At 35.0% G+C, this 59,938-nt stretch overlaps 3 protein-coding genes across 5 annotated transcripts; 2 read left to right on the forward strand and 1 right to left on the reverse strand.

Annotated features, from left to right (window-relative positions):
• Positions 1–2,176: 2,176 nt before the first annotated feature.
• Positions 2,177–12,289, forward strand: ASB14 (ankyrin repeat and SOCS box containing 14). The gene is made up of 10 exons (XM_062585171.1): positions 2,177–2,301; positions 2,522–2,576; position 4,098; positions 4,509–4,640; positions 4,731–4,889; positions 7,150–7,395; positions 8,717–8,888; positions 9,693–10,236; positions 11,127–11,280; positions 12,096–12,289. Exons 1-10 carry the CDS (start codon positions 2,177–2,179, stop codon positions 12,287–12,289), a joined length of 1,782 nt encoding a protein of 593 aa, XP_062441155.1.
• Positions 12,290–13,086: 797 nt separating this feature from the next.
• APPL1 (adaptor protein, phosphotyrosine interacting with PH domain and leucine zipper 1) lies at positions 13,087–47,840 on the reverse strand. Its single transcript, XM_062585170.1, has 22 exons — positions 47,734–47,840; positions 40,565–40,663; positions 39,441–39,500; positions 38,230–38,301; positions 37,257–37,344; positions 35,528–35,569; positions 34,608–34,666; positions 33,962–34,108; positions 32,291–32,373; positions 32,029–32,187; positions 30,429–30,617; positions 28,713–28,755; positions 27,558–27,614; positions 25,334–25,425; positions 24,612–24,794; positions 22,333–22,382; positions 21,754–21,928; positions 21,613–21,649; positions 20,066–20,212; positions 19,769–19,819; positions 19,355–19,444; positions 13,087–18,704 (listed from the first exon to the last, which is right to left on the reverse strand). The coding sequence occupies exons 1-22, from the start codon at positions 47,785–47,787 to the stop codon at positions 18,555–18,557; spliced, it is 2,127 nt and encodes a 708-aa protein (XP_062441154.1). The 5' UTR covers positions 47,788–47,840; the 3' UTR covers positions 13,087–18,554.
• A 622-nt stretch (positions 47,841–48,462) lies between these two features.
• On the forward strand, positions 48,463–56,958 carry HESX1 (HESX homeobox 1). Of its 3 annotated transcripts, XM_062585693.1 has the most exons (6): positions 48,463–48,528; positions 50,364–50,512; positions 55,026–55,145; positions 55,256–55,458; positions 55,725–55,826; positions 56,778–56,958. In XM_062585693.1, exons 3-6 carry the CDS (start codon positions 55,034–55,036, stop codon positions 56,874–56,876), a joined length of 516 nt encoding a protein of 171 aa, XP_062441677.1. In that variant the 5' UTR covers positions 48,463–48,528; positions 50,364–50,512; positions 55,026–55,033; the 3' UTR covers positions 56,877–56,958. The 3 variants fall into 3 exon arrangements, with proteins under 3 accessions (XP_062441677.1, XP_062441675.1, XP_062441676.1); XM_062585691.1 differs by lacking the exons at positions 48,463–48,528; positions 50,364–50,512 and having other exon boundaries at positions 54,974–55,145; XM_062585692.1 differs by lacking the exons at positions 48,463–48,528; positions 50,364–50,512 and having other exon boundaries at positions 54,989–55,160.
• The last annotated feature ends 2,980 nt before the right edge of the window (positions 56,959–59,938 follow it).

Below are 59,938 nucleotides of genomic sequence, written 5' to 3' on the forward strand. Positions count from 1 at the left end.
TTACACCTAGGAGAGTTTAAAGCACAGGTCTTTTTTTCTTTCTGAAACTGTGTTTTGTCCTGTATGTTTATCTGTAGTTTGCTCTTCTATTTATATTAATATGAAAATTGTAATTAGACAATGAGGAAGTCGTATTTTATTTTTCTTTAAATAAGGCTCTTCTTGTGATTGCTTGTCTGTATTTGCTTTTATAGTTTTTATTGTTTTCTTTTATACAAGGTCTTACTCTATAAGCAAGCTACTAATGATGGCTTCTTTACTTTATTCTCTTATGAGAATAAAGCACTAGTGAATTCTCTCTCCGTTAATGTAATTGTTGCTCTTATAGATCTTAAATTCTTTTTCCAAATATTTCAACTGGATTATTTTACCAAGAAACTGAACTTTTAATTCTTTTTTCTGCGGACACTATTTGTCAGGTCAGATTATCAAACATAACTAACCTGTATGAAAGTAACATGGAGAAAGTCCCAGAGTATCTTATGATCGGGTATTTATAGTGAGCTATTAATGGACATAGACTCTGCTGAGATCACTTTCAATCCTGAAAATATCACTTTCAACTTAATAATCACTTCATCAAAGTGCGAGGTCTTTGCTGCTTCAGAAGGTGAGGAGAGACTATACATTTTCTCAATTCATAGGAAAATTAGTAATCTTCCTAAAAACAAAATCCAGATTTAAAATGTTTATATACTGACTGTACTATAGGTCTAATCAAATTTTAACTGTTATTTGTTGATGTATGTTGTTAATCTATTTCTCTTCTGCTGTAAGGACAGTTTAAGAGCGAGGCCTTGCAACTGCAGATTAGGTGGATCAGGTAGCGAATTAAATGGTGCAAGTATTTTATGAATTACTGCTGCTCAATTTTTAAGACGTATCTAGAATTATACCAGACTAAGTGTTTCAGTGACAACTTCTTTTGTTTTTCTATGCTTATTCATTTTGCTAATTTATTTATTCTTTTTTACTTTTTAGACTTTGTTTAATTTTATTTTGCCCTGTTTTGGGTGGTGGTTTTGTTTTGTTGTTTTCAGATCAACTCTGTTGAAAGAAAAAAAGTCAAAGTTTTGATGAGGTAAAAATGGACAAGTGGTTTGAGTCTAACAATATCTTTGATTTTAATCTACAATAATGGGTCCTGAATATACAAAGGAAGAGTGTGATAGATTGTGCATGTAAAAGTACATTTTGCACACACAATTTTTAATGATTAGATTTGATCATTAAGAATTGTTTAGGAAACTTTCTAAACTGCACACTTAAATAGTATCAAAATGATTTATTCTTATGCTCCAATGTTTGCATTATAATCTTAAAAGGATAAGAAAAATTTTAATTAATTTAACCCTTCCAACTTGACAAACCGTTTTTCACTAAAGCTACTCTTAGGATTTTGGGGTCTTATTTGTTTGTTTTTAGTAAAATCTGTTGTGCTTACACCAGCATTTTTTACTTCTGCATGTGTTTGGATACATATTGTTGCAGTAGTTTGGATCTATCCCACACAGCTATTAAAAAAAAAAAATACCAGCAGGCATGCATTGATGAAGAATGCACAATTACAAGTTTATATGTTACAAATGGATGCAGAAGATGCATATAACGTGGTAAGACTTGGTCTTTTTTCAAGTCTGCAGTTTTATGTTGTTTCACTTGGAAGACTGAAGCACATAATGTTAGCACAAATCTACAATACTCTCCTGACTATAAAGTGTGGCCCTAATTATATCTTTGTTGAAAGGGTTGTTTTTAAAAAAACTCTGTTCTTCACCTGCCCTTCACTACCAGAACCTGTTGAACAAACTAAGAAAACACTCCAAAATTTGACTGCACATCTGTTTTCCTACTATGGAAACATCTAGAACACAATTGTGGAAAAAGCAGTTAATCTAAATGTTAAGTCTGTGGAATAGAGATAAAAGTTAGCACATGTTATAGGAATAGAATAACTCCAATATCAAGAACAGCTGTCTTAGCAGTGCTGGGGGAAGGAAGGGCTTGTGATGGAGAAATGGTGAACCATTTATTTTAAACTATGCTTGCTTTCTCTTGACACTTAAACAGCAGTTGCTGTTTCTATTACTCCAGATTTAACCAGAAGATTTAACATTGTGGAAAAAAAAAAGAGGTGTTTTCCCACTAAAGGTGATTCAAATTGTGCTGATTTGCCATGTATAATTCTACATATATGTTCGATGATGACTGTGATGAAATCCCTACCCAGCATGCTATTCAAGAAAGTTTACAAGATATGCATAAAAAAGAAACAAGTGCGGATGTAGCAGAGAATGAGAGGTAATGAGTTATTACTTCTATTTTGGACATTTTTGTGATGTTACTGTATGCATATAGGAGCCTCATTTTCCTTTGTCTTGTATTGCTCAATTGTATATTTTATTGCTGTACAAGAAAGTGTAACATGTATTATAGACTGTTGAATATTTAAACTAAGGAATAATTGAATCATGAACCTCTTATTAATTATAGCACTTTATTTTTGTTCTGTTTTATGCAGTTTCCAATTTGTTGCAAGCAAAGAACGTGGAAAGATAATTACAGCTATTCGGACAGTTAAGTATAAATGCACTGTATTAAGCCTATTCTCATTAGGAATCACTAGGTATCGCACTGTTGAGCAGTGCCTGCATTTTAGATGTCTCGTCACCTGAGTTACTGCCTATTTCTTTATATAGTCCTGGGGAGAGTTAGGCAAGTAAAAATGGGACACACAGAAGCTAGCTTATTACATAGTAAAATGATTTAAATATATATATATATATATTCTTATTTTTTTTTATATATATATATAATACAATAAACAGCAGTATGGTAAGGCTCCCAATCAATCAGTGCTGTATTTGTCACTTTGAGTTACCCAGATGTAAATCCCTTCTTTTCCTGAAAAGTGTTCCAGAACTATTCCTCAGATGCCAGACTTCAGTGTATTTCTGTATGGGATGCTTTTAGTCTGCTGTCCTCTTGATGCTTCCACTTTTTCTGTGGTATAAGCATCAATTTAATATATTCAGTCATAGAGAAACTAAGAAATGAAAATCACTAGGACGGTTGTTAGGACAGTGATCTGTCAGTGGCAAACCTTCAGTTCAGTTCTTACATACATCATAGTAAGAAGTCACAGAGGTATTTAGCGAAGCTAGAATCAAGAGCACAGGTCTCCTCTGGAAAAGCAGATTCTAGCTCAGTGCCCTAAGGAGAACGTGCCTAAATGCTAATTATTTTTTTTATGTCTGGCCTTTCATCTATATGAAGGAAAACTTCAGCAGCAGATACGGAGAGCGGTCGGTCCTCTTACTCTATAGTTACAGCTTTCTCCTAGCAAGACAGACTGGCTTCTGTCAGAAATAATGGGTTAAAAAACCAGGAGCAGAACCCAGGCCTTTACTGAAATGGGCTTTCTAGCCGTATGAAATTTTGCTGCTTATTGTGCCCTCCCACTGACTGAGAAGGCCTGAACTCTTTTCTTTTTGAAAAAGCTTTAATTTGAGGGACAAACGGAACAAAGTCCTGAACTTTGTCCTGAAAAAGTTCTGTTTGGTGGCTGAGCACTGTCCCAGGCTGTAGCAGGAGCACAGTTCTTTCAGCTCTGGGGGAAGCCGTCTACTAATTAGACTTGCATAAAAGTTGAGCGGTGGTGGTGCTGCCTTAGTCTCGCTGTCTCCTTTGGGGGTGCTATTTATTGTTGGACAAATATTTTCTTGTACCTTAAGTCAGGCAATTCGGCCTGCAAGGAGGTCTAAGCATATCAGACAGAGGAACCCTAGTAACAGGGGCAACTTCCTAATAGCTCTAGGCATCTTCCTTCTCAGCCTGCTGACAAATTAGATCTCACTAACAAGTGAGTAATTCTCCCCATACAGGTAGCATGTCTAATGCAGAGTTCTGCATTCCACGTTGGGAATGTGTGTTTAATTCTTTCAGTGAATCTAGAGCTGAGCAACTAAACAAGCAATAATTTTTTCTTTAATTACAGAAGTTGAATGTAGGGCAGCATTTGCAGAATTTGTCTATTAACTGTCTCTGAGATGTAAAACTGAAGACTTGATCACTTGTGTTGATTAAAGTTCCAGCAGGGTTTTTAGTAAAAGCAGGGATAATGAAATACATGTTACCCACTTAAATCAACATCATTTTACATTTGCAACCTAATTCTTCTTCCACAGATTCAACAGGACAGTTGTTTTAGTATATAAACTGTCATGCGGTGCTCTCTTGAGAGGGTTGCAGTTTAAATTTATTTAATCATGTTAATTATAAATAAATAATTTCAGTGTGTAATTCAGAATGTTCTGGGGGTCGATGTAAATCACTGATTGTTGCATTCATAAAACCACCCTTTGATCAAAAATTGCTTTGGCAAGATAAGTTGTTATATCAGTTATGTATCAGTTATATTGATGGGATAAATAGCACTCAAATATTTCAGTTGCCCTGAATTTTGTTCGTGATGAGTAATTTGATGAGTGTTTCTCAACATATGACAGGCCAAGAGGAGGCCTTGAAGAAGCTGGTGAAGCACAGTTCTGCTTTTGAAGAGGCAGATCAGCAAGGCTGGCTTCCTGTGCATGAAGCTGCAGCACAGCTAAATAAGAATATTCTAGAAATAACTTTGAAAGGTAGGGAGTCCCTCTGTTTTTCCACCAAAAAGCTTTACAGGTCTGATGAATAATTCAGCTTCAAATGTGTTCTGCTTTTCTGTATTCCAGCCTCCAATGCCATTACATGGGAACAGACCACTCTAAAAGGCGAAACGCCTCTTTTCATAGCAGTGAGAAATTGCTTTGTAGATAACGTCCACTTTCTCCTGCTCAATGGCTGCAATCCCAATGTTAAGAATGAGGAAGGAGATTCTCCTTTAGTTACAGGTAAATAAATACCTTACTTGGAGGAGGAGGGGAAATGAGATGAGATTTTAAAATAAGACATTGTAGGTTTCAATTTGACACGTTTGACTTGTTCAAAATCTAAAGTATTTTAGAAGCAGAAACTGTTAGGAAACAAACAAAAATTCTGACTCTCTCTCTCATTGTCTGTTTTTCTTCCCAGAAGATGATAGGGCTTTAAATGAGCTGACATTCCAAGTTAGTGACTGTTACCGCAAGATTCTTAGAGTTACTTATTAAAAAGTATTGCCCTTATTGATCTATTCAAGTTTGGTAAACGGAGAGTTTGGGGAGATTCTTTTCTTTTCTTTTTTCTTTTTTCTTTTCTTTTTTCTTTTCTTTTTTCTTTTCTTTTTTCTTTTCTTTTTTCTTTTCTTTTTTCTTTTCTTTTTTCTTTTCTTTTTTCTTTTCTTTTTTCTTTTCTTTTTTCTTTTCTTTTTTCTTTTCTTTTTTCTTTTCTTTTTTCTTTTCTTTTTTCTTTTCTTTTTTCTTTTCTTTTTTCTTTTCTTTTTTCTTTTCTTTTTTCTTTTCTTTTTTCTTTTCTTAAGCCTTTCCTAGGTTTGTTCCAAAGCAAGGAGCACCAACTGACACTCGATTTCCAGTTGCAAAGAGGTTCAGGTTGAACATGTATCCTTCGTCTCAGATAATCAAATAACTTTCACCATGAAGTGCTAGGCTATCTTCCTGTGCTTTCTTTGGCATCATTTACCCAGTTGTGCCTGATAGTAAGATCCTCCTGCTTCTTTGGGCTGTCACTCTTCAGGTCTGCCTGCCCTTCATATTCTCTGCTCGTCTACTTGCATAGTTTGCGTTTTTTTTTTTTTTTTTTCATTGCATCAGTTCCTGCTTCTCTAAAACCTGAGGTGATTGGTTTTGATTTTCAAAAGTTGTAGTAAACGGCCTAATTTATCTACATTACAGGAAGCATAAAACAGTGTTTGCTCCCAGTCAGGCACTGCTGGAATTGATCCAAATATAAGTGAAGAGTCTAGTCAGGCCCTCAGATTCTCAGTTCACTTCTGTTTTTTAAAGGGAAGAAGAAAGTCCCATACCTAGTATCACTCAAAGTGAATTCCGTTTTAATTTAAACATGCATTTTAATTTAAACACTTTAAAGAACCAGTCTTCTTAATATTGTGCCAAGATAAGTGCTTTTCAAAATGGTTGTGTTCATTTCATTTGCTTCCCCCAAGTTGACCTGTGATGCTATTATTCTTACTCAATCCTATCCAATAGAAGGAAGATAGATTTTCATTATCGGAGTTTCATAAGAGCCCTGTTTCCTGAATGAACCTAAAAAATGTCTTAGTATTGGAAAGCTGGCTTTTTCGAAACAAGGATCAAAAAATGAAGGGGGGAAAAAAACCAAGCAACCTTCTGTAGGACCCCCAGCCCATCCTTCCCGTCAGGGTCACCTGCTTCAAAAATGCAGAGAAATCCTAGGTGGTCTTAAAGTACACTACACTAAATGGCACCCCCCCCCCCCAGAAAGGGATGTATGCCATATATATAAAGCAGCCATGTAGGCTACAGATAATGAAACATCAAGTTGACAGCATACTATAATCTTATTTGAAGCAGCTGTGTCACAGGAGGCTTCTCTATCTATTCTGCCTCAGTAAATGGCACTGGCTGTTCTAGACCCTGCACAGCCTGGGAGATGATTGAAAAGGAGAAGGGGATGTTGCCTATTCATTACATTTGCTGGAGATCTCTTCAGCCAGTACAACTGACTCTTCTAAAATTCTTACTATCTTAATAGATTACACTTATTAAGATAAGAAAGCACATGACAAAATCATTTTAAGCTTTGTTTTGTATTACAGTAACTGCTTATGAAGGTTGTATATAGCTCCCTGGGCAGGCCAGCTCCTGACCACTCCAAGGCCCTGTATATGATTTCCAGGATGGAGAAGAACTTTTATCAGCTGCAGCAGATTACAGAGAGAGAAAAAAAAAGAAAAAAAAAAGAAAAAGAAAAGAAAAAAAAAGAAAAAAGGAAAAACAAAAAGGGGGGGGGATTACCATAAAATTATTAATTTGTATAATTAATATTATGCCAGAAACAAGACTTGATGATAAGTTAAAATCTTCAGTGTAGTGTAACATTTCTCAATGTATAAATAGCACTTCAGGGAATAGCATGAGCTTTCCTGGACTGCCACAAAATAGAAGTTAAGAGTGCATACAATAGTCTTGAATAACATCCTGGCTAATACTTCACTTACTTACTCTCTTACAGCAATTAAACACGATTCATATGAGATTGCCTCCTTGTTGATAAGTTTTGGTGCAAAAGTGAATTTGCAGTGTGTCCACAAGAGGACTGCTTTACATGAGGCAGCCAGACTAGGCAGAAAGGATCTGGTGAAGCTTCTGCTTTGTTCTGGAGCAGATCCTGATCCTCGCAGTGGATATGGGCTCACACCTCTAGCACTGGCTGCACAGACTGGACAAACAGAAATTATGGAGCTTTTACTGCGAAAAGGTGAGACTTCTACACAGAATGTTTTACAGCTCAGTAGGTTCTTTTAGAATTGTGCACATTCTAGAAGATCCTTCAGTGTGGTTCTTCATACTAGTAGAAATTGTATAGCCACGTTTCAGTAATGAAATGTTTAAATCCAAAACAGGACAAACAAAAGGGGGAACTCTTTCTAGCTATAAAGGCCAAAAAGTGTTAGCTTACCAACCTGTAAAACTTTGCATTCCTGAACTGAAAGGAAATGTAAGGACTATGATATTAAGTAAGTAAGTGTGCAGTCTCTCAGATGTTGATAGATATTACAAAATACATTTTTAGAGATTTTTTTTTACAGCAAAGACTACTAAGTCACCAATGTATGCTTTACAAAACTGTAAGCAAATCTGATACATTACAGAATCTTTTGTTTGCATTTTTTTTGTATGATTGCTGGCATCGTAATTTATTTGAAGTGTTTAACTCCTAAATTGCATAGATGAATGTCTTTTTTTCTCCAAAGAACTCTTTGTATCTAAATTTCATATTATAGAACATATTACCTCTGAAGTAGTTATTTTATTTACATACATACATTTTTATTAATCTTTCAAAAGCTGTGTGTATGGAACTGATTATTGTAAGACATGCCTTCTCTATACAGCAGAAATAACATTCATTACTAAAGGAAATGCTGTCTGCAACAAGAGGATTGTTGTGATGTAGCTAAGGTATAATAAACACTGCAGTACTATTCAAACAAAACAGCAAATAGTCATTAAACTATTAATATGTGTATATATGTTGGCACAGGAGTGCTGCAACTGGGATGTAGGAACTGTTTCGATACTAGTTCTCTTTCCTGGTGATAGGACATATCTTCCTGTTGCAAATCTTTAGAGATTTTTTTTTTTTTTTTTAAGAAAGAAATTTATTTCTCTTCTAGTACATAACTTTCACATATTCCTGTATGGAATGAATATCATCCCTCTTACATTTATTCATGTATTTCATCTTTACAAAGATCAAACAAATATAACTAAATAAGAACAGAAGTGCATCGTATGTATGTAAAAGACAAAAGAATTGCTTGTACGAATAAGTAGTAAACCCCTCACATGCCTTATTATAGCATTAAGTCTTATTGTGTGATTGTACACAAAGCAGTTTGGACCTTTTCATTCTCAGGATTACATAAGCACATGTAATATCAAGGATCCAACACACATGCTTGTGCCCATACTGGTTTTATTTGGTGAAAAATAGAATTCACAAGTCCTTGTCACTGGAGGGGTGATAGATATTATTTACAGTGACACCTGTGAAAACGCTTCATGTTTTTCTCCAGGTGCTGATGTTCTTTCACAGGCAATGGATTGTGCTTCTGTATTATTTGAAGCAGCAGGAGGAGGAAATCCGGATTCACTGAACCTTTTACTAGAACATGGGGCTGATGCTAATGTACCAAAGCACTCAGGCCATTTGCCAATTCATAGAGCTGCATATAGAGGACACTTTCTGTGAGTTAATTCATTTGAAAATTAAGTAATAGTGACAACAAAAGTATTCATTTTGCTAACTTTGCATTACTCAAAGCAGGCAGCAAAGTTGTAGTTTTGTAGAAGTAATTCTTTTTAACCACGGAAAGAGGAGTTTTCTGGGTCTGAATGCAAGGGATCAGTCAAGTTGTAATTTGTTTTAAGATGACCCTGCTGATTCCTATAAAATTATTTGTGAGAAATTGGGAAATACTATTACCCAGACCTGATGTTCAGGTGCTTGGGACATCCTTATTTTCTTCAGGATGTGCTCCTCTACACTTTGTCATAGGAAGGTAGACATACTAAATCATCAAATAAGCTTGAGGGTAAGGATTATCCCCATTTTAACAATGGGAAAGTCACTGAAAGACATTTATGTTAAAATCAGAAAGAATCAGGAACAAATCTTTCACTACTAGAAAAGTTACATCACGCTTAAGAATCCCATAAGGTTACACGAATGCACAGTGTTCTCATCATTCAAGAAAAGTCTATACTCAGTAAGAATAATGATGATTGCAGGTAGGAATGGGAATGTTGATGAATGACAATATAATTGGAGGCATTTTAAATATTTAATGTGTAGTAAGTGTGAAGTTGTTGCTGGCCATCTGTTTAATTGTTAAAAATTGACATTAATGCAGAAAGAAGTATAGCATGTCATTAGATTAAGACAGTCATGATGAATTCTGAACCCCAGCAATATAGAGTTCAACAACTGATCTAAATGAACCACTATATTTAAGATTCTCAAAATCTCCATTTTCTTCTTTTCTTCTTCAGAGCCTTAAAGAACTTAGTTCCAGTTACTAATTTTGATGCCATTAAAGAAAGTGGGATAAGTCCAGTTCATTCAGCTGCAGCTGGAGCACATCCTCAGTGCCTTGAGTTTCTCCTCAAATCTGGGTTTGATGCCAATTTTATGCTGGATCAAAGAGTTCGCAAAGGCTATGATGATCACAGGAAATCAGCATTGTACTTCGCTGTTTCAAATGGAGATATCTGTTCAACACAGTTACTGTTGAATGCTGGAGCCCTGCCAAACCAAGATCCCATCAACTGTCTCCAAATAGCCTTGAGAATGGGCAACTATGAGTTAATGAATCTACTGCTCCGGCATGGGGCTAATGTCAATTATTTCTGCAGAGTGAATACAACACATTTTCCATCAGCGCTACAGTATGCGCTGAAAGATGAAGTCATGTTAAGAATGCTGATGAATTATGGGTATGATGTACACCGCTGCTTTGATTGCCCTCGGGGAAACAGCTCCCATTCCCAGTACGTGACTGATGGATGGACTTCTACTGTTATCAAAGATACAATGGTAAGTATAACAGAATGCTTCATATGTTGTTTTACTGGCAGTATACTTAAAACTAAGAGGAAAAGTACTTGTTAATGTATTCTGTCAGGAAAAGAAGTTTTGAAACTGTGAGGCAGTTTAAATATAAATACAGGAATAGTCAAAGCTTTAAAATTAAACAGGTGTCACCATAAGGTCTGGTTCATGATAGCAAATCATCATAACTAATATTTTTCAATGGTGAAAATATAGTGAGCAATGTGCAAACACTACAAAATTGGCTGTCCATGGCAGTCTTACCCACACTGTGAAAGCAGGTACTTGCATGCTAGCTTGCTGGGTCATCTTGTATCATTTTCTTAATGCTGAAAGTGCATTGCAAGGACTCCCTGAACCTGGCATGACAAATGCTGACCAGAAGTTAACAAACTTGGATTGATCAGATTCCTAGAGGCACCTGTCAGTGTTACTGTCCTGTGAACTGTAAAGTCCACTTGAAACTAATAAACTCTCCTTAACCTGAAGGTAATGGTGTGTGGCACACACAGGGCTGGCAGCTGTCCCTCAGCACGCTGGGACACCTTGTAAAGAGGTCTTCTCTGGTGCTGTTTAAAATTCCTGAGTGGGGATTTCAAATTCTATGATGGAAGACTAAATGCTTAAAAAGAAGCGCTCAGCTAATTACTCGGGTTTTTTTAATATACATATATATATAGTACAAAATAACTAGATCTCAATATTCTACTAGTGAGGTTTAACAAAGTGTGACAACCTAAAGCTCCCCTAACTGACAGGGCACTAGTTCTTTCTGGCTTTCTGCTGAAATAATTTACCTGCTCTTGTCCTGAAGAGGAATAAGTCATTTACGAGAATATTGACTATTATTCTATTAAATGTTTTGTTTCTATCAGTTCTGTGAAGTGATCACCTTGTCATGGCTGAAGCATCTGTCTGGGAAAGTAGTGCGAATAATGTTAGATTACGTTGATCATGTTAATATCTGCTGGAAGCTAGAAGCAGTTCTCAAAGAACAGGAACTCTGGCCAGAAATCAATTCAATTTTAAGTAAGTAATGTGATGTTTAGATAACTGAAATGAGAAACTGAGACTTTTTTGCTGTTGATGCAACAATATACATACGTATTTTTTAAATTTAAGACTGTTCTTTTTCTCAGCCCTTATTAGGCTGAAAGGTATGCTTTGACAATAAGATACCGCTTAAACATGAACCAGTCCTTGCAGCATTTAAAGCAAAGTCTTTTTCAGATTTCTGATAAGCAGTAATTGCACAATTTAGAGCATTTGATGACTATTTAATTACAATGTAGACAACATGTGCCCTTTCAAGGGAAATATATAAAAAGTTTATGTACTCATGATTAAAAGAGAAAAGCTTTTTCCCTGCCACAGGTGGAAAAATCTTTAACAAACAGAATAAATTACTATTTCTAATTAAGCATTTTAACTGTAGTTGAGATTTAATTCTTTGTTTGTACAAATATCAAAAGGTAGGAAGTTAAAATTCTACTTTTTTAGCTTCTTTAGACTGACACAAAACAAGTGGCAATTTTTTGGCATTAAAGTACCTTCACCAAGCTCTGTTTTTTAAACTTGCATTAGCATACATTTAAGCAACTTGACAGAAATAAAATCTTTTGATTTAGCTGGCTACAATTACGAATATAACTGAGAAGTGTATGAGCTGAGGTGTAAGGGCTAGATCCTGACAGGTCCTCTTGTCCAACAACAGTCACATTGATTTAATCTGTCTGTTCACAGAACAAATATGCAGCAAAATCTGGACCAAAGTTTTCTAAAAGCTGGCGGAGTAGTTGCAAAAAAATGAATAAATAACTTCAATCTCACCTTTTTTCTTATAGCAAATCCTCGCTCTTTGAAACATCTTTGCCGTCTGAAGATAAGGGAATGCATGGGCCGGTTGCATCTCCGTTGTCCCGTCTTCATGACCTTCCTCCCACTGCCAAACTGCTTGAAAGACTACATACTATACAAGGAATATGATCTCTATGGACAGGAAAGCTTTTTAGGAACCTACAATCTCAACTGCACCTAATTATTATTTCTATATTTTGAAGGGAATGTTGAAGTGGGTAAGACTTTTATGCAGCTCCTTTTCTCTTTCGGGATTTTATCTCCATATCTCTGTACCTCTATATAAAGGAAGACCAAGTCTTATCATGTGCCCCCTCCACCCTGCAGAAAGTGGGGATCTAAGTACTGAAATAGGATTAACAGCCACAGAAACCTTTTGCTTAAAACAGCAACTAGTGTGATATACTGATGTTTCAACAAGAAGGCAGCATGTCTGAAAGACATGTTTGTTCTGCTTTTCCTTCTCAGGTATTGACGTGGCTCATCACCTCTGTATTCTAAATTGAAAATTCAATTTTAGAGCAATACAGTACTAGCCAAAGACACATTTGCAGTTTTTTGAAAGTTCTCCTCAGTTTCAGCTTAACCTTTTGGAACACTTTACCTGGCAGTAGTTACATTTTGTTGTCATGTTTGGGAGAAGAAAGATAGATATGCAACTCAAATTGTCACATTCATTACATGGAATAATTTCTGTTGCAGTATTTCTGCAGAAACTGAGAGGCCAAACACTCCAATCATGCTTAGATTCTGTGCACGACAAGGTGACAAAGCTTCCTAATGGCATCAATGGATACTTTCATCTGACAAGGTGATATTACATTGTCATTTTGCACGAAAAATTTCCAGGTAGATAATTGAGATGCATACTGCTTAGTAATCTGTATACTTACATAGTGCACATAGATGCACAAAATACTCATTTAAATACTACAGAAGAATCCATATCTTAAAAAAAAAAGTTGTTCATCAACATACTTGGCATTAATAGTATTTATTCCTTCATTATCAAGTAAGCATAGATTTTCATTTATACATGCATCTGTATCACTGAAGTTACATAATTCAAAAGTCTCTTTACCCTCAGGAAAAAAATCTACAAATCTTATAAAATGCAAATTTAACTGTTATGGAGCTATAATCCATTGCTTCTTACATGATGCCTATCATCTAATAAAGAAAACTATGAAGCCTGTGAAATAGTGTCAGTACCCATGTTAATGGTTGTGCTGGTATAGCTTTTCTATACACATGGATTCTGACCATTACTGTAACTGTAGCTCTTCTTTACAGAGTGCTACACATTGTCATGTGACTATAACATGTGCATTAAAACAGCCAGCTAAGGTAGTAAGGATTTTCTTCTCTTAATGTTCAGTCTTTGATTGTTGCAAAAATAAGTTACTATCATTCTCAAGTACAATAACTTCCTCTGAGAATAAAATTAACAGAATTAACATATACTTTGGGAACAGAGGGATTCAGCTGCATTTTAAACTTAGTTCAATGGAAAGGAACACATCCTAATGCCAATAATGGTACTCTTTGGAAATCAGTATTAGGAAAAAAGCAGATGTTTTTTTCATCAATATCCAGAAAGTTACTATACTTAAGTTTTTATTATTTAACCTACAAAATGCTGACTGAAGCCCTGGCATAATATATTTACTATTAATGTTTCCAAGCTTAAAACACAACTATTAATGTTGAAGTAAGTATATCACTTGAAGTTTTTAAAATACAGCTATTCAAGGAAAAAAATGTGCAAGTCTCAAACATTGCAAAAATTACTTATACTTCATTAGAACATGACCAGTCCAGTACGTTTTAAGTATGTGACCACTCCACTGTATTATTAAAAAATCACCTGAAAGATTGTACAAAATCCTTGGCTTGCAATATAAACTTCATTACGAATACAAATGCATTCACAATGGCACACTGACTTACTCTCGTCTTACTAAACTGGATATCACTGTGGCAGGAGAAAAAAAAAAAAAAAAACAACTTTGTGCTTGGTTAGAGAGAAAAGCCTTGGAAACTAATTGACTTGCAAGAAATGCTGTAAAATAGAGCAAAGGAAAGAGTATAAAATACCGGTTGTTGTTAGACTAGACAGTGCTTCTCTACTGAGTTCACTAAGTGTTAAGTAAACAGCAGAGGCAAGTTTGCTTTGTCTGTGTGAGTTATCTCTGAAATAATACAAGACATAAGTAACAACAACGCTTTTTCCCTTGGCTTCTCTCCTAAATTCTGTGCGAGTACTTCAAAATGCACCTTAAGCGATACGCAAAATCCAAATTTGCCTCTTTATATCAATGTCCATAAAGTCTATCTTCATAAAGAGCTTCAGCTCTTTCAGGGATGGCCCTGGATTTACATCCATATAATGATGAAATTTCACTGCATTGGCAGGGGGGGCGTTACTTCACTGATAATTTACCATTTAATAGTTAAATATTTATCTTGTTGGTACAGTTTCAAAGCTAAAAAGATTAAGGAAATAGGCCATCAAATCACAATCAGTTTACACCACTCAGTTGTAACCAGTTCTGAGGACTAACTTGCGTACGACTCTAACTTTCCTCCAGGTTAGACTTAAAGAAAATGCATGCATGGCCATAGAAGAGTATAGGTATTATTTATAATGCAAATAAAATACATACCCATAAGCACCCTCTATAAATTTTGATATTCACACTATTACATTCATAGAGAATGAATGCAGCTTGCAACAACTGATGTAAAAATTTGCTGTGGTCTATAGTGTGTATATCTACATAGTGCCACAAACTTAATATGCTCTTATCTAAGGAAAAAAAAAGTGGCAGTAACTATTAGGATGCCATTAGCAACATAAAAATTTAGCCCTAAACAAGACTGCTGTTTCAGTACCTATGCAAAGTCATTTTAAAATCAGGGTACCTGAAAGAACATTTTCAGAAGTTTTTGAAATAATCACTATGTTAGATTCTGAAGGAGGCAAAACTAAACTTCAACTGCAGGGCTTCGTAGATTGGTCTAGAAGTAAAAAGCAGCAGGAAATAACCAAAAGGAGAAAAAAAAAATATAGGAGAGGACACTAATTAGTAATTTACTTACAACAATAAAACACTCTGGGGAAATTCCACCACAGTAGCTCCCAGGAGGCCATTAGATGTTTATATAATAAGTTAATTATACTCTCAAAAAATACTAAATTAAAAAAAAAATATTTCAAGAAAAGGAAAAAAAAAATATTTCCAATGGAGAATTTCCAAACCTCATGAGAAAAAGAGTACCAAATATTTTTCACTTTGGGGAGGAGGGCAGGAATAAAAGCTCAGATGTTCTTTGCCTTGAGGTAGTTATGACCATAAAGCCAAGTGCTCCCCCCCCTTCAGGGAGAGCCTCAGGAGTCCTAGCCCCACTGCCAACTCATTGCACTGTTCCACTTTAACTTCCTGATCTCTTCTGACCTGCCATTTGCTCTTGCAGCCTTCATCACTCTCCTGGATGCTTTTAAATATTTATGCTCATTTTGCACCACAGACACTCTCCTAAACAAGTCAAAAAAATCTAGTTCATTCATCCATCTCAATCTATTTTCTTTCCCTTAAGAACCATCTTCTTAATTCATTTCCTTGCTTTTTAATGGCTAGGAGAGTGTCATCTAACACAAATAACGTGCAGTTTATTCCTGTGCTGTCTTGTTTTAGAAAACTACATTTAATGGCACAGCTGAAAAGCCAGCAAAGCAAATGAAATAATTCCAATCATCTATTATTATATCTGAAGTCCCACATCACAGCAAGTTCAGGTGCCACCTTTCTCCCCCCTGCTTTTCCTCCTTATCTTTGCAGATCAGTATCTAAAACATTAATATTAGATTTAAAGAAAAGATGACATTTTTCAATAAGGCTGATACAATAATACTTAGAGAAAACAGGCTACACAGCAGAAATGCTTTGTGATGACACTGCTAATCTATTAGCTGTCTCCCACATGGAGGTGTGGATATTGCAGCTAAACAAACAGGTTAACAAATTAATTGCTCTTACTTTGACAACTATGTGACTAAATTCTAGAAACTGGAAACCAATGACTTTACATTCTTCTTGTGCTGTTTCAAAGTTGCTTCATTTACAGCATGTACTGGAAGAAGACAGACCCAACAACCTTGAGCTAAGCTGTCATATTATCTGATAGAAAACAGCAATATTGCTAAGTACAAAAAAAAAGAAAAAAAAAAAAGAACAAATAGGAAGAAACAAGCTGGACCAACTTGGAGAAAAAATCTGGCTACCATACAACTATTTGTAAGTCTAGATTCAGGCATGAAGAGGAAAAATAACATTTGCATTTGTTGCCTCTCTCTACATTCTTGTTGGCAAGAATAAAAACAGTCTCTTAAGAACAAGAGATGAGAATGCAAAATTACATATGAAATAAAAACGCCACTTAGATAACAAACAAACTGCATGGTCCACATGACAGTGTGCTGGCCAAGGTTCGCCACAAGCCAATACCATCTGGCCTGGATAGGCAATGACAAAAGCAGGTACTTCCGCAATTGTCTGACTTCTCTGGGGATGAAAAATACACTGGAGTAGGAGCTACTAATGCAGGAGGAAAACTTGGAGTTTTTTTGTAGCTGAGTCTCCCCCCTTCTACCTCTTGTAAGGCAGAAGTACTGTGACTGCTTCCAAGGCTGCTCAGGCTCTCCATATGCTGCACTGCCGGTAACATCAGCCAAGAACGCTGTTCTAATCTCCTCCTGCAGCAGCAGGGAGCTGGAGGTCCTTGCAGCCCAAAGCAGCAAATTCTGTTATTCCTGCAGCAGACTGGGCTGGTAGGTAACACCTCCCTTGCTCTCCTGTGACAGGAGCCAGATATAGTTAATCTCTACATAGAAATTTGCCTCTCCAGCATACAGTGGAGGAGGAGGCTGCTTTCTTTAGCTTATGCAAGATAACTCCCTTGCATGAGGATAGTCTAGATGCTCCCCTCTATCCACCTGCAGATATCAGGTAGATATACTGAGATTCCTCACTTACTGTATTACCAGCACCAAGAAACCCCAGCTGTGAAAGACTGGAACAGCACTGGTGATGGGAGATATTCTGAAAATTGTTCGTAAACACCAAAAATGCTGAAATATCTTTCAACAGACTCTAAAGCACTCATACTTGTTATAACATAAGTAACTGGGATTATAAGTATATTCTTCTCTTTCTACATTTCCTATTATTTTCATACCACTATTAGAGGCATGTCTTCTGTTCCATTGGATTTTAGTATATATAGTAATTAGTGCAAAAATAAATATTTCTCTTACTTTAAACAATTTTCCTGTTCTGAATCAAAAGGTGAATGCAGATTTAGTACTATATAAAATAAATACTACACAGGGTATAGAGAATGGAGATCAGGCTTAAGAGCTGTAAATAGATACTGCTTTAAAAAATGCTTTACAGGATTGACTCTAGGACATAGGATTAGCATAGTTTAAGAGCTATTTAAGTCTCTTTCCAAAATACATTTCCATAAAAAGACCTCAAGAGACTCAATTCATTTTCAGTAAGAGTAGTGAACTGGTGACAAGGCATTTAAGTATCCAGGAGATCCAAATGATGGCATTTAAGATGTTCTTGCAACTGTAGGCATGTTTTACAAAAACTGAACTCAAAGGCTTACAGTTTATTACCAAGTACTGGGGAAAAGCAAGAACATGGCACTTGTGCTACAAGAATACGTACATTATTCTTGCCATTTGATAAGGAATGGTTTATACATTCCTCATGCAGAAAGATGCAACTATATTTCTTCAGCTCTTTTATAGGTTTGACAAAGCACTTTTTTTTTTGCCCTGTTTGGAGAAGTCTTCCAATACTATATTCACCAAAAAAACCACAAGGCAGTACCATAGAATGCAGTATAAAAAAAAATCTGTCTAGAACTACTGCACATCTCATTGATATTAATAAAGATTTTTCTTTCTAAATCTAAGAACAGTTAGTTAGTTGCAAAAATGGTTAGGTAAAGCTTAGTGCTATCTTATTTGAATATTCACTTTTGTTTCCAACAAGGTGTTCTGCATACTGCAGTGTAAAGAACAAATTTCAGTGTACTGTTGAAGTTCAATGAGAGGTTAACCTCTGCTTCAAGATTTGCAAGAATTGCACAGCGAGGTAAATAGGAAAAAACCCTCACTTTTCCACATTGCAAAGAAGCCTTTAGAAGCCATAATTTTGTAGTAAACATGGCAGCATCACCATGCTTGATCTGGCATACAGAAGAGAAAATGGAAATAATTAAGAAAGAAAAATCAAGGCATAATGGGGTCTACATATTGGGATATCTTTTATGTAATATAACAGACCCTCCACCTGCATTTCGCTTCTTGTAGATACTGTGCCATTTGGCCAGATATATCCATGATTCCAGTTTTCATTAAGCAGGTAACCTTAAGCTTCAGATTCCCTCTTCTTCTTTCCATCTTCTCCTAAATCACTTTCTTCTGACTGGCTACTGCTAAGGACTACAAATTGTCCTTCTGCACTGCTCTGATTTGATCTGCTGGAAGCAGCTATCAGTCGGCTTTGTTCCTCCAAGTCCTAATTTGAGGAGAAAGATTGGGGGGGGGAGGGAATCAGAAAAAATAATACTCATTTTAAAGTCTTCTACAGTAGTAATAGGATATCATCATTAAAATTTGTAAAATATCTTCCAATAAACATTTTTTTCTTTCTGTAGAGAGGTTAAAACATTCAATAAGAAACTAAAACATTTCAGCCTCAGTAGCTGGCACTGTTAGAAAGAAGAGCTAATACACATCAACACACCTGTACCTATAATCCATAAATGCAGCTCTTGGCCTGCAGCTGCTCTGTGCAGCTCCTTCCTCACTATACAACACCAGCAAACAAAGTGCCACACAGCAAATAATCACTTGCAGTCACATATGGGGCACTTCATGTGACAGAAGCATTTATATTTGGGGTCTATGGTACATATTGCTTCAAGCACCGCTCTTAAGTGCTTCTATAAAGAGTGTATGTGGCTTATCTCTTTGAAAGCATTTTTTAAAAAAACTAGTGTACAAAAATTGAGCAAAATCGGTACAGAAAGATATTTGTAATAACTTAATTCCAGTGTTCTATGCATTTTGTTGAAGAATATGATACTGTACCTTGAAATACAAAACTACAAACAATCTGAAAGTAAGTAGAAAAAAAGAATATTAAGAAATAATAATGAAATGTACCTTTTCGATTTGTTTTTGTTTATTGAGTTCTTTTTGTTGTTTCTCTTTTACTCTATCTATTTCTTTTTGCTTCTCCGATGCTTTTCGATCCTAAAGGACAAAAACATGAATAAAATAAGTACAACAGCCTGAGACTTTTGATATGCTACCAATCTGTATGAATTTGCTTAAAAAAATGTTTTGATTATTATTCTTTTAAAGGACTGGTATGTTTGCTAAAGGTACCAAGCTGTATTCTTTCTGGAATATTGTTTGACAGTTGAGCTTATCTAGTGTTTAAAATCTGTACAATTCTGGTAGAATACTGTATGATAGCGTTACTGCATCTGTAAGTATCTTGCAGAATACATTCTATTACACTTACTAAATACACTCTCTCCCTTCCATTCACAAGGATCCCAAAAAGGTTCTTACCAGTTCTGCATGAAAAGCAATCTGCTTTGCCAGTCCAACAGAGTCACAAATCTAAATAGAAAACAAATTTGAAACAATCTGTAAAAATCTAATAAAAATGTCTTTAATATTAAGCCATATACCAAATGATAGCATATTAAAGCTTTTGCAGATACTCGGTCAGTTTTTCGTTTGTTTGTTTAAGTACAGGAAGAAAATGCTCTCCCACAGATATCCCTGGGACAGCTGGAATTGGATCTAGCATCTTGAAATCCATGTCAGATTCAACACTGACACAACTATGACCATCATCAGTACCTTTTCCCCTTCATTATTTGATTCAAATATATAGCAGACTGAAGTCTGGCAGCTGTCAACTCTCCCTCCTGAAGTTCTAAGCACAAATCCAAAGAGGCGCTTATTCTCCTGGTGTGTAGCATACAAGACTACATTGGGCAAAGGAAACTGCCAAAAAGGATCAAAATGGAGATATTAAAATTCCAAACATCTTTCTGTATGAAGTTTCAATATACTGCAGACTACTTCAACATCATAAATGCACAATTACAGCAAAGAAAAAGTTAAAACATGATCAAACATGTATTTAACAAACAGAAATGGTGAGCTATAAAGGAAAGATTAAACTATTCATAACAAATACCTAAAAACATACACCATGTAAGAGAATGGGATCACAGTTGCAGTAAGATTCAGTCATCATTCTATGTGTGAACAATTTTTTAAAAAATTATTATTTAAGAGAAATCATTTGTACAAATTCCATCCATGACTAAGCTTTCAATATTTGGTCCCAGGTAAGGGGACCAGGTTCTCCACAGCTTTTACTGCAATTAGTTCACCTCTTCTGAACTATATAAGCAGGAAGAAGCAGAAGAAAAAAGAAAATTGCCATTATCTTGTTCCAATAAAAGTATTTTGCATTCTCATACCTAAAAAAAAGTTGTACTTAAAAAAAAATGCATTTGAAATTTCTAAGACTTAACATGAAATTTTTAAATTCCAAAGGCCCCTACTACAGCTGATAAAAATTGTGGGAATAAGAGTGCTTTTCCAAACCTTAAACGTACACATTTAGAATACTGTGCAGGTATTCAGTTGTTTTATTTCATCTTAAAAGCTTAAAGCTGTGAGACAGTTTTGAATATAATACAACAAAGATAAAGAAAGCACTGCTTGTAATCTCAAGAGGTTCTCACATGCTAAAAATTCCATTTTAGAGATGTTAAAGTAGTTCAGAGACCTTGACAAACTGAATGTCTAAAAAAAAAAAAAAAAAAAAAAAAAAAAAAAAAAAAAAAAAAAACAACTAGCAGACCATAAACTTTAGTGCTAGAAAAAATTAAAAAATCAGTTTTGAATACTAAAAGACTGCTATTACTGAAGAATTAAGCTGGCCACATTTGATATCCGATGAAGAATTCCACTCTCAATGCAATTATACATTCAAAAAACCCCAAACCACCAAGCAAACCCTTTTGGACTTCTTTACGCAATCAGCTCCAACTTCAATGTTACTACCTTTCTAGTAATTATAAAAGTATTTACCATACACATTATTAAAATATAATACGCATTGTTTTCTTAAAATCTTACCCTATCAAATCAAGAAGAAAAAAAAAAACTGTTTGAAAATTTGGTTTCATCCATTGAAATCACTTCCCTTAAACTTGATTTGCTAGTATTTTTCTATCTATTTTAAGGTGTTTTCATTAGTCTCAATTTCAGTGGAAAACTGCCTGGAAATCTCATACTGTCCGTGTTTTTTGCTATTATCTAGTAACTGTATATAGAAAGTAAAATAACTAAAATGCTGGATATTTATGTTAAAATGTAACGTTACTTACTCGTAGTCTTGTAACTTGTGTCTGTGGATCAATTAACCTAAAAATTTGTTTTTAAAAAACAAATCAGAAAGTACATTTTACTAAAGTGAAAGATCATCATTCTGTAAATAAGCATCATTTGAAGTTAAGAAGCACACTTACTTTAAACAGTCACAAGTGACTAATAAATGAGATTCTGTCATCCTGAAAATGTTATGAATGGCCCGAGCTGCTAGTATTTGACGCATTGTTTCATAAACAACATCCGGACTTTCATCATATTTCACCTCCATAGAGCCAAGAAATCTTACAATAAATAACTGATGAAGAATGGAATCTAAGACAAACAGAAGTATTGAATGAGCTAACTCTGTTTTGGGTCTCCTATTCAAAAATACCTTTTCTGAAGCTAAAGATTACAGGTCAAGAAAACTTTAAGCTTCAAGTTACTTGAAAAGGGATTGTTCATATTTATGAATTATATGTATGATTATTAAATAGCAAGCCAAATATTATCACTTAGTTTAACAAATACAAAATGTGCAACACAATGAGTTATTTTAAAAACAGACTTATTACACAAGTTGAATTTGACTACTATATATATTTTTAATGCAACTTCCAAAACTGATGTTAAGCTAAGAGAAAAGCTACAGATGAAAATAAAACATTTAATTTGCAAATTCTTTTAAAAATTATTTAAGTGTATCATTTTGCATTGAAGTAAAATTTCTGTTTTACCTTCTGTTTCAGATTTTGAGCCTCCAGATTCACCAAAAGGATTTGTGCGTCTATTAAAAAAATGAAAATATTAAACCAGGAGTCAGATCACAAGAACCACTAATGAATAATCTAGTCTCATGCTGTGTCAAATAAAAACAACATATAATTACTTCAAAGACTTGTAATTGGAGGAATAACACATGATAAATCATAAAATTGGTGGTAAGACAAATAGATACATTTAAAGGCTCAAATTATAGAAGCAATGCCAGATATTATTGTCTTATTGCTGTTACAGAAAGTTTGGCTTATATGTTATTTTTTTTAATATATGAAGTAAGGCATGACGAATCACAGCCTTACTGAAGTTTGAAAAGGCATAGTTTTAGGGGATGAGGTCTCACTGAACAGCTTCAGGAAGTACAGCCAAAAGCTAGTCCTTTCAGTACTCAGTAGAAGCAGCACATCTCTTATCACTGTCTCAAGTTGTTGAATTACTTATTGAAGGTAAGTCACTGGTTTTGTTTCAGATGCAGCTTTCTGAAAACATCATTGGGGTTTTACTCCTAGAGGGGTCAAGAGAAATGTGGCTATTTCTGGCTCTCAAAGACAGTATTTCTATCAGTTGCAATCAAAGTGAAAATACTCTAGGCTTCCAAGTCTACATTTTTCAAAAGAAGTACAGCAATGCTGAAAAGAATATGGAGAATGAAAAAACAGTTCAAATTTCTAAAGAGAAGAAAACCTTCTTCTTTGGCTAACTAGCAGCTGAAAAAGCCCTTGCTGAGGTAACAGAAAAACTTCAAATTAGGTTTCATAGGGGAGAAATACTGAGAGTTTATATCTCCATTAAATGTTCTAAAAGCAAATTTCAGAGCATAAATCAGAAAAAACTATGTGACTCTTGTTCATTTGCATATCTTATTGACTGCCATTTTTATCAGTGAAATCCTAATTAATGGATGTCTAATTTAAAGGAATAACACTGGTCTAGACTGAACTGTAAAGTCAAAATTGCAGTGCAACAATGTTTATGTAACACAGATTCAATAGAGAATCTTCCCATTAAAGGCTGACCTGTGTAAACATAGCAAAAGGGGTATCATATTATTAGCATCTTTTATTGTGTCAGTATCAGAAACTAAAGAAAGTCTTTTCAAAAATAGTTAATACTTCTAAAGTAGCATGTTACCCATATGGACCAAACACTGCAGTTCTTTATCGATAGTGCATGGTTAATTGAAAATACTGAGTGCAACTCTGTATCTGCTATTAAAATGGTTTTCTAGAGTGGAATTATAATTGATGACATTAATTTAGCTGAGCATTAAGCTTTCCACTTCCTATAATACAGTTCAGGTCTATTTTAATCAATATGTACTTAAGGGTCTAGTTAGCCATGACTATCCTGCTGTAGCAAAGAAAAAAAAAAAAAAACTGTCAGAACAGAGAGAGCTGGATATAGATCATTTAAATTGCTATGTATCTATGAGATACAACTGAAAATTTTAATAATTTTCTAGGAGGAAGAGGGATACAATATACATTATTGTGACTGAAGTCACTGAAAGTTTTTATTTTTTTCAGCTTAAGAGCAGCTGAATCAGCAAATATGTTTTCTTAAAATCTGAATTCTGTATATATAGTTTCAGAAATGCAATACACATTTACAGGCTTTTTATTATTATTATTGAATGGGAAGATTATTAAAAAAAAAAAAAGGAGAAAAGGTTTTTTGTATTTTGGGTAGAGCTTTAAGACACTTTGAACTTTCTGTATACGAGATTACTCTAGAAGCCTAGATCATTTTCACTCACCTTTCAGGTTAAGAGGAGTGTCATCGTATGCCATCATCACCTGGAGGCAGGGCTACCAAATTTCTCTTGAGTTTCCAAGAGGAAATACCCAAGCTGCTGGGTGAGCAAGCAGTAGGAAAGGAAAATACTTTGTGAAACCAAAAGATTTTTTTAAAAAAAAAAAAAAAAAAAAAAAGAAAAAAAAAGAAAAGCATCAGCTGTTAAAGCAAGAAAAGCTGCTGCAGAAGTAGAAGGCTACACCTTGAATCTATTGTATTTAAATATTGCACATTTTTACAATTGTATTTAACAATATATATATTAAAAAAAAAAAAAAAAAAGAAAAAAAAGAAAAAAGTTTGCTTGACCTCTGCAAATTTTTGGGCAAGAAAGTCAGAGCAATTCAACATATGCATTGGAGCTGCAGCCTAAACATGTTTTAAGGTTAAAGGTTAACAGCATTAACTTTAGGATTCTTTTACTTCTTTTCACATTTCCTACCTGCCCGACTGCCCTGAAGTTTTTGCTTGACCAGGCTGATCTTCACTAACCGGAGATATTATGTCAAATTGTATAGGAGTATCAGGGGCAACAAGTGAATCCAAAGAAAGTGCAGATAAAGCTGCTGATTCGGATCCCAATGACCCTGTGCTGCTAGTACGAGCTGCAGGAGAACGAGATTGTCTAAAATAAAATAAGACAAAAACAAAGTAAGGATATCTTAATATGAAGTTTGTTGATAATAAATTAAATCACAGGGATGACAAATAATATTCCAAGACTGGGATGTAAAACAAGACAAAAAAAAAAAAAAAAAAAAAAAAAAAGAACAGCATGTAAATACAAATGCAATCTAGGTTCCTAGTTTAAGTAACTAAAATAGTTTGTTTTAATAATTGAATCATATTGTTAAAACATCAACATACAATCACATATGAAATATATTACAATCTGAGGTTTGCTTCCAGGAACTGGACACATTAAGAAAAATCTCATAAAGAATACATACAACAAATAAAGCAGGTATGTGACTAACAAAATTGCCCAGACAGCTGGAAACTTGGGTTATTTGTAACAATGGATGCTAAACCATACAAAAAAAGGTGAATTCAAGAACTCCTCTAGCTTATCAAAGCTTTATTCCTGCACATAGGAAAAAAAGCATTATCTAGGATTCTCTTTATAGATTTGCTCTTCAAATGACCTGTAGTACAGCGACTTACACAGTTGGCCGCATGCTTTCATGCCTCTGCTGAAAGGAGGGGGATGGAGTAACAGCCTCCAGAGCTGATTGGTTTACACGTGCAGCAATTTCCTGCAGTACATAGTTGGGAAAAAATAACTGAAAACATTTCCCTTAAAACAAGTTCTAAAATTTTAGCTTTTATGTATACACAGTTGACAGAAACAAAAGATGCTAGCAGTATCAACCAGATGAAGACTTAAAGACAGACTGAATAAAGATACCACGTTTTCAAAGGTTGCTAATATATTTTAAGCTGTAGGAGCAAAAGCAGAGGGGAAAAAAAAAAAAAGAAAAAGACTACTGGACTGTGAACTTTAAAACTGCAGTCAGCAATTTATGGGGCACCTAATCTTTGCCAAGTATGTGTTATTCAAACACTCTTAAGACTCTGATCACAACCAACTTAAACACAAGAAACAGATGCTGATAAGCATATTTGTATTTTTTTTAAATAAGCACAATTTAGTACTAATTGAAATATATCAAAGTACGTGTTTCAAACAGGCAATGACAAACATTGTTAACATGGAAATGCCTTATCTCCAAGTTTCTGCCTGCTCAACTTCGGCACCCAATTGCATTTAAAGTCAATGAGAAATAGATACTCAATACCCTTGGCATCTTGAAAAATTCCATTTTAGCCTGTCCTTAATATCTCTAATTTTGAAGCATCAACATTTAAGGTTGATGGCTTCACTTCATGGGTTGAAGCCAAAGGAAAAAGTCTCTGAGAAAAATGAATTTAGGAGAGGAAAGGTGCAGGAGACAAAACAATGAAGGAACATCATTTTGGGTGAGTGTGAGTAAGGAAGTGAGAATGAGCGTAAAGCAGTCAGAAAGAGGAGAAGGCACTGGCACTGAGGCTTGCTGTAAGAAGAGGTGGGAGCAAATTTCAAATAACTATTTTCAGAAGATGTTTCCACTCTTTAAAAGAAGTTTTATTCAGCAACTGACGTCTGTGATCTTGTAACTGTCAAATACAATTGTAAAAAGAATGTGAACATCTTTTGACTCCTAGTTGATATAGACGGGTCGCACAGATTATGTTACTGTTCTTTTATCCTGAATTCAGATCTGACATAAGTGCACATAGCTGCAATGCTGTAATAGTGTTGCAACTGTTTATGCCAGGGCTAAACAGAACTGCAGCTTTACATTCATCAGAATGTGTCCTTCAGGCAACTGAAGAGTTCTGCGCTAAAACTATTTTATTTCTCATCTTCAGGACAGTTAATTTACAGTCAACCAGGTACTTATATTGTTTACAAAGTTTATTTCCTAAACTGAAAACTGGCATGATGCTCTTCATTTCACCTTGATTTCCCAGGTCATTTAGGCGTAGAGCAAGAGCCTTACGTTACATAGCTGAACGATGGATTCCAGCGTTACTCACGAGGCTGTCTATCGACTACTTTATCTACAATTCTCATCTCTGGTACGTGATCACTGGGAAGTTTCCTTTGTAATAGCCTGTTACTGCTTCAGGCTTTCACAGGTATATCAAAGAGTGTGATTTCTCTTTCAATGTATTATATATAGACATATGCTATTGTATTAAACATATGTATGGCAACATCTACCAGAACAGTTGATGGATTCTAGGTAAGAGAAGAAAAAATTTACTGAGCCTGTTCCCCAAACTTACAAGTAAAATAACAATATAAATGAGTTGACTACATAAATATATAAGAATGTATATTTAGTATGTAAAATCACTTACCAAAATTCTCCAGATAAATAATCTTCTAACTCTTCAATAGGCAAATAGCTCTTTATTAAAGTGAACATATAATGTATTTCCTAGAAAATTACTATACTAATTTAATTAATAAGATTGACAGGTGGCTGTAGTAGAAATTCAGTGTATCCATCCAGATATTCACCACATCAATTTGTAATGAAGTGTTATAAAAAATACAAATACATGACTTTTATATTTGATAAACATTCTGAAAACTTCAAAGTCACATTTTTAATGTTTCCTATATAAGCATTTAGATGAAAGAAACAATGTACTGCATCCATTTATAAGTTTACGAAGTGCTGTCAATACATATCATGAAAAGCTTATAATCAGACATGTAAAGAAGTACTCAGCTTAATTCTCTGCAATCCAGTTAGATCCAGCTAATCTCTCTTTAATTTTGTGCATATCTACATCTGAAGATATTATTTATACCACAAAATTTTATAAAAGTTACCTCAGGATTTTCACTTAGATATATCTGTTTAGATATGTTGTTTATTGTGCATATCCACTGAAAAAGAAAAACAAAGAGTGTTAAGTCTACTGTAGCTTTTTTTTTTTCCAAAGGAACTATTAGCTTTATGGAATTTGCCCACTACTTGCACCTATAAGCAAGAATATACCCTTATGCTATTGAAAACTGTTTGCTCCTGCTCATTGCTTTTCGTTTTTTCTCCAAAGGAGAAAGTTAACTGGATTATATGTATACAGCAGTGCCGTTCCATTGAGCCAGAGCTTGTCCAAAAAACAGCACAGCAGCTGCAGCCCAGGAAATCATGAACCTGAGCTGCTGAGGATGGCTACAAACTCCCTTCCTCTGGCAGGGCATCTGAGGGCAAAAGCTTCAAAATTGGGATACCAGATGACCTCAAGGGAGCAAAGATCTGGTAATGGACCTGGGCCAACCAGACAAAGCCCCCTTAAAAAATTAGAAACAGTGTAAGATACCACTTTATAACAAGGTAATGTTAAAAATTTTTGGAGGAATTTGAATCCAAGCTGAAAGTACCATATTTTCTGTATTTCCTCATCCAGCTGCTTACCTGCACATACCTTAAATCAACAATACCTTTAAAATATTATTTTTCTTTCCTATCCTGCTCCCCATTAAAAAGTCTATATTGAATAATAATGCAAGCAGACATACCTTGTTAATTAAGAAATACTTGAACTATTAAGCACATCTGCTTATTTGTTTCTGGACAAATCTGATTGTATTAATAGACTATGAATTAAATGCATCTATCACTTTGGTCCATCTGTGCAGGCCTTCAGAAAGCTGTAAAAAGCTGTCCATACAAAACATTCTAATACCTAGAACTTTCTTTGTTAAACCAGGACAAGTCTATAATATGAGTCTATAATATTTACTTTCATTTATAAAAAGTCTAAAGAAGTATTTTATTTTTACTTCAAGAGAAATCTCTAAGCTAAAACTATAGGGAAAAATATATTAATCCCCTGGCTGTTTTTTATTTGTTTTACCCCCATATTTGCTACAACATGCAAGTTTATTGACCTAGTATTTGAAGGCTGGTATTTCTCAGGTGGCATATTTCTTATGTGCAACAGAAAATGATCTGACTATGTGAACCTTCTGTGAGCTTACCTCTTCATAATCTTTTTTACTCTCTGCCTGTAAGATTGAAGACCTGAAATAGAATGGAAAAGAGAGCCTTGTTTATTTGAAATGCCTCACAAATACATTCAGACAGGAAACTCCTTTTGCATGTTAATACACTGCACAACAAATTAATAAAGGTTGAATATTCTTTGTAAATGCTGAGTGTAGTCAACTTTGAATGAAAAAGAAAGAACAAAATCTTAACTGTGCCCATATAATACATAAGCAACTACAAAACAGTCTTAACAATTTTTTCTATATTCTCTACCACATTTATACAGCTGTAACAATTGAAGAGTTCTTTCATCTTACTAACCTCACACTCTGAAAAGCAAAATCATTTCCCTAAGATACAGAAATACATTCCTGTATCACAAGCTTCAGCCTTTCAAAGATAGGCAAAGATATACTACAGTTAATACTGAATGAGCAGAAATTGAGCAGAAGCTGAATAACTGTGTTGCTATCCAGTGCATTTGGTGGTCTTCAGAGAAAAACAATTCCTATTTTGTGACACCAGCATCATTTTTAAAACGGACAGAAAGGTATGAAGAGAGAAAACTCTAGTAAGTATGTGGGGTTTTTAAAAATCATTGTATCTACTACTATTGTTCAGAATATTTTTAAATTCATGTGCAGAAGACTCATTTATTGAAGAGAAATAATAACTTATGCTGATATATATATATGAATGAAAGATTAAATTATTAAACAATAATTATTAACAAAATGCACATTGTGGTACAACATGTATTTTTTCTATTTAGACAGAAAATTAAAATAGTAATTTAAATTTAGGATTATGTAGGTTCGTTACTTAATAAGAGCTTAAGGTAGAATTAAACAGAGTTTGATGACTTCATGTCAGCATTTACACCTATCAGAATACAGCTGCTTATATTACATTTCTAGTTATAGATATAGTCCACTGAAAAATACTTTGGAATGAATTATAATTCAAATAAATCACAGCCATTGTTTGGATAGACTTCTCATGTGACATTTAGACAGAATGGTAACACCATGCAATATCCTTTGCAAATGAAGGCAGAAGCATATTCTAAGCCCCAAAGTTTGATCTACTGATATATTAAAAAAGCCAATGTTCAAAATAGCATACAGGAACTGCAGGAATGGCAAAGAAGCTAGGAGCTTCCAAGATAAATTTTCTCTGGCAGAAATCCAAAGCATTTCATTAAAATCAAACTTGGCTTAGTTAGCATTTTGAGACTATTAGAATTTATGGAACTAATTTCACAGAATTATCAAAACTACTTTTAAAATCACAAAATTAATACAAAACTACTATTATATATTTAATAATAATAACAACCTACGGATTATTCCACATGCTAGCATCTCAGTCTCTCAAAATACTTATAACTGTCCAGAAAAGGTGTTAAAATTTGAAGTATGGTTTTTCAGAAATAAAAATCTAAATTTCTACTTCGTAGCTATGGATATGACACCATTGTAAACTGATTGGGGTAACTTTATTCTGAATTTCCATACAGCTACCCTAGAAGAAGCTCATAAAGGATAAAAATAGACAGCACAAAATTAAAAGAAATCTCAGTTTTGCTTCTAAAAAACACCCTCAAAAATCTATCGAGCTATAATCCAGCCAAAGTTAGACTATCTTTGTTTTCTTAAATAGTGAGTAAATTATTATTTACAGAAAAATAATATAAGAATACTCACTTTTTACCATCAAAAGATGTTATCTGAAAACAGTACCGTCGGTCTTCACAATCCACAGCCATTACCGAACAATTGTCTATATCCATGACAAGTCCCCCAGCTACATCACCTCTTGCTTGGCTCATCAAATTTCCACCTTGAGTGAAGTAAAACTGTCTCTCCCAACTGGAAGATACCAGCCCTGTCTTACTAAATTGTAAGAAGAGATTCTCAATTAGTAGATATGGAGTTAGCTGAGCTGTATAAATTAGAAAAAATATATATATGAAAAAAATTACATGAGCAAATCATCTGGGTACTTAAGAAAGCTCCCCCCCCCCCCCCATGTAATGTTTTAGGTTAACTTTACAGCAAAATTAGTGCCTTTTTATCTGTTGCTTTTTCATCCTAAAGTAAACAGTTTAAATAATCTATAGCTGGTCAAACTATAGTTGCTTTTTTATATGATATGAAAGTTATTTAAGAATAAAAGGCATAAATTCATCAGTTTTGTTTAGTGTTTTTTAGGGTATTGCTTTACACGTTATCGAATTAATTTATGAGGCCTCGTAACTCTGCACACTTGTATCATTAACAAACTGAGTTTTGGAGAACTTCACTTGTGTTAAGCATTAAGTTAGTGATGTAAGATTTGTCCATTTTCCAAGCACTTTACCATTCAACAAGATTCCCAAAATTGTGCTTAGAGCATGTGTTTATTTATTTACTTATTTACAGGAAAATAGAATAACAACAACCTGGACCCCAAAATTACTAACACCTGAAGTTTAACATCTGTTTTTGTTAAGATACTGTCTTCATTATTAATTACTGCAATTCTTTTTCTACTTCAGGAATTCATATCTCAAATTCAGTCAACCTGTTATTCTAATTGTTGTTGGAAAATTAACTCACCTCAAATTTTAAACAATTTTGCTTGCAGGTAGGATATACTATTTCCTTAAATTAAGGAAATTAAATATATTTTCTATATAAAGAAAAAAGTCTGAGTGTCATAACTTACATTTTTACAACTATAAAATTCATCAACTTGACTCATTATATACATAGAACAACAGCTCCCACCAGTAGACCAGACTACCTCATAAAATTATGACAGACATTTAAAAAAAAACCTACTAAGATTAACAGAGAATGTTTTTGTCTTGTATTTCCTAAAACTCGTATTGTAGTTTATTAGCAACTTGAATCCCAAAGTTCTATCAGATATTTATATAATGAAATGCAGTTGAAATTCTGATAGTGTATAATTCTAAATCAGTGAAATAACATTCATATAAATTTTAAAGTTTGGTTCTGATGTGAAAATTCAGGCAAAAATATATTAAAATCAGGACACCTCTGCTTTGCACCTGAATGACACTAGGTCAATGTAACCTAAAAATTAACACCAATTAATTCACAATTTAAACCTAATAAGCAGAAGGCACCAAAAAAAGAAACAGAATAGCTCCAATGTGATTTACTCAATTGTGTAAGTATCTAAAATCAGCATAACTGATTTTTTTTTTAAAAAAAGGCAAGAAAAAAGAAGCTTACTATTGCTTTTCCTTTTCAAAATTAATTATTTTGAAAGTACTAAATAATACATAAGTCTTACTTTCTTGCATTGAGATAGCCAGCTTTCCGTGTCAGATTTCTATGAACAGGAAATTTTGTGGTATCAGGATCAGGCAAATATAGCGGATCACTAGCTACTTCCAAGTCCTCTATAGTTTGTTGCATGGTTTCTACTTCACACTCCATTTCTCTACGAACACTAAGGTAAGTAATATATTGTTAACAAAGATAATATATTAACAAGCAGAAACAGAAAAGTAATGGTTTTGATAATAGTTCAAAATTCAACAAAAATGACTTACTTTTGTACACTTGTGCCAATATTGGTCAAAAATTCTTCCAACTGCTCATTAAGATTTTCTGAACCCATTTTAAAAAAATTTATCTTAAAAAAAAAAAAGGAGGAGGAAAAGGGAGAATTTAGTCATGAATAAAACTAAATAATCAATTAACAGATGGAACCATAGGAGGTTAAAGCTTCTCAGAGATATTTGTTCTCATTCCTCATTCCCACCAATGCCTCTCAGTAAGAGGGGCAGAAGACATCTTTTTTTGTCTGTAAACGGAGGTTGATGCTGACACTGAAGTAGGATTTAATTGTGTTGAGAGGATGTGGAAAAAAAACACTCCTGGAAGAAACACAGAAATGTGTTAATCCAGCTGGAAACTGCTCTGGAGAGAAAAAAAAAAAAAAAAAAAAAAAAAAAAAAAGGAAGACGTGGATCTTTAGTGATCCAGAGGTCTCCATATACTTTTTACTTAGCTTAAAGCCTATCAGTATGCTGTTATATTACAGGTGGGTTTTAGTTCTCCTTCTGTTCTTTTTTGGGGGTGCAGAGGGAGCACTCAGGGAGCAAAAGCACTCTGTGAGGACTGGTCTGGAGCCATCCTCCAACTTTGGACCCTGCCAAGGGGAACAGACGTAACTTAAACCAATTTATTCCATCTTGGTCCAGAAAAACTGCCACTACATAAATTGAGTTTAGCTTTATGAAATCTCAGAACAGGAAATCACTGGGGGTAGCCCTGCCCTTTCCATTCTTAGATTCAGCAAAAACCTGAACAACAGGTTGCAATACCTACCTTGTTACAGAAAGCATCTAGAGCCTAGTTGTTACATATAAGCTGCAAAGTTGGAAAGAGAAGCAACAATTCTTCTAGTACATGGAAAGCTTTCAGGCACAACGTCGGATAAGCATAAGATTGCTACACAGGAGACCACTGCAGTGCCAGCTTTATCTTTTTGGTTTTTGGCAGTTTTTTTTTTTTTTTTTTTTTTTTTAAGCATATTGACTGAAAATGTAAATGAAAGTCTCAAAAACACTTTTTCAGATTTGTATTTTCCATTGCACTCACCCTCAAATAAACCAATCATTCGCTAATTTTTGTATTAAACAAAAAATCAACTAGAATAATTTTGAGCATTCCAGTTCTTTCACATCCTCGATTGCAAACAGTAGTGACATGATTTTGATGGTTATCTTGTCTCAGAACAGCTGCCAAAGGAAGAGTTTAACTGTCTCCAGTACTTCCTGAGAAGTTATAATTCAATGCTGACCTGTATGCACTGGGGCATTTATCAGCTATTCTCAATAGTGACTGCACTAAAAAAATCCTAGTATCTAAAATATAGGCTATGCATTAAATGTAGGCATCTGGGTTTTGGAGTATAATTAGACCCTTATATTTGGCACCCAAACTTTCCCAAAAGACTCTCCCATGGGAGTGTGGCATGTCATAATGAGATTCAAAGAAACTCACATATTGAGCAGGAAATGACTAAGGCTAGCTAATGACAAACCTTCATGGCAACAGGTATGACAGCTTCAGGGACAACAAGGTGGTATTGCTTTTTCACCCCTTTGCTTCTTTGGATTGCAAAAGAAATCTTGCAATAGATTTCAGTAGATCAACTTTGATGAAGAATTTTTACATCTTATTGCAGACCTACAGCTTTCAAAATCTGAAGTTACCTGAGCTTGCATGTATCCTAGCAAGGGTTCTAGCATAGCAATTTTCTTTTTGTACTGAAGACTATTTAATGCACAGAAATAATGCATCATAGTCTGATGCTGTTTTTTCCTGGAAGTATATACATCTTCTGTAACTTCAGCCTTGATCTAAAGAGACAGAGACAGGGGAAGGGGGAGAGGGGAAAGAATGTTTGAGACTTGGTAGTCATCACATGCTTTCTGGATGGCTTTACAGCCAGCATAGGAAAACAACACAGTCATGTTTTATCCTCAGTCATCAACAATTGCATCTTTAGCCCTACAATTCCACTCCTAGAATTTATGGATGAGGTAGACATGAAAAAACAAATCCAGAACTCTTCCCTCCCCCACCCTGCCCTTGAAAGAGGTTTTTTTCTTCTTAACCAGCATAATTTGAATACAATATTACAGCTTTCAACTCATAGCATTTTCAGTGTTAGAAGACAGATACAAATTGGGAAAATCTGGTTTTGTGTTCTGAACAGAACTGTCTGCACTGCTAGAACATCAACTATGAAACTTTAAGTGAAATCTGCTGCATATTATCTTCTATCATTAATATATACTAAATTACAATTACTTACCTCCTCTAAAGTTTTTATATAAGGTATTTTGTATTACAAACCTTTTCATTTTCCCTTCTTTTTGACAATCGACTGTATCTAGTAATGGCAGCATCGTGGTCTAAGCAAACAAGAAAGTTGTGAATTTATGATCATTTTGATAAACGGATCACTTATGAAACAAAATAGAAAAACTTTTATATCACTGTATGTTGAATAGCAAGCTGACTGCAAAGTTCTTCCATACTAAAAGCCTCAAGAGTTGTTCTTGCATCTTCATAATTACTTCACTGACAAGTACTTCAGCTGAAGAAAAATTCTAACCAGATGCAAATACAGCCAAATTGTTACTAATTCTCCTCAACATCTAATATTCTTCAAAAGCAGAATCTTCCTGTAAATAGAGACAACTTTCCATTATGAAAACCTTTACCTAATCCGTTTACTTCTAAAATAATGAAGTTATTTCTAAAAAGAAAAGCAGAATCTTTGAGGATTTAAAAATTTAAAGAATATGTTCTCTACAGGATATGAGAGAGCCAACTGAAAAAGTAACTATTGACAATACAGGAAGAGAATTATCAAGCTGTAACTTTAGAGAAGTAAAATTCATATTTATTGAACCAGTCCTCACTTTAGAAAGTAAGCTAACACCTTTCTTTTTATACTTTTCTTAGCAAAATCCTAAACTGATTAATAAATATCTATATACACACACTTGAAGTACTGTAAGAAAGATTAGTACTGCCAATTCACCTTAACCCTTAATTCCAACATACAAACCTGGAATTGACAATTGAACTAAAGAAAAGTGAGAATCTAAATATCACTAAAAAAAAAAAAAAAAAAAAAAGAATTACAGCCTAATTAGTCAATATTAGTCATTTTGCAAATATCTTGACTAATTTTCTGACCAAATATTAAACACAATAACTTTAGTAATACTGTCATCTTGTAATAGCTATAAGTATTCTGCACTTACCATTGCTTGCAATTTGGAAAACTTCTTTTAGGGTTAGTATCTCTACAAAAAAAAGATAATATATTTGAAATAAGTTTATGTATTATAAACATAACATTCATATATTAAGGTTTCTCATGCATTGTTTCATTATTGGGCTGTTGTTGTTCACACCTCGCACCAGAATGAATTATCAGCAGACGCATTATGTGGCTAGGAAAATCTGTTCCTGCTCAGCCCTTGGTTTCATTTATGTGGCTGTCAGGCTTACCAAAAATGATACTGAACTGCAATAAGTGTGTGCGTGTGTGTGTGTGTGTGTGTGTGTGTGTGTGTGTGTGTGTGTGTGTGTGGCTGGGGGGGGGGCACGGTGAAGGGGGAGGGAAACAGACCTCAACAACTTGGAAGAGACAATCAGTCCAAAGACATCATCTGTGGATCTACAGTAACAGTCAGAGAGTTGGGGGTGAGGGAGGGAGTGGAAGGGTGGGCATGGGAAAAGGAGAAGCATCTCCAGCCAAAGAAAAATACTCAAACAAGAAGAATACGGATTAGTTATGTTCTAGATGTGCATTTAGTCTCACCAAATCAAGAAATAGGAATCAATGCACTACTTAGCACATCTTCTGATCCTGACTGTGTTTTTGTGTCTCATTACAATACATAAAGAGAAAGAGGTATGTTCAACTTTAGTTGTGGTAGCACAATGAAGACGAGGAAAGAAGCATAGACAGATGCTACAAAGCTTTTCCATGAAGTACATAAACAAGTATGGTATCATTAGATATTAAATGTCAATTGCTGGTTAAAATGTCTCTCTGGAGATCACTTAATTTGTGATTATTGCCTCAGGATGCTTCTTCAGTAAATATTGCTAACAGGAAACTTTTGCAGGCTCTGAAGAGTAATTTTAGCCTTGAGATAATGATATTCTCCTATCCAAAAAGCATAACCTATTTAACCCCTAATTTTGCAACAAACTATTGCCAAAGAACTCTTTTCTAAGATTCATAAAAAGCTAGAAAACTTACAGAAGTGTCACAATTTTTATTTCAACCTAGACTTTAAAAGTTCACATGGTAGGTATACCTGCTCTAGGATGTTTGCATTACAAGTTATAATTATTTTGTTTTTAATTATTGTAATTTATAGTCCAAGCTAATTTGCCACTACAAATTTGCTACTTACAGTTTAACATCTGTAAGTATAATCTATCATAATTAGACATTATCTTATACTTTAGACCAGGCAGAACAAGATACAGTCATTACAAAAATAAGAAGCAGTAAGCATCTACAGAATCTATTTATTTTATCAGCAAGGTTTAAGATCTATCTTACTAAACCCTAATACTATAACTAATATCATAACTTTGGGTAGTGTAGTACATACAAATATTTCCTTAATGTGCAAATTATCCGAAAATTATTCTTTATTTAACTAAAAGCAAGATTTTATTTAATACAGACAATCTAATGTTTATGGCAACTGCAAAAGGTTCATCTTGAATAGAAGGTAAGTTTGCTTCCAAAAAGTAATTTTTTTGTTGAAACAATCATGTTCAACAGTAATATACTCATAAGTAGAAATAATTTATATATTAAAAAATTTGAGAGCTGCATACATTTGAGAAAGAGGTGAAAAATAAGCAGTGTCCTATTAAGCGGAACAAGAACTATGGGGATGAAATACCATGCTGCATCTTCATTATTGCTGCTGTTGACAAAAACAGTATTTTTGATTACTATACCTTTTAGATCCCTTTCTTTAAACTGGGTAATAGGAAACATCATTGCATCTGCAAGTTGAGTTGATAGCACTGCATGGCAAGAACTGAGCTGTAAGAGAGAAGACAAAGCAGGAAATTTTAGGAAAACATTGCTGAGATTAAAAAGAATAAAAACAAGATAGTTTGATATCACGATAGTTTGATATTAATTTCAGTCAAAGATGATGTGTACAACTTGAGAAGACTTTTGCACAGTTTCAGCCATATTTTCAGACTACTTCAAAGGACAGTCAGCACTACTTCTTAGCAGTAAACAAAGATTAGGTTATTTTAAAAGTTTATTTTACTTTACAAATTTTAAGTTTTATATGTGGATATAAATTACCTTTCTTGTTTTCTTGTAACTACAATGAGGTGTGTTAACATAATTATTAAGACTACTTAAAAAGCTAGACCAGGGAAAATAAGTAAAAATCAATTTAATGACCAACTGTCACTGTCTTACTACATTTTTTTAAAAATTAGCAGGCACCTCACCTTCTTGAAAATTGGTCTTTCTTTGATTTTTCAGGATTATATTCTCATGCCTCAATAATCTGTTCTTCACACACTCTTTCATAATTTCCTGATCTCATCAACAGCTTTTTTTAGAAGACCTTTAGAGTTCAGTATTTGTCCATAGTACTTCTAACTTTATTCTAAGTTATACAGTTGCTAATTACCATTTTATAATGTTTGTTGGCAGTATCTGCAGAAAGTTAAAGTGCATTCTTTCTAAATAACATATCCTCATTTTGCTGAATTGATTCTTTGTCTTCAGGTTATAGAACTTTAAATATATGTGGCAATATAAAATTAAGTGCGATATAACTGACGAATAAAAGCCATTTCTGTATGTCCTGTCTTAAAAGAGACCACGATGAACAAGTAAGTCAAAGTCTACACATGACAAACAAAAGTTAGCAAGGTAAGTCAAATAAATACGGGTACTTGCCTCATCTATCACTTTTGCAAATTGCTGTAAAGTAGAACTCATAACTTCATCATCTCCCCCTAGTGGAAAACGCTACAAAAAAATAAAATGGAGCATGTTGGTTGCAGTGTTTTCTGCTATCCACAAAGCTTTATTAATCATGTCTATGAAAGTATTAGGTAGGAAAATATTACCCAGTTAAGATACACTACAAGACACCACTTTGTGAAGTACGTTTTTATTGTCTTGTGAACAAGGAATTTTTCAGAAAATAATAAATAACAAATATTTCTCCTTTAAAAAAGTCCATTTTCCTAATTAACTGTAACATTCAAGAAAGATTCAGGCTTGACATCTCTGAAGAATTTTTTATCTGGCTTTGCCAATTATCAAATATTAAATAAAATTTGATGTTCATCTTGAATTCCTAGCTTTTAGGTTATTTCACTATATCAGCTTTTTAAACTATCTAAAAAACTTTATTTCTATTCTGGAGGAGCAAGTATGACCAAAAATGCTCATACTTTGAACTGGAGAAAAAAAAACACAGTGAAAACATTATTTGTGTATTTTTAAGCCAATCTCATAGATGAGGAATGAAACAATCCAAATGAAATAAATCATAAAAATAAAATATCCAATTAAAATTAAAAAATGAAGTATCCAATACTATTTTAATTCATAATCACCACACTGTTCTAGTATAATTTTATACAGTTCCTTCTAGCTTGTTCATTTTTCCCCTTCCTCTCAATTAACGCAACTAAAATCAAAATAAGGATATTTGATGTATATTTTGATATCTGTAGTTGCTAACAAATAAGAATATCATGCCCCAGGTACTCCTAAAATATAACTTTCTCTAGCTAATATTGAAAAGTTACTATACTCTCATTTAAGTACCTCACATTAGGTTAGAACCAGAAGTGCTATTTGAAAATGGCAGAAATTTATAGCTGTGTTTTTATTAGAATATCTTTCATCATAAAAAAAATATTTTTTATATAAATCACAGAAATGCCTTACATATTTCACAGCTACCCAAATTGGAATAAGTTGCTTATTTATGTTACATTGCTGTGATATAGAACTGACAGCAAAATTTATTGGCTCTTCTAATCTGAAACTAGTTCTAGTTCATTTTGATTTCGCAAACACTATGTTTTGTTAGAAGACAACAGAAACAATATGATTCCAGGTCACACAAAAAAACCCATTGATTTACATCATACCTGCTTCTCATATTCTTTCAGAAGCTTTGAAGTCAGATGAGTTGCTGCACTTAATTCATTCTGATCAAAAAGAAAAAGGAAGCTTATTACTTCTTGATTTAAATCAGTATAGAAAACTATATATTTGGAGAGGAAACTGCTACAGATAGAGAACTTAAAGCAGAAATGCTGATTACAAAGGGCAAGATTTCAGAAAACCTAACCACCTACCCTTCCACTTTCTCTACCATTAAAGTTACAGGAACTCCCTGTTTACAAACATCAGGTCTACAGCTTGCATTATGCACAATGATTCTGTGTTTTTAATGTTGCACAGTACATATTTGCATTTAATTAGTATTAGACAATTGTTACATGTGAAGGAAAGACAGGTTTTGAATAGAACCTCAACACTACCTGTTTACAAATTGCATTGCACTTGTACACAGACAAGACCTAACTAGCAGGTTCATGGTAAAGAACAGCTAAATTTTTCATGATGCTGCTGAACAGTGTAAAGTACAGAAATAAAAAGCAAAATAGCATGATAATAAAATAAAACTGCAGAGCAGCAAGCATACAATAAATACGCTAGCCGTGAAAGAAAATACGACAGTAAAATGAAAACATGAAAAACAGGACTACTGAATCAGTAAAAGAAAAGTCAAACAGTTCAAGTATTAAGAACACAGCCATCATCTCAACTGTTTGGGGGTGGAGGGGGAGAAGTTTCTGCCTTTAGCTCAAAAGTTTCTTACACAGTTTCTTATACATGAGAAATGAAGCACTTTTTTCTCCCCCTTCAAAATATTAATAATTTCCCACCTTGTACACACTAACATGCACACTAAGATCACGATAGCAAGCATTTTAGAGATGAGAGACATTAAACAACCAGAAGACCAGAGAATCTTATTACTGGTCATAAGAAATTCTATTGAAAAACAAGTCCAGTGTGACACAACAATTGAGTTTTTACCTCTCCCTAACATAGAGGAAAAACAGTAACTTTATTCCTTTTCTTAAAAACACTATGTGGAAGTGGAATAGGAAATGTTGTTTATAATATTTCCAAAAAAGGAGAGACATGAAATCTTGCTGGCTCCAAAGCTTCATAAGGCATTCAGGAATATCAGTAACACTACCTGTGCATCATATATTCTGTGCATGGCTTGAAATAACTGATTGATGTAATTGGAAATTGCAGCAGCATCTTCTTCAAACACACCCAGCAAAGAACGGGTCTGTAAAAATGAAACAGCCAAAGCATTAATACATCAAGTTAGCAAATAAGTATTTACATGTTACAAAATGTCAAGGTTAGGTAGCATTAGTTTAATTACTGAAAAGTTTATAAATCTTCCAACACTGTTTAAATGAATAAAAACAAGTTACATATTCAAGGACAAAACAGTATCTTAAAGATATCCTGCCTGATCGCACTGTCAACCTCTCTCCAAGTACATCTTTAAAAAGGACCAAGGAAGATGGGTTAAAAAAAAAGGGGGGGGGGGTGTACGCACTATGGTATGTCCCCAAGAAAAACAGTAAGGATTACCAAAATTAAATAGCATGCCAGGTATACCCATTTATTTTTCAGTCAGACAAAAACTGAAGACAAAGGCTGTGGTCTTCTGTTGCAATGTACCCTGCCTGAAAACAGTTTCTGGCAGTGCCTTGGCCTAGGCCTGAACCTATAACCCACCTCTGCAATAACAGTCCGACTCTTATCAAAAGACCAAGGAACTGAGGGTGGGTGGGAAAGAAGTAGAATCTACATCTTATCATCCTTGAGATGTACGTTTCTCTCCTCACTACCCCATAATGACAAGATCTGTCCTTTTGTCCATAAAAGGATGGTATAAGGGATGGAGTGGAGTAGGGGAAAGGAAATAATCCCTGTGACCTGCACAGCCTCGAACTATGAAGAGAGGTGGCTGATGGTTTGTGTTCCCCCAGAACACAGTCTGGAGAGGTTCAAGTAGGAAAGTCCATGATTATTAAGATCTTCACAGCAGCCCAGTAAGTTTACTCCTTGGGTTACTCATCTGTGTAAAATGGGCTTGAAAACTGATTAAGAAAGTCACTTGCTGAAGGAGACTGTAGTAGCTCTTTACAAGTAACCTGGGAGAAATTAAACAGGTCTTGTATCATTAATGACAAAGTGTAGTGGGTGGTTTTAACTTTCTAAAAAATTGCAGAATTTCAAGCACGAGAACAGTTGAACTTCCTATGACACTACTAACATGTAAGTGTTCTTAAAAGCTAAGCTTCTGCTGGCAAGTTGCAAAAAGGAAGGAGAACTGCTGATAGCAAGGAAAAACTCCTAAGTATAGCAAGGAACAGTAAGAGATATTGAATTCTATTTTCATTTGCTGAAAAGTAAGGACTGCAAGACTCGTGTGAAGGATTTAATCTTAGATTGCTGAATCACTAAACAACTTAGAAGGGATGTTGAACAAGACAAATCACAGTAAAACAGAACAAGTAGGTGCAGATGTATATGTATCAAAATGCTAATGTATCAGACAAGTTTCAGTGTGTCTTCAAATTGTTGATGGGGGTAGGGGGAGAATTTATTATCCAAATAAAATTTGGATACATTTGATACGTCCGAGTTGTGTTGTAAATATATTGTAAGCAACGCTAGCTTGGAGGTCTCCATCTCAGAAAAAATATACTAATGAAACTCACTGCTAGGTTATTGAGCTGTTTCTCTGTCCTTCAGAGATAAGGATGGAAGTCAGAAGAGAAAGGGACAAACTGTAGTTAAGCAAATTCAAGCTTTCCTTATTTAAGGTCTTGACTTTTGTTGACTACCCTTGTAGCAACTTCCCTCTGAGATCTAAAACTGTACATCCACAATTGCATTTATTTTTACACTTTGAGGTTTAAACCCCAAACCCCACAACCCAATCGTCTGGCAGAACCTAAGAACAGCACCCATTTTGAAAAGTCTTGGGCACGAAAAAAAAAAAAGATGTTTGCCCACTTTAACTGCACAATTACTCATAATAATTGCTAAATTATCATCTGGTCCCATTATCAAGCTTGTCACCAGAAAAACTTTGGTGCCCTTTGATGAGATCAACACCATTAAGTAAGATGATGATTCACAGGTGTTAATTTCCTTCTTCACTTCCCCAAAGCAGGAGAATGTGACACCTCTTTTTAAAAACAAACAAAAAAAATTTTAGATTCAAACTGCAAGTTATTTTCACACACAGGAAGTTTGATATGGAAGTTTGTTTGGGTTATGTATCCAATGTTAAGATCTTTATTCTAATTACTTCTTTCAAATATGTAAAAGTATTTCAAAAAAGCATTTAAGTCAAGCATTTGCTAAGAGATACAGTGAATGTTCTGGAATAAAACAGAATTAGATTGCAATAAAACTTTTATTAAAAATTAATCTTTGGACAAACCCTTCTTTTATAGTTTTATAAAATCTGCATTTTGGCTTATCATAAACTTTTACAAAGAACTTAACAACTGACTGCATCCTCCTACCTGCATTCCACCATCCTACTGGTTTGATCTCTACATTTCCTTTTGATTCTCTAGAGACAAGAGTATTTGGTCTCAGCCAAAACTCTGTTTGATGCACCTCTAATAAACATTTAACTAATAGGATTACAAAACATAATAAAATTCTTTACCACAAGCTGATGTGATAGATCACCCATGAACCAATAACTAAAGTATACCTCCATTTAATCCTATTTTAAGTATTTAAACAGCAGATTTACTACAGAATACACATGCCCTCAACCTCCTGGCTAAGAGAGGAGGTTTTGCTTTTGCTTAAGCAGTTGCCCTTGCAAGGGCATGCTATTGATCCATTAAATCACTAGGATCACTTGTGTTCATCCACCAAGACTCTAATCTGATGGTCCTTTTCTCTACAGCTGCTCCCTAGAGTATTCCATCGCAGTTGCAAGACCTGGGATTTGTCTTTGTTGAGCTTCATAAGGCTCCTGTCAGCCCACTACCCCTTGTCAGCTAGCCTGTGTCTCAGTTTGGTGCCATATGCAAGCCTGACGACCATGCATCCTATTGCATTGCCCATATCACTAATGAAGACATTTAACAGTATTCACCCCAGAATCAACCTCTGCTGAATACCACACACTAGCGTCTGCCTCTTAGATGTCAAAATACTGATTACTACTCTTTAAGCCCAGCCGGTTTTTCTACTCATCTTGTAGTCCACCCATCCAGTCCTTGGTTTGTATCTCTCTATTCTGGCCAAAAGGATGCTATCAGAGACTGTGTCAGAATTTTTACTTAAGTCAAGGTAAATGACATTCAGGCCTTTTCCCTGTGATGAAACGACTGTCTCTGGATGAGAGGCCAATCAGGTTGCTCAGGCACAATTTGTCCCTGAACTTAAATGAGATGCTTACTCAGTGCTCTTTTTGATTGTTTTTGCATGTGGAAACTGTATTACTCTTCACCACTAGGGTACCCAATAGTTTGTCTCCACCAGGACAAAATCCTGAATGGAGATGAGCATAGAATGTACCTGTAACTGTGCCCAGGGTACATTTGCCTTTCCTAATAAAAACTACATAATATTACAGTAAAGTATTACTTGGAATGTGTGAACCTAGAAACAGGAATATCACTTGCAAGACCCATGAAATACATCCTTTAGCTCTAGTGATGGATTAGAAAGAGCACTGTTTACACTGGGTTTACCCTAAAATCAAAGTCCAGACAGAAAAACAAGAAAAGAAAATCATACTCACATAACCGCACTTTCTCCTCACAATTTATTGTTTTTAAAACACTGATAAGTTCTCTTTTCTTAGTCTTCCTTAGGCTAAATAACTGCCATTTTCTCAAAGAAGGTGGCACAGAACTATGGGACCTTGGACAAAAATCACTTTTATGCAACAAATCCGGACATCAGAAAAACCTCTGATGAAGTTAGCAAAAAACCTTGGATCACACTAATTAAGAAATATGTGGAATTCTTAGTATTAGAAGTTCTTGCTCTGTTGAACACTTGTCTTGAAACGACTTGGAATGTAGCCTATCTCCCCTTGAAGTATGGAATTCTTTTTTCAGCTCTATTTTTCTGACCTTCTGCTTTTAATCATGTTTGAAGGTACATATGAATGAGTTACTAGTGAGTAAAAAGTATGTTGCTTATCATTCGTATGACACGGAAGACCTATTTAACTTGGATTAGATGACTGGTTGTCTCACAAACATGGTATCACATAATGCTTACAAGATACCTAAAAAAAATTGTAATAATGAAACAGCATCACAAACAAAATAAAATCACTTTAATGATGGTTCTAGTTTATAAAACAAGAAGAAGGTGTGGAGGATGGGTGGAGGAGAAAAGAGGTGGGGATGAACTGAAATGTTTGCCAGGTGTGTCAATATGTTGCATCACCTTAATAGCTGTGATTCTCCCCATGAAGCAGACAGACATGAAAGAATGCAAAAGAAAAAATTATATAGCACCATAACCCCGAAATGGTACAGTCACAACCTTTAAACCTGAACATCAGCACTGGCAACTTGCAATTTGAAAGAAATATCGTGCTGGTTTTCTGGATGATCTTTACTGTTTAAAATAAAACACTGCACCCTATGTTTTATTATAAAATAATCAGCTATTGATTCTCAGACTTTAAATTGACCCTTCATATTGAGGAAAAAAAAATAAACTGAAATTAGAAACAAGTTATGACAGACCACTGCTTAGCTTTAAAATTAGAGGAATTATTTACCCTTATTTCTAGTAAAAACTTGAGTAATTTTGTATGTTCTCTAAGATGCTTTCATCTCATATAAATATATATGAGCAGGTACAGTAGAAGCTACCAGAGATAAGCTACATAAACACATTTTCAAGAGAGAAGACAGTGAATTATTTAGCATTCCATGTCATTATACATATTGTGTTGTAAGTGATACGAGGCAGAGCCTGTACTATCATGTCTCTTGGCTCTCTTATTGCATAGTAGTTTACAAATGAATCAACTTTGAGCAGAAACTCTAAATACATATAGAAGTACACAAAACCACACACAAATAGTATATGTGTAACATATGCACTAAGCTAAACAATATTTGAATCAAGCTGCTTTGTATAGCAATAACAATGTAAATTTGGCATTTGGTTTATGTCCAAAGCCAGAGCAATTAGATTTTTATCTTGCATCAAGAGGAAGTTAGTGGTTTTGCCATGGTAGAAAAACCTTTCTTTCCTTCAGATGAAGAACAAGTTCGATATTTATTTAAAATAATCTCTCAAATATATCCAAAAGTGCATAGTTACAGTCCACAATTCCTCACTAAACAATTGTCTAGATTGATGATCTCCTTCAACAGTCCAGCAAAACATTATGAACATGTCATAAAATCAGGGCAGCTCCCACAGAGAGCAGATTTTCTCTTTCCTTGAGCAACATTTGTTGCCATTTGTGACATGAAATACTATCCACTACCAGAAGCAGAAAAGTAGAATCTGACAATGATTAGGTAAAATAAAATGAAAGTGCCTTTAACTGTGTTAATGTTCAAAATAACAGAAATGAACTGTTGTAATGAAAACTAAGCCTCCATAGTCTTCTGATAGCTGATTGGCCAGTATTCACCTGAAATATTAGGTTAGCGTAATATCGATTAGACGTTATTACGTCTAGAAAGACATAAAATTTTGTACTTAAAACAGGAGAAGATACAGGCAAATATGATGACCTTGCACATCAGCAAGTAAGCATTTAGGCTGAACTAGGCTTTGCTAATCAGTATTTATCACAGATAACCTCAAATGAAGAGGTAATTGCTTCTAGAGAAGCAATAAATCATGTTGTACAATATGTAACCTTCTCTCGTGTGTTTCCTTAATGATATCCCAAAGTGCCTGAATGAAAAAAAAAATCTACAGCCTATTTGTCATGCGCAAGATTTAAGATTCAAAACATTCCCTATAACTATGAACAGTTCTGATTTCCACACACTGAGAAAATTATCTTCAATGGGCAATTCTGTAAAAATAGTATAGTGCATTCAGAATTTTCTTCCACTTTGAGAGTACCTCCATATTAGTCCCTGAGGGAGAGACTACACTACAGGTTAGAGCTCATCTGAAACTCTGTGTAACATTTAGCATTAGAGTTACACGGGGCATACTCCATCAAAAAGCAATGATACACTTTCAACATGAGCTTCTTCTGTTACCTTTTCTAAGCAGGCCCTCCACCTGATATGGATATATCAAAATGGTTGTCATTTTCAGGGTAAAAATTCTATACTGAGCAAGTGAAAGTTTCTGTTCTTACAGCTGCAGAAGCAAAATACCAATGCACATACTATTACAATATACAAAGTCTTGTTCAACTGCATAGACAATGTGGTAAAACAAAGATATTAATTCCAACAACTGACATATGAGAAACTTATTATAAACTAACTTTTTGCATGCCTAGAAAGAGTGCGTACCAAGTACCTGTTGTTGCTGCCAGCAACAGAAAACAGCACAACTGAATAAAGCATTTCCTGCTTAATAATTGTTTGAAATGGCAATGTAATATATACCATCGCTGAAAAAAGGTCAAGCAGTAGAAATGGAAGCAAAGAAAACAGAGCAATTAAATGTCTCTCAGCACCATGCCATTTCCCATCTTCTCACAGCATTTACAAACATCACGATAATATCATTCAGCAACTGTGTTTTGTATTTCTCTATTAAACCTTTTACCTGTTTAGATAGGAAAACTTCTTGGAGAATAAAGGATTCAGTAAAGAGGGGTTTTCTCAACATGAAGTCTCTAAAATAAATTAAGAATGCAAATCGGCGCTGGGGGAAGGGAGAGAGTCAACACAAGCTACTACTCCGAGGCCCAATGCAAAAGCACTTGCATATGCAGCACAGTATCTCTAGAAAATCGTTATTAAGCTCGCTACTTCGTAAACAGCTCATCAGCCCGCGGGGCCACCTGAGACGATGCGGTGATGCAAGCGGGAAGAAGGCGCCGCAGAGACCGGGGCGACACCTCGCCGGGGCACTGCTGGAGCTGACAGCCCCGGTGCCGCGATCCCGGCCCCACGCCGGCCCGCAGCCCTACCGCACCAGCGGCGAGGCGAGCAGAAAGGCGCTCGGCCCTGCAAGCCGCGTCTCCGCGCCGCTCCCGAGTCGGGCTTCTCCCTCCCTCCTAACGGCCGCCAACGTCTCCCCGAGCCCCTGAGGGGCCGGAGGTGGGGGGGAGGGGGCCGCGTGGGGCCCGACGCCCCCGCGCGGGGCCCGCCCAGGCCTCCGCCCAGCGGGCTGCGCCGCGGCCCCTCTTACCTGGGGGCTGTCTTCCAGCGTCTCCTCGATGGGGAGCTTGTCGATGCCGGGCATGGCGGCCGCCAGGCTGAGCTCTGCGCCGCCGCTGCAGCTCCCGCTCCCCACAGCTCACCCCGCTCGCTGGGCGCCTCCCCCCTCCCTCCAGTCACAACACGGACGCCCCCGCCTCGCGCCGGATGGCCCACCCCCCGCTCGCCGTCTGCCTTTGCTATTGGTTTCCCGCCTCAGCCTGCTCAGCTTCTTATAGGTTGGCGGGTGCGCCACTCTGCTCGCGTGCGGGGAGGGGGGGATGCGAGCCGTGCGGGGTGCGTCGCGCTCGTGCGTGGGCGCGAGGGTCTTTCTCCTTCTCCCTCTCCCGCCCTTTTTCTTGAGGCGGGGAGGGGCGCGCGGGCCGTTAACGGTCGGGTCGCACCGCACCTCACGGAGCGTTAGCGGGCGCGGTGCTTCACCTCAGTGCGTGCCGCAAGCTGACCCCCGTCAGCTGCGGAGATTCGGGAGCGCTGCATCGCTTCCTTTCCCTGCCAGTAAAATGGGGGATGGAGAAGAGGGGGCTTTGGCTCCCCTCGTGCCTCGGGAGAGCGCTCGGTGCGTCCGGGCCGCCCCGAGCCGGGGGAGGTGAGTCGGGAGCGCAGAATAATGCTATTATAACCCTGTTGTGGTAGAAGTGTCTGCACTCTCCAGGAACACTCCTTTTGAGAAATCTCCTCTTATTTCATTTTCCACCACCAGTCAGGGCTTTAGCAAGAAAGGATTCTATCTGTGAATACTTTGTTTGTTATGAAGTCACAGCTGCAGGTGAGGCCTTACTGTTCCTTGAAAGGATCTTGAACAGAAAAAAATACACCTTATAGAGTGCTGTCCGTCTCCTTCGTAAGGAAAGTACCAGTCATAATGGACTTCATGCTTCTTAGGCTGGATGAACTTGCTACTACAGATTGGTGGCCAATTCTAAATGTTTAAGGCTACTGCAAGGGGTTGTTTGAGTTGAACCAGATTGTTATGCACTGTTTTAAAAAAGAGCGTATTCTTAAATTGCCCTTTCTACAGTTTGGAGACTGGGATGTTTTGATCCCACTTACTGTATTTAAAAATTTTCTTGTAGATTAAGCAATTTATGTATATAAATATATGTTTATTATGCATAACAAAGTATGTACAAATAATTAAGAATATGTAAAGTTTCACTTGCTTAAAAACAGATGAAAATACGCTATGTATAAATACATAACAGAAGCAAAAACATCATACAGTATATTTGAATTCAGGAACTAGTTCAGCCCTATGAAATCATAATATTTCAGTTCCACATTTTAATAGAAAATGGATAACACTTTAGATACATTTATTATTAAGGATAAAAAGAAGAGGTTGTTCCCTTCTTTCCTTGCTGTTCTTACCTATTGTGGCTGGGTGATCTTAGTATAAAACCAGATTAGAAAGTATGCTAAATTAATCAGTGGAGTAAATGATTAACTGCTGTATAGTGTTATTATGAAGACCTTTTTTTATGTTTGTGTAAGATTACATTTTACTTTTAAAAGCAGATGAAGGAGAAGGCTGATATTAGGTTGTAAACAATTTAAAGCTTTTTTATTTTTTTATTTTTTTATTTTTTTATTTTTTTGGAGGCATTCTCAAAGTTACAGCTCAGTTCAGTTCAGTTCCTTTACCAGCACAACAGCTGGTGACTCATGGTGGCCTGAGACAAGTCGCACTGCTTCTCTGTCACTACTCTTTCTCTGTCACATGAGGGCAACGATAGAATTAACTTAACGATATTTTAAAGATTAAGTCTTATATCTCCTTGTTTGGTCTCCTATGTTAAATATTACTTGAGCTGTGATTGAATCCATAATTGCATGACACAATACTAGCATTATCTCATGACTTATATATTTGCCTGATTTTCTGGTTTTGAGATCAGTTAACTTGTGACAAATTTTTATAGCTGTCTTCTGTAGGAAATGCTCTTTGCTTTAACTCTGTTAAGGAAATGTATTTTATATATAGTATAAAGATGGTAACAAGTAACTTTAAATAGAGGTGTTCTTGCTACATTTATATTTTTATGCTCTGAAGTGGCAGAAGAAAAACTTCTAGCTGCTGCGAGTTGAGAAGAACAGTTCTTAAATCAGAGAACTAAATGTTTCTATTAAAAAAAAAAAAAACAACAACAATAACATCGTGTGTTTAATATGTAGAAATGTATTTTGGTGTCTCCACTGGCATGTAGCGTAAAAATATGTCTTACTTCTGTTGAAATTAATGATTCAGTTGCCACTGGCATTAGTAGCAAGTGAGAAACTTTTTCATAATTCTGTAATATAATGCAGCCTCTTTTAATTAGTAGTCAGGATTTTTAAGTAAATCCATTACATAGAAACACTCTGTAATGTTTGCTAGTCTTGTTTTTCTTATTTTTCATATATGTTTTTACAAATGTTGGAAGGCATCAGAAAATTTTGCTTGGGATGCAAGTTTGATAGCAGTAGATGAATTTGGATCATAATAAAGAATTTCTCTGAACCCACTAATCTGTGTTTTCTAGTGGTTTTTTTTTCCCAATGATGTACATGTTTTTTTAGTCTGTTTTTTTATTATTTTTTCTTCTTTGTATAAATAATTGTTAGGAAACCTTAAGAATGAGGAGAACTGACACTTGGCACTGTGCAAATGGGGAGAAGAACAGCCAACAGCTCTTTAGAGGGCTTCAGACAGGTCCCCTAATGGGATGAACATTTTGCCTCTGCTGGATGGTGAAAGTGGCTGTTTGGATAAGGTAAGCCTTATCTGCCTTTACACACACTTTCTCAGACTTTGCTAGTGCCACCCTTGAACTTGCCTTGAATTTATTTGTTTTCCTTTAATCTTTCTTTTATCTCAGCCAAGTAATAACTAACTGCTTTTTGCTTTTTTTTTTTTTTTTTTTTTTTTTTTGGAGAAAATTGATGTTAACAATTTTGAGGCATTCTTACCTTTTTTAAAAAAAATGTTTTTGGCTATGATCTTCATATTCACATTCAAAATGTATTGGGAAGGGAGCTCTGTGTGGAGTCTGGTAGTGAGATACTGCTGCACTTGAGTAAAGGAGCAGATGGAAAGGTAAGATGAAAGGCAATTTCTAGTGTGATAAGTAATCAAGAAAGATTATATATGTCTTTTAGCAAAAAATTTTTTTTAAAGCTGAAGATACTGCACAGGCTGTTGCGAAAGGTGACTTGAAAGTGAAGTGGTAGCAACAGTGAGCAGTGTGGTTTTTAGATGGAAGCCACCAAGAACTCTTCATATGGTCATTCATATGGTATAATTCAGAGCACTTAGGCTTCAGTTCTCTAAAGGTCAAGAGCTCCATCCACTCAACAGATGAAGTGTACTGCCCATCAGCAAAAAACTCAAACTAGAAAGGGAGAATAAAGTTAGCTACCTCATCAGCCATGGCATGCTGTAAGAGGTGTGGATCTGTATATCCAAGAAGTAATTTTTTCTACTGTTAGTTACTCAGGGTTTTCAACCTAATGTTTGTTGTATTGCTTTAGCATTTATTTGCATAAAAATATTTACTTTTGTTGATGTTTGTTACTGCATTGTTGTCTCTGGGTGTGAATCAATTCAGTGTTAAGCAAATTAATGTAATACGAATATTTTAACAGTAGCACAGTTTCCTACTCAGTTATTTGAATGCTCAGTGTTAAATGTAATGGCTGGGTAAGTATAAACAGCAGATGGCACTATTTGATTATTTTCCCACCTATGTCTAACATTTAGTATATCTTGGTTATATTTCATGAAGATTCTTTTTGAGAGCCACCACAATCTTTTCCCCTGAAAAGTTGGACACACACACACACACACACACCAAATGATGATTCTCCAAGTGGGATCTGAAATCAGAATACCCTACTGAAGATTTTCTTCATCCTCCACAACCTCAAAGTCCAAAAATAAACTGTAAATATTTGGTCAACTTAACAGTTAGCTTTGGAGTGATTTATGAGAGATAATAAATATTTTTCTTAACACTGCATATGCCTCTCCTGTTGTTGAAGAGATCACTTATGAAGGTAGTTACCATTCTGGGTCTTGGTCCAAGTAATTATCCCAGTGTCAGCCGTGTGGCTGAAATTAATTTCACTCATATTCACTCAAATGGAATATTTTCTGAAAGGCTTTTGTATCAGTGCTTGTGTGTTTTTATTTTTCAGCTTAAAAAAGAATAAGTAATTGTCTGTATTTGGAAACCAGCTATTGTATTAAAATCACTAAGAGGTTTTTTCTATTTTTGAAGTCCACATTAGTTTTGGGATTCAAAAGACTCCATCAACAATCATGCTTGTATGAAATTTTTTCAAGGCAGAAATCTGTAAGCAGCTCAAAGTTCAGAATAGCTAATGCATTGTTTTCTTATGTTTTGGCTTTAGATGATTTTTTTTTTTGACTTTCTTTTTTAAACGGATACTCCATGTGTAGCTATACAGGTAGAAAATTAATCTACTAAGAGCTGAAAATTTTGGTTGGAATGATCACTATCACAAGTGTAGAAGAGTTTTTTGCATTATTTCTTCAGTAACTTTAATATCTGTTGTGTGGTCTGTATATGCAAAATAACTGTTTGCAGTCAAGAAGAGGAATCCTGTTGGTTAACTAAGGTCATAGGTTGCTTTGTTGGGAACAGCTGCAGTGAAACGTAATGGGCTGTAAGGTTCTTGCTTAACACTGCTCTTCACAGAAAGAGATCAGTAGAACTGACCTTTTAATTAAATTTGCCACGTATTCCATCATGAAAGTGATGGAACTTCCTGAACTGAAGAGGCTTTTCCTGATGCTACCAAAACTTGTCTTATAGGCTCCTGTGAATAGTGAAAGTTTCATAAAACTTTGATCTGGGCATTTCTGGATTTTTCAGCTAGGAAAAGTATGCCACCTACTCTGCGGTTTTCTGGAAACTTGCATTGGGTTTCCTGAAGAAAGGAAGGTTCATGTATTAAGGAAAACCTGAGAGATTTTTGTCAATTAGGCCTTTCTCTTCAGATGCAATGCTGCCTTGTCCTCTGAAACCTATGATCCACGAACTGTTTTTGCCATGAGTGGTATTTTGTCTGCATATGGGTTCATAAAATGCCATTAGCATAGTACAGAAGGTGCACATGAAACGCTGTCAATGCATCTTACAATTCTCAGTTCTGACAGTCTGATACAGATCTTATGTTTAATGTAAATTGATTTGGACTTCTAAGGCAGCATTTTAGCAATTTAATCTGGAAGTTAGCACAGTTTGAGTGCTTTCTGCTCAAGCAGGCAACTGGAGTGTTTTCATCAAATAGATACGAAGGCATTCTTACAGATGTGTCTGTGATATTTATGTGTGACTATGTGTCAAAGCTGATATAATCAGAGTGGGTTTTGGTGACCGATGAGCAACAGTCAGGTTCAACACTGGTCTTTCACTTTTTTTCTTGTCTGCAATTTGTTATTGCTTAGGCTGTTAGTTAATAGCCGGAGTTTAACTTTCGGGTGGTCATTTTGGAGTTAATCTGCCGCTTCAAGACCCATTCATGTATGGGGATAAGGTGCTGTTGGTAAGATTGCTTCCTGAATTGTTACTCTTTCTGCTAGTTCAGTGTGGCAACAGTTTCCTTGCATAACACAAAGTTAATTCCAGTAAGTCTGTGCTCTCCAGATGAGCATCCTTCCATATAAAGTCATATATGAGTGTACTCTCTTGGTAGAATCTTGTCCAGCACTGTGTCATTTATTCCATACTGTGCCATTTCTCTAGCAATTTTCCTACTTTCTGTTTCTAAAGGTTAGTCTTTATTTTTTTTAATGAATGTACAAAAATTCAAAGTGGAGTTGGTGTTTATTTTCTGAACATTAGTTTTTAGCCATGTGAATGTGACTGATTACACAGAATAAACTACTTTGAGAAGGTGACAAAGCAGGAGAATGTGAAGGCTAGATTTTTTCCCTTCTAAAAGTACATCCTACTTAATTTGCTGCAGATTCAAAATTTTATCTAAGAGGTACGAAGCTTGCATCCTGAAATTAGAGCATTCTTTTTTGTCATTTTTGCATGTTATCAAATAAAGCCCTATCTTAAAAAGGGGGAGAGCTCTTTGAAGAGATTTTCCTAAATCAAAAATTGGTTTTGAACATGTGCAAATTGCTCTGTGGCAGGGAGGTGAACCTAAGCATGTTCTATCTGGTACTTTCTAATGAACAAAATCAGAATGTTGGGTTCAGACTTTGAACTTCATAACATATGCTTTGTCTCATTTCTCCTCCTTATTCATTATTATTTGGTCATTTTTAAAAGCTAATCTCTATAGGATTTAAATTTCTATTGGTTATAAAATCACTTAAAAGTGAGGAGGAACCTCTAGCAGTAAAAGGATCATGAGGTTTTGAAATCATTAGAGTGATTAGAGAGTTTTACTTTGTTTTACATGTATATTATGATGAAAGAAATATGTGAACTTTCCTTAATATTCAAAAAAGCTGCAACAAAGCTATTTTAATAGAAAAAAATGAATGCATGAATTATTTAAAATTGCTGGTGCAACTGTTCCTGTTAACTAATCCATGCACTTGGAAGGCAATTACACTGAGCTTTGACAACACTGCCAACCCACTGCACGGTACCTTATGCCAAAAGCTATTGTTGTTTTATTGACCACGTTCACCATTACATATGCATATGAAAAAACAGAGGCATTTTCATTGGGATTATCCTAATAGCATTAAGAGATTATTTTTTAAATTTCCTTGGAAGGAAATTCACTTAAATGAGATTACTTATTACTTGACTGGTTTCCTATCATGCTGCTATGTTTAGGTAAGTGGAGTCCATCAGAGTATAAAGTTTTTTTAAAAACTGATTTTATACATTAATGATTTCAAATAAAAGAGAAGTACTATATTTGTGCATAGCTTCTGTTCAGAAAGTTAAGTCGATGCTCTGGTTAAGAGAGATAACACTTTTTGTCCCTCTTGGTGGCCCCCCCTAGTGTCACCATTAGTTGCTAATTACGTGCAAACAAATAAACAATTAACTCCTCGTGCCTCTTGGTGGGAGAGTTTTCATTGACATGCTAAAACTTTCTAATAAAAGATTTTAATTAATGACGTTGCAAATCCAACCCCCTTGTCCGCATAGCTATAAGGAGGACTTGCAGAGAAATGCAAGTACAGTATACATGGCATGCTGGCTGAAGGTGAAAGCATGGCAAGTACATCGCTGTGTCCTGCTAATACATCAATGTCTCAGAATCTTCAGAAAGCATCTGGTTTTGCAGAAAATAAAATGGCACAGTGCTCTTTTTCCATTGAAAGTATTTTGGGATTGGAGCAGAAAAGAGATGTTATTCCAGCTGTGAAACCTCATAGACCTTGGATGGATAGCTGCACCAACTTGGGTAAGCAAGCAGTCAGTTTTGTAACACCTTAAGCTTTTATTCTTTCAAAAAATATATATATTCTCATATTTCTATGAAAAATGGTAACTTTTTTTGCTTGCTTTTTCTAGTTTTACATGAAGACGGTGTTCCTCATATGCAAATTCCTGTTTCTTACGAAAACTCATTGTTTCATGCAAACAGCAATACAATGCAAGAGGAAAAAGTTTTGAAATGTGAAAAATATTTTTCAATCACTGAAAGGCTATCTTTCAAACGAGAGTTGAGCTGGTACAGGGGTAGAAGACCAAGAACTGCTTTCACTAGAAACCAGGTAGAGATTCTGTTACCTTTTAAATAAAACACTATAATTTAGTAAAAGGTTGGTAGAAGCCCCTAACAACTGGCTTATTCAGTGCTATATAAATCTGTGTAAGGAAATGTAGTTAGGCAGTAGTGTGAATGCACAATCAGAATTGTCCAAACACTGTTCAGAATTCTCCTATGGAACTAACTAAAGTGTATGTGTTGGTTTTCTTTTTTTCTTTTCTCTCCTACAAAGGTAGTAACTACTAAACAAGTGTGTTTTAATCTCCTCAGATTGAAGTTTTGGAAAATGTTTTTAAAATGAACTCCTACCCTGGCATTGACGTTAGAGAAGAACTAGCTCGCAAATTAGATTTAGATGAAGACAGGATTCAGGTAATTAAAGTTATTTAAATGCTTTTGTAGTTCCATCTATATGTCCTTTTTGGTCATATAAGTAGATAGGACAGGTAACTTTTAATAGTCACAATTTAAAATAATACAAATTTCATATGCTATGCCTTCAGTGGTATGTTAAATGGAAACCGCTGAATTCCTTCCCAAGTCATAAGCCTTCTTCCATAGTACTGATATGACATTCATCTCTAACTTCCATGATCTCTGCTTTTTTCACTTCGTTATGTGCATAACTCCTTCATTTGCTTCCAGGTTTTAAAATTATGTTTACATTATGCTTTTCACCATGTCTGAAAATAGAAGTTGAAACCAGTATTGAAATAACTTGTATGTATAATATTTGATGAGGTTGTCAATTGAGCATTAAACCATTGAGCATTGAACTTTTTTTTTAATCAATATTTGAGGCTATGTCTTTGAAAAACGCTATCTACTTAGGTTTTTCAATTACTGATTTCAAACTAATCAAATGCGATAAACATATATTTCATTAGATTTTGGGCTAGGCCTTGATACTTACTAGGCTTTTGATGCAAGTCTGATTGGGGTTGCAGCTTTATGCTGCAATTCAGCAGCTCAACAAGTAACACCTTAAATTCTCACCAACTTGTGTGTGAATTTCAGATACTCAGGATCTTCCAGGGTCTGATCTGGTGTCACTGAAATTGATACTAGTTTTTGTGCTAATTACAGTGAAGCTGGTCCTCACTTTCCAGTAAAGCCAGGAAATACTGTGTTGTACTGTAGTCTGTTACTGAAATTATTACGAGCAGTTATGCTGTCATCTGCAGATTTTAAATTTGTATTGAACTTGCAAACTACTGACATTTCACAGAAGTGTGTAAACCTTTTTATTTATTTATTTATTTATTTTTAATCCTGCTTACAGTGCTGTATTTCTGAAAAACATGCTTTTTATCTTAATTTTAGATCTGGTTCCAGAACCGTCGTGCAAAACTGAAAAGATCACACCGAGAATCTCAGTTTCTAATAGTGAAAAATACTTTCACCTCCAACCTGCTAGACTAGGAAGAAGAATTGTTTGCCATTAAGCTACTACAACAGAACATGAGGAATTACTGAAATTTTCATAATCTGTATCAAGTAATGATATTCTATGATTTTATTCCCAGATTTGAAATATCATGATTTTCATTCAAATAAATTGTAAATACTTGAAGTATTACTATAACCTACTTTTTGTGGATAAAGTAAACTTTCTCCATATATTTTAAAAACTTTTTAGAAAAGCTTAGATATTTTTGCAGTTAAACAGAAAACTAGTCAGTGCACAATATTTTTCATCTACAATGTATTACTGCAGCTTGACTGAAGACAACAAAACTTCATAGTTAAAAAATCAGATTAAAGTCCAAAATACATGATGCGCAAGAGATTGTGCGTTGCATTGGAAATTAAATAGCTTATAAGTGTATTATCATTTTCTTTAAATTTTTCTTTGTGTAAACTATCTCATCTCAAACAGAAGGACTAGTATTTAAGTGACTATTCAGCAATTGCTTGGTTAAAAGAGGGTTAAATCTCTCTCTATATATTTTTTACATCATATTTTAGTTTATTTATGCTTAGGATAATACTTGTCTATTTAATACCACAATATAGCTATCTCCTCTTTTGTTAGTATAATATTCCAGTTACAGAAGTTGCCCTCAATATATTTTAATGAGAGAGAATGAGAAATCTCTCAGTGAGAGACAGGATCGAATCAGTTGGGACTAGACCAGATCACTTCCAATAATTTTTGGTGTTTGAATATTTTTTTTTTTATCAAAGTATATATGAAAGTCAGGTATCTTAATATTCGATAGTTAACCTGAAGTCAATATGCGTAAGGACAGCCTTACCCAAAAAGCCTTTGTGGCCCTGACATAGGAGAACAGTGCAAATATGGGTTTACACTGTTGCTTGAAGTGCTAATGTCCTTCAGTGAGAATTCAGCATATGTTACGAGGACCCAGATGTACAGGACCTGATTTTGTCAGTGCTTCTGCTGAAATATCAGCTTAACTTTAGTGTTTCAATCTGTAGCAACTAATAAATCCTAAAATAAAGAATACTAACCAGAAGACTGTTAGCTGGGTTTTCCCACTGGATTTACCTGAAAGATGAAAAAATTACTTTGAACTAAAACTACATTTATAATATTCAAACCATTGTACTGAATCATTTTGTTTGATGCAAATGTTTTGATCATAAAAGACTGAAAATGAACAAAATCATAAGGCAAGATTCTGAAATCTGTGGAAAAAAAATGCTGTGAATGCTTATAAGACATGCATCCTTTTTATCTGTAATTCAGAGTACTGATCTCAGACCAGTTATCCTATCTTGAAGAAATGCTTAGCCACTGAGCTCTTAGGTATTCTGATAATGTTTTATAGATTACTTTTGGAAACAGTTTTGCTTTGTATAAAATACTTAGATATTTCCTGGAGGAAGAATATGAGCCCTGTTCTCCAAGGTATATACCATAGCCACCAGGCTGATTCACTTTTTCTCTGACACTCAGTTTCTATAGAGTCAGTTGTGTTAATGAGGACATGAAAGTTATTAATAATATAGGTTAGATGTAAAGAACAAAAAAGCAAAAAGGAATTCTGTAAATTCTTACGGTGTTTCATAGTGCAAATAGTTAACTGTGTTCTTCAATTGCAATTTTCTTATTCAATGATCTTAAACAAATAATAAAATTCTGGCATCGTATATTCTATTCTTAATGTAGTGTAGTCTCTAGAGGTAGGTATTAAAATTTTAAAGGCCTGTCTGTACTATTTCAAGACAGTTCTTAAATCCTATACTTCTAAAATACTCTGCTTCTCTTTCAGTTAAAAAGTTCTTTAAAATTAGAATGCCTGTATTTTACACCTCAATTGTGATAGTAGATGATTTAGTGCATTATTGCTGACTGTTTGTGGTTTATTTGGAAATGCAGTTTGTTTGGGATTTTACTGGATAAGTCCTCCTGTTAAGTCATGAACAAAAGAATTGCTCTTTGTTTCTTAGTGCTTGTGTCCACAGTATCTGCTGTCCTGTAGAATAAGAGGTAAAACTAAGCTTGGGGAGGAAAGGGGTTGATAAGAAAGATAATTTGATAATAGCTTCATACTAGCAAAAATTCAGTGGGAGAGATGATCAGACTTCAGTCCTTAGTTGATGTTTAGGAAATATGTTGGGTTATAAAGTGTATATAAAAATCACTTATTTTCTGCAGGACTCTAAATAAACTGCAAATAACTCCATTAGTTCATGGAGCTGCATTAAAGCTATTTACCTTTTTATGTCAGTAACTTCATGGATTTATTACCATGTTAGAGTAACAATAAAATGTTGTTTAACTTCTTTAAGAAATATATTAAATTGAAAATATCAAACTTTTATGAAATATTGAAATTGTAATTATTCATACTTTGAGAGTTTTGGATTTCAGAAATAACAATAACACCAAATATTACTAACTGAATTTCTATCTGTTACATCTCTGCATTCAAAAATACTTAAGAGACCATTCAAAAAGAAAGCGATTTACATGGAGCCAGCTCCACTAGTTTTGGAGAAATGAGAAGCTGAATTCGGACACCTTACCTGATTTGAGGTAAAGACTGTATTTGGAATGCATGAGTTCCATTTTGTTTTTCTTTTCACCTCAAAACATATATTGCCTGTGGCTTAATCTTAGTGCAAGTAATTTGAGACTATTGTCTGCTCTGATGCTGGAAACAAGGTTTCCAGCAGCAAGAGATTAGACTAATCTGTCCAGATTGATGCCTAAGAACCTTACTCTATTATCTGACAAATACCTAAATACACCTAATGTCTCTCACAATGGAACTTATCTCAACTGATGGAAGTCTGACAAAGCCATTTAGGAGAAGAACTACAATAATAGTAGAATAATAATAGCACGAGCCCTGGTATCCAGCTCTCAATTAGCAAATGTTACCAGAAGGATCATTCATCTGTAAGGTGCCAGAGGTGTTGCACATAGTGCTGAGGGACAAAGAGTTTAACAAAACTGCAGTATTTGTTTCGTCTTGGCATGGTTTGTTCTTCCCAAACTAAAGGTATCAACA

Source organism: Rhea pennata, chromosome 12, assembly GCF_028389875.1.
Source record: "Rhea pennata isolate bPtePen1 chromosome 12, bPtePen1.pri, whole genome shotgun sequence".
Classification (NCBI taxonomy): domain Eukaryota; kingdom Metazoa; phylum Chordata; class Aves; order Rheiformes; family Rheidae; genus Rhea; species Rhea pennata.

What these genes read in the sequence shown, in the direction of transcription:
- ASB14 (XM_062585171.1), top strand. Translation starts at nt 2,177, where the DNA reads ATGTATAATTCTACATATATGTTCGATGATGACTGTGATGAAATCCCT. An exon ending in GGAGCTTTTACTGCGAAAAG is followed by an intron (nt 7,396 to 8,716) that starts GTGAGACTTCTA and finishes GTTTTTCTCCAG; the next exon opens with GTGCTGATGTTCTTTCACAG. An exon ending in AGAAATCAATTCAATTTTAA is followed by an intron (nt 11,281 to 12,095) that starts GTAAGTAATGTG and finishes TTTTTCTTATAG; the next exon opens with CAAATCCTCGCTCTTTGAAA.
- HESX1 (XM_062585692.1), top strand. Translation starts at nt 54,989, where the DNA reads ATGTCTCAGAATCTTCAGAAAGCATCTGGTTTTGCAGAAAATAAAATG. An exon ending in CTTGGGTAAGCAAGCAGTCA is followed by an intron (nt 55,161 to 55,255) that starts GTTTTGTAACAC and finishes TGCTTTTTCTAG; the next exon opens with TTTTACATGAAGACGGTGTT. An exon ending in TAGATGAAGACAGGATTCAG is followed by an intron (nt 55,827 to 56,777) that starts GTAATTAAAGTT and finishes TCTTAATTTTAG; the next exon opens with ATCTGGTTCCAGAACCGTCG.
- APPL1 (XM_062585170.1), bottom strand. Translation starts at nt 47,787, where the DNA reads ATGCCCGGCATCGACAAGCTCCCCATCGAGGAGACGCTGGAAGACAGC. An exon ending in GTAAAAAAGATTATGAAGAG is followed by an intron (nt 27,615 to 28,712) that starts GTAAGCTCACAG and finishes TTTCTTTTTCAG; the next exon opens with TGGATATGCACAATAAACAA. An exon ending in TTGCTTTTCATGCAGAACTG is followed by an intron (nt 19,445 to 19,768) that starts GTAAGAACCTTT and finishes TTTGTCCTTTAG; the next exon opens with GATCGAAAAGCATCGGAGAA.